Source organism: Oryctolagus cuniculus, chromosome 21 (genome assembly GCF_051225735.1).
Source record: "Oryctolagus cuniculus isolate XC-2025 breed Fujian yellow rabbit chromosome 21, ASM5122573v1, whole genome shotgun sequence".
NCBI classification, from domain to species: Eukaryota; Metazoa; Chordata; class Mammalia; order Lagomorpha; family Leporidae; genus Oryctolagus; species Oryctolagus cuniculus.
In genome coordinates this window covers 33,603,794-33,655,657 of record NC_142887.1, presented here as the reverse complement: position 1 = coordinate 33,655,657, position 51,864 = coordinate 33,603,794, and the positions used below count along the sequence as shown (strand labels likewise).

At 59.7% G+C, this 51,864-nt stretch overlaps 3 protein-coding genes and 2 long non-coding RNA genes across 10 annotated transcripts; 3 read left to right on the top strand and 2 right to left on the bottom strand.

Moving 5' to 3' along the window:
• The first annotated feature begins 583 nt into the window (after positions 1–583).
• TOP3B (DNA topoisomerase III beta) lies at positions 584–21,877 on the top strand. Of its 5 annotated transcripts, none has more exons than XM_089323485.1 (18): positions 589–714; positions 2,624–3,016; positions 8,429–8,639; positions 9,665–9,796; positions 10,736–10,842; positions 13,537–13,611; positions 14,638–14,834; positions 15,167–15,323; positions 16,204–16,317; positions 17,417–17,507; positions 17,772–17,926; positions 18,038–18,143; positions 18,444–18,764; positions 19,495–19,623; positions 19,871–20,020; positions 20,326–20,426; positions 20,576–20,777; positions 21,329–21,877. In XM_089323485.1, the coding sequence occupies exons 3-18, from the start codon at positions 8,570–8,572 to the stop codon at positions 21,808–21,810; spliced, it is 2,589 nt and encodes an 862-aa protein (XP_089179611.1). In that variant the 5' UTR covers positions 589–714; positions 2,624–3,016; positions 8,429–8,569; the 3' UTR covers positions 21,811–21,877. The 5 variants fall into 5 exon arrangements, with proteins under 5 accessions (XP_002719771.3, XP_051682690.2, XP_089179611.1 ...); XM_089323484.1 differs by having other exon boundaries at positions 603–714; positions 2,871–3,016; XM_089323486.1 differs by having other exon boundaries at positions 640–714; positions 2,902–3,016.
• Positions 21,878–24,044: 2,167 nt separating this feature from the next.
• LOC149119913 (uncharacterized) lies at positions 24,045–28,513 on the bottom strand. Its single transcript, XR_016227406.1, has 2 exons — positions 26,088–28,513; positions 24,045–24,909 (listed from the first exon to the last, which is right to left on the bottom strand). It is a non-coding gene; the product is annotated as an uncharacterized LOC149119913 (long non-coding RNA).
• On the top strand, positions 24,905–25,908 carry LOC138847397 (prothymosin alpha). The gene has a single exon (XM_070065910.2). It carries the CDS (start codon positions 25,081–25,083, stop codon positions 25,411–25,413), a length of 333 nt encoding a protein of 110 aa, XP_069922011.1. The 5' UTR covers positions 24,905–25,080; the 3' UTR covers positions 25,414–25,908.
• Positions 28,514–28,959: 446 nt separating the features above from the next.
• Positions 28,960–48,137, top strand: PPM1F (protein phosphatase, Mg2+/Mn2+ dependent 1F). 2 transcript variants are annotated; one of them, XM_051826738.3, is made up of 8 exons: positions 28,960–29,071; positions 34,994–35,273; positions 40,181–40,332; positions 43,459–43,661; positions 44,001–44,189; positions 45,080–45,223; positions 46,716–46,809; positions 47,358–48,137. In XM_051826738.3, exons 2-8 carry the CDS (start codon positions 35,068–35,070, stop codon positions 47,717–47,719), a joined length of 1,350 nt encoding a protein of 449 aa, XP_051682698.2. In that variant the 5' UTR covers positions 28,960–29,071; positions 34,994–35,067; the 3' UTR covers positions 47,720–48,137. The 2 variants fall into 2 exon arrangements, with proteins under 2 accessions (XP_051682698.2, XP_089179614.1); XM_089323488.1 differs by having other exon boundaries at positions 29,007–29,095; positions 47,358–47,990.
• LOC149119912 (uncharacterized) lies at positions 30,218–31,327 on the bottom strand. Its single transcript, XR_016227407.1, has 2 exons — positions 31,240–31,327; positions 30,218–30,743 (listed from the first exon to the last, which is right to left on the bottom strand). It is a non-coding gene; the product is annotated as an uncharacterized LOC149119912 (long non-coding RNA).
• Positions 48,138–51,864: the final 3,727 nt, after the last annotated feature.

Genomic DNA, 51,864 nt, shown 5'->3' with positions numbered 1-51,864 from the left:
TGTGAGTTTCAAATAAATCTAAAAAGAGAATCTTCTGTCCACTGGTTCCCTCCCCGAGATGGCCACAACAGCCAGGGCTGAGCCAGGGCAAAGCCAGGAGCTTCTTCCAGGTCTCCCATGTAGGTGCAGGGCCCAAGGACTTGAGCCATCCTCCACTGCTTTCCCAGGCCACAGCAGAGAGCTGGATTGGAAGTGGGGCAGCCAGGACTCAAACTGTCACCCATATGGATGCCGGCACTGCAGGCGGTCACTTTACCTGCTACGCCACAGCGCCGGACACAAGCACTTTTATCTTCCAGGTGTTCTGCACACATCATCCGTTCGTGCATCCCACAAACGGTATAGCTTTGACGAAAGCCTGCTGCACACACGTCTGTAGCTTTGTTAGTAACCATCACAATCACTGGCACGATGGCTGTCATGACTGGCTCCCCGTAGCTGAGAAGAATCCGGGTGGAGAGTTTGGGGAGCCCCCTTCGGACAGCGAGCCCCCCGGGAGTCTACGCGAAGCTTTGCGGATCCCCTCAAAGATGGCGGCGGGGATTCGGGGCGGTGCCCCCGGAACGCTCGAGCGCCGGGACCCGCAGACACCGTCGGACGGGGGAATCGGACGGACGCGGGGACGCCCGAAGCGGCCGGACCCGGAAGTCGGGGTTGCAGTGGCCGCCCCTCCCCGGGAGCGGGAGCCGGAGACGAGTCGCGGTGGGGCCACGGGTGAGCAGCGGGCGCCGAGAGGGGCTGCTCGCGGAAGCAGGCAGCGCAGCCTGTCTTCAGGCCGGTGTCCTGAGTGCTGGCCGGGCTGAGGAGAGGGTCCCGGGCCGGGCCTCGCGTTCCCGCTCGCCGGGGTGGTGGCGGGAGGCGGTGATGGGCTGCGCGCTCAGCCTCGCGCTGGGCGGGGGCCGGGCGCTGCGGGCGCTGCCACTGTTCCTCCTGGCGGCCTCCCCCGGCTCGCAGAGGCGAGCGCTTTCTGTCTGAACCTCCCGGGCCGGGAAACTGAGGCTGTGCCGTGGTCGGCGCCCACTTCCGGGCGGTCTAAGGGGCCCGGGTTCTCCGCTCTTTTCGGAGTGAGCAAAGTAGCTGGGGTCCAGGGGCAGTAGTTTGTCGGAGCGGGGGAGGGGATGGCTTCGTCTTGCCCCTTCGCTTCCTCGGCCTGTGGGAATAGGACGCGAAAGGCCAGCCCCACCTGGGCGTCATGGCCACTGAGCACTGGGGGTCCTGTGCCAGGGTCACCGACACTGGCCCCTTTACTCGTGATCTGGAGGGGGAAAAATGTAAAAACTGACAGTCCCTGCCCTTCAGAGTTGTTGGCGAGATTAAATGAAACAGTGTTGATGGCCGTGGCGTGCCCGGCCCAGAAGAGCTTAAGAAAGGGTTGTTCCTTTTCTGATTCTTTGGGTATAGGGTGTGGGGGATACCCTCCCCTGTCCACACTGTGCACTCGAGAGGTGGCCTCAGCGGTCTTGCAAGGTCGGGTGTCCGATGAGCAGGTACACCCAGAGCAGGTACGGCAAGCAAGCTGTGTACTAGCATGCAGGGCCCTCATTGGCTGAGTCCTGCGGGTGTACACTTCCCAGACCTCCCTGCGCTACAGAGTTACCTCCTGCACTCACTGTAGTCTCCCCCTTGGGACTTGGCTACTCCGGAACAACCAGGAGTTTGCCTAGTGAAGTTGCTACCTCTGCAGGTCCCCGCTGTGTTGAAAATGGACCACCAGACCTGCTGGCGAATTCCTCCTCTTTCCATGTTTACACTTTTTCGGTCCCATTTTGACTCCTATTCTTTGTTCTTCAACCGTTTGGCTCAGGACTCCAGCTCAGTTCTGAGAGATGAGGATTGAAGTTACAGCACTGTTCCGTTTTCCACGGTATCCTTCTAGCCAGCCTGTAAGGGGGTCACCAATGCCCGCCTTCCCTGCCGGTTTATTGACTATGTTAGTTAGCCCGTGTGATGGCCCATCAGGATTGTCCTCCTAGTATCCTCTCTCTGAGGGCATCCCGAGAGTATGGGATATTCAGGCATCCCTTATCCAGCGTCCTCCGCCAGCAGCCCATCCCACCTGCCCAAGCCACATTCCACGGCTGCTCTGTAGGTGGGGGAGGGGCCAGAATTATTTTTTAAGACTCTTTCTTCTTTCTTTCTTTTTTTTTAAGAATTATTTATTTGAAAGAGTTACAGAGAGAGAGAGAGCAGAGAGAGAAAGGTCGTCCATTTTGCTGGTCCACTCCTCAAATGATCACAATGGAAAGAGCTGAGCTGATCCAAAGCCAGGAGTCAGGAGCTTCTTCCAGGTCTCCCAAGCAGCTGCAGGAACCCAAGGACTTGGGCCATCTTCCACTGCTTTCCCGGGCCATAGCAGAGAGCAGGATTGGAAGTGGAGCAGCTGGGACTCGAACCAGCACCCACATGGGATGCCGGCACTGCAATTGGCAGCTTTACCTGCTACACCACAGTGCCGGCCCCTCCCTGATTTGCATTTTTTTGAAAAAAGATATTAGAACCTGCAACCCCCTCCCCCCCAACCCTGACACCATTGGTTTTTCTCTGTGGAGATTCCTGTGCCCTCTGGCTGATGCATCAGGAAAGAGTACATCCGGGTGACTCTCGCATGTCTCTTCCCGTTCAGGCTGCACCATGAAGTTTGTCAAGGGCTCCTGGTGGGACTGACTCAGAAGGACCTCCCAAGCCCCCTGATTCTCATCAGAAGTCAAGAGGGGAGTTGCCTTTTCTTCCTCCTCCCACTCTGGGCTCTGTCTCACGAGATGTCTCATCTTTCCACACCTGTGCCGTCCACTGATGGTTTTAGGAGCTCCCCTGTGTGTCTCCCTCCTAGCTGTTTGTTTGAAGTGTGGGATTTCTCCATCTTTCCCCAGGGAGATTCTGATGCAGCCTCTTTTTAACCAGCTCTTCTACTGAGCTAGGAACTCCTCGGACGCTTGAGTGTTGTTCGGGCTACCGCCAGGCCTCCACTGGCAGGATCACCCGACCTGGGCATAGACCCGGACGTGAAAGGAGACCCGTCTAAGTGCATTGTCTCCCAGGGGCTCCCTCTGCTGGCGGTGGGCCGAGCACTGGCAGGCTGGCCTGCCGCTCATCCTCCACTCGACTCGAGTCCTAATCCCAGTCCCACTGCGGAATGTTGGATGTCAGCACCCCGTTAGCCCTCGCCTAGCTCCGTCTTGGAAGTAGGAAGTCAGACTGCAGGCTTTGGCCAGCAACAGGATTGAACTCGGTGCACCCTCTGGTTGACCATAAGAGCCAGTTTCTGGCCATTTTGATCCAATTAGGCTTTTTTTTTTTTTTCTTTTTTTAAAGGCAGCAGCTCAAGTGAACACTCGTGTTGGTAGAGCAGGAACATGAGCAGGGGAAGTGAATTTCGGAAGCCATGTCCTCAGGCTGCCTCTCACTGGCTGCCACTGAGAAAATAAGGGGGCCCCCGGCTGGGTCAGGACGGATGCACCCCATTAAGACTGCAGCCACCTTGTCAGAAGTGGAGCCCAGGACCCTGGCTTCAGCCAGGCCCCAGGCCGCTGTGGCCGTTTGAGGAGTGAACCGGCAGATGGGAGATTCTGTCTCACGCCCGCTGCCCCTCTCTCTGTGTAACTCTGTGGAACCTGATGCTGCTGAAGAGAAGCGTACTCGGCCAGCAGGAAGCGTGACCCGACCAGCGTCCCGGGCGACCTTTGGAAATCACTTCCTCTGGGTTTGTTCCTCTTTGAGACGATTGCGCCAGGTGTCAGTGAGGCCCGTGCCCCGGGATTCCGGGATTCCGGATCCTAGGACGCAGTGGGGCTTTTCCCCAGTAAAACAGTGACACTCGAAATAGTACCAGATGTGCATCCACTGCTGAAGTGTAAGACGTTGAACCAGGACTTATATTTCCTTTTTGTTGTTGTTGTTCTTTTTAACTATTTAAGAAAAAGACCAACAGAGAGTGTAAAGTCCCATCCACTGGCTCACCCCACAAACAGCCGCAGTAGCCAGGCAAAACTGGGAGCTGGGAACGTAGTGCCGCATGCTGACAGGAACCGAGCTACTTGAGATGTCAGCACTGGCTCTCAGGGGCTGCGTTAGCAGGAAGCTGGAGTTGGGAGCCAGAGCCAGGACTCAGACCCAGGCATTCAGATGCTGAATGTGGACACCCTAACCGCCAGGCTAAACATCTGTCCCAAGAACGGGCATCTTTTCTTTCCTTTTCTTTTTTTTAGAGCCAATGCTATAGGTGCATGTGAGAGATGAGTAGCAGCTGCATGCCCTGACAGATGGACAGGCTATCTGAAACACACGTGCCCTGATGTGTGCTGCCCAGAGGTAGCCCTGCTCCTGGATAACTTGAGATAATCTAAGATAATGGAGATGATGCTGAGACAAAATGTGTTTCTCTGGAGTGACTAGTCAGCTTGCTCGCTCTTTGTCAAAAAACTCAAGTACTTGGGTTTGAAGGGAGCAGTAGAGATGGAATTTTGACACCATGGGAAAAAAGAACACCAAGGAGACGTGTTTTCAAAAGATTTAAAGTCACTTTTTTTTTCTTTAATATTTAGTTAGTTATTTGAGAGGTAGAGTTACAGAGAGAGGGAGAAACAGAGAACGGTCTTCCATCCACTAGCTCACTCCCCAGATGGCCGCAATGGCCAGAGCTGTGCCGATCTGAAGCCAGGAGCTTCTTCCAGATCTCCCATGTGGGTTCAGGGGCCCAAGGACTTGGACCACCTTCCACTGCTTTCCCAGGCCATAAGCAGAGAGCTGGACCAGAAGAGGAGTAGCCAGGACACGAACCAGCACCCACAAGGGATGCCAGCACCGCAGGCGAAGGCTTAACCTATGCCACAGCGCCAGACCCTAAAATCAGTTTTAAAATTTTAGAGACCTCAAAGAATTTTTTTTTAAATGTGTTTGTTCAAAAGGCAGAGTGACAGGAAAAGAGAGAGCTCTCCCATTCGTTGGTTCACTCCCCAGATGGCTGCAACAGCTGGGGCTAGGCCAGACCATAGCCCAGAGCCGGGAATTCAGTCTGAGTCTGCCACGTGGGTGGCAAGACCCCAACTACTTGAGCCACCACTGCTGCCTTTCAGGGTCAGCATTAGCAGGAAGCTGGGGTCAAGTGCAGGGGCTGAGTGTGGAATCCCCAGCATGGCACGCGGGTGTCTTAGCCAGCATCTTACCTGCTGTAGCAAACAGCCGCGCCTATTACGTCTTTTCTTAAATCCGTTGTCTTAGTTCCTATTGACCCATCACACGTGTCCATAGCACCAAAGGTAAAAGGTGCAAGATGGGGTATGGTGGGCAGGAGCCCCCTCAGCCCTGTCCCCAGGCCCTGATACACACACACACTCTGCTCTGACCTTTTGAGGTCCCCTGCAGACATGTCTGCCCTTTGTCAACAAGCACCTGTGTGTGACCAGGTACATCGCCCCCTCACGTGCCCCCACAGCAGATGTCCCTTCCTCGCCACTGCCAGGTGTGGCCTTGCACAGAGGGGCAGGCCTTGGGCTGCCCGGCTCCCCGTGGTGAACGCCAGGTCACGCACTGTAGGAGACCTGCCCAGCAGTGTGCTCCACTGTGTGCACCAGCCAGGGTCGCTCCCGCGCTGCCCTGTCCTGGCCGCGGGAGGGGATGTTCAGTGTCCACGTGGACAGCACTGCCGGCCCCCACAGCTCACTCCGGGTCCCGAGTCGGTCATCTTGCCCCTGAGAGTGGCCTCCTTAGACTCCTGCTACCCACCCCCACCAGGCCTCCCTCTGCCTCCTCTTCCTCTTCCATCAGGAGAAGCTGGACCTTGGCGCACTGCCTGGACACGCCCTCCCTCCTCTCCTCACCAAGGCTGGCCGGTTGCCTGTCACCCCCTCGATCCCCCTCCCGGGTGCACGGGCTGTTAGCCCCTCTGCCCCTGCATCTCCTCTGGTCCTCTGCAGGGCAGCCCCAGCCACATGCAAACACACTGGTGTGTCTTCCCCTCCCCTTCTCCCAGTCCTTCCTGAGTGCCCACCCACTCAGCTTTCACCTCTGTCTCTCACCAAAGGACCCCCATGAGGGTCACCTGGGCCCTTGGATTGCCAGGTCTCAGAGGCCACCTTGCCCGCCTGTCCCGACTCCCCCTGCTGGTTCCTCTCTTCCCGGCCTCCAGCCTGGCTTCTGCCCTTTAGATCACTCCTCCGTGCATCACTTCCTCCAGGGCCACCACGTTGGCTGTTCTCATTCCAGCTAGAACTGCTCCCTCCTTGCTGTTTCCGCCTCCATCAGCGGACACCCCTTCAGCAGCCTTAGCAAGAAACCCTTGCGCTGCCTGTCACACCTCCTGCCCCTCCTGGTCTTGTCCACATTCTGACTTCGGGAAGGGTTCATTGAAGACCTGAGGTCAGATCACCTCAGTCCTGTCGAACCCTCCACTGCCCCCCAGTGCCAACCCTCAGTCAAGGCTTGAGGGACCCCAGCAGCCTCCTTGCTGTTCCTCCAGGCTGCCTGGCCATCCCCTAATCTTTTTACCTGGGCTCTCCCCAGAAGCCCCTGGCCCAGCCCTGTAACTCCCAGACCCTCCCAGCTGCTGGCTCCCTGGTACTTGCACGAGTTCTGGAAAGACAGGGCATGCTGTCGCTCTGTGCAGTGGGCTCTGCACCCAGCACTGGCCCAGTGTGCAGGGGGTGCTGAGTCAGCAACTGCTGTAACTGGGTCATTCCTGGAAGTAGAAGTGCCGAGTCTGCTGCAGGCTGGGGCGGTTCCAGTGTGTGTCCCCATCCGTGCGTGCTTGTGCGCCTGCTCCTCCCAAGTGTCCAGACTCTTTTTTTTTTTTTTTTTTTTTTTGACAGGCAGAGTGGACAGTGAGAGAGAGAGACAGAGAGAAAGGTCTTCCTTTGCTATTGGTTCACCCTCCAATGGCCGCCGTGGCCAGCGTGCTGCGGCCGGCATGCCACGCTGATCCAAAGGCAGGAGCCAGGTGCTTCTGGTCTCCCATGGGGTGCAGGGCCCAAGCACTCCCTGGCCACAGCAGAGAGCTGGCCTGGAAGGGGGCAACCGGGACTAGAACCCAGTGTACCGGTGCCGCAAGGCGGAGGATTAGCCTAGTGAGCCGCGGCGCCGGCTTAGACTCGGGTTTTTGCTAGTGAGAGAACCATGAGGATAGTTAAAGAGTTCACAGAAAAGGAATTACAGGGTAAGTTTATTTTGGTGCAGAATTTGAAATCCAGGCCTAGTTTTTTCATCACTCACCTTTCCATGAATTTCTGAAGTTCTCCTAGGAACTCATTTTAGCTCTGATTTTTTTGGTTTGGTTTGGTTGGTTTGGTTTTTTTTGGTCATTGTTGACTTATTTGAAAGAGAGAGAGATCTCCCATCCACTGGTTCACTTCCCAGATCCTGCAGTGACTGGGACTGGAACGGACTGAAGCCGGGAGCTCAGTACAGGTCTCCCGTGTGGGTGGCAGGGACCCACCTACCTCAGTTGTCACCCACCACCTCCCCTGGTGTGCATCAGCAGGAAGCTGGGGTCAGAAGCAGAGCCGGGACCTGGATGCTGGCATCTTCAGCACTGTGCCGACGCCTGCTCCTTGGCGGAAGTTTCAAAATGGAAATCTTCATATTTTCTTCCTCCCCCCAAAAAAAACTGACCAATTGTCTCCATATGAGGCTGTTGTTAAAAACACCCTGCTACATTTACAAATACCACTGCTGCATCTGTGATGATCAAACAGGTAGAAAGAGCCTGTGTGTCTTGTTTTGGTTTTATTTTATTTTATTTTACTTTGTGCTCTGCCGACAGGTGTTAGCCATGATGTATCCGGCAGAGACGGCTGTTGCAGTGATGTAGACATTAAGCTAGGGTCCCGGTGGGAGGACAAGGCCGTCACAGGCTGTGGCGTGCAGTGCAGTGGGCTGGGACAGAGGCGCGGGGCGCAGGAGGACGTGGTTCATCCTGCCAGGGTGGTTCACAGAGCCAGCATCATGACATAGCGGCTTAAGCTGCCACTTGGAACTCCAGCATCCCTTATCCAGAGTGCCGGCTGCCCCACCTCTGCTCCAGCTCCCTGCTAATGTGCCTGGGAAGACAGCAGAGGATGGCCAAGTCCTTGGACCCCAGCCACCATGTGGGAGACCAGGATGATGCTCCTGGCTCCAGAGACAGATGCCCTGCCTGGGCACCTGCATTCTCCAAATGGGACTCAGGCTAGGCAGGGGTGCGTCACCCCTGGGAGCCAGCAGGACAGAGGCCGTGACGGGGCCCCTCTGCTCTGGGAGACCAGCATGCCCTTGCGTGGGAGGGTGCCTCCATCCTGCCCCAGCGCCTCCATCCTGGCCTGCAGGCCAGTGGGAGCACATGAGCTCCCTCCAAACAAGGCCACATCCCTAGGGCCGTCTCTGAGTCCGCGGGTGACCTGGGCACTTGTTTCTGTCTCAGGCCATCCAGGTTGCCTCATTTCTTGTTTTTTTTTCTCAGGGTGTGTGTTTGGTTTTGAACTGAGTTCCGTTGGTGGCAGTGTGGGTTGCGTGGGAGCTGCGGAAGAGCCGTCTCTGAGCCTCGCTGTCGCCCGGTACCTGTGGAGTGAGGGGCTGAGGACCCTGACAGCCCAGAGCCAGGATGAAGACAGTGCTCATGGTGGCGGAAAAGCCGTCCCTGGCCCAGTCCATCGCCAAGATCCTCTCTCGAGGTAGGCCCTTAGCCCCCCTCCCCCGACCCCCCAGTGCTTTGGTCCGTAACCATGGTCCTGGTGCTTTTAGCCTTTCTGGACGTTTCTTTCTTTTCCCAGCTGGGCCTGGTTTGCTGCAGGTCAGCAGGCACTAATGAAGCCGCACCTCAGCGTAAGCGACCGTGGGCCACATTTGTGTGCGCACTCAAAAGGAACAAGGCCTAATTCAAGGGCAGGGGAAGGGGCTGTCATGGTCTGAGCGCTGTGGCAGCAGGGGTGTGGGCCCCAAGCAGCAGGAACCCGTCCCGGAAGGAGGAAGACTGAGTCAGGGTCTCACCCCCCGTCTCAGCCACCCCTGGACGCACCACTGCCTGCTGGCCCCCTGGCTCGGCCCCTGCTCCTCTGCTCGCTCAGGAGTGGCCGCAGGTGCTCCTGAAGCACCAGGGAGCTGGAGAGGGCATGCCTGCCCTCACCTGCGCCGGCTGCCCGGGGCCCGGCTGGGCGGTGTCTCCTCCCATCCATGAAATCCCCTCCCAATCAAGGAGTATTTGGCTGCTGGGCACCAAGGGATGGCAGGTGCACACTTTGCCTCACTCTTGGCCCAGCAGCAGGGGAGGAAGAGCCCCTCACACAGCTGCGAGGCGTGGTCTAGCAGGGCTGAGGCCCCCGGAGTGTGCCTGCTACCCAGGGCTGAGCGGGTGAGGCCGCCGCAGGATCCACTCGTTAGGGCTCTCAGTGACCTTTGAGTCAAGTTTGCATGAAAATGAAGCGGCAGTCACTCTGAAGGGTGAAACCAGGAGGGCGGACAGAGCAGAGAGCCCGCAGGTACCCCGTCCTGGCTACAGCTGGCACGGGCCCACTCCAGGCCGGCGGTTTGCAGGTGCTGCTTCCCTGGGCACGGCTGTGTCTCAGCACCCAACTGCCGGCAGGGCCTGAGGAGTGTTTCTCCCCGGGCCGCTCGGGAAAAGGAGGGCTCTGGCTCTCCGGGAGACGGCGGCCGGGCCCAGGGTCTCCCCAGCATCTGCATCCGTGTGCTTCTCCCCCAGGGAACATGTCCTCGCACAAGGGGCTCAATGGCGCATGCTCAGTGCACGAGTACACTGGCACCTTCGCCGGCCAGCCTGTCCGCTTCAAGATGACATCCGTCTGTGGTCACGTGATGACCTTGGACTTCCTGGGTGAGTGCACCCCTTCCCCGCCCTCTCACCCCAGCCTACACTGTGCAGCCCGGGGTGCAGCCAGAGCTAGGTACACGTCTTGACAGAGAACTCTGTCCCGAACACTTGAGTCTTGAAGCCGGCAAATGTTAGAGTGATGACCAGGGGTTCCTGGGTGAGGCACCCAGAACCCAGGCCCTGGAGGTCAGCGTTCCTGAGTCCCCGCGGTCACTGCCTGCCCTGGGCGCCTTCCTGTGGCTGAGGGGGTGAGGAGCCTGGCCCACGCAGGCACTTGCCACTTAGCAGCTGTTGTTGTCATGCTCACGTTATTCCGGCCTCCGTGAGCTTCTGTTCTTGCGGGGGGAGGGGGGCCTCACACCCAAACCCCCTGCAGCCCAGGATTGCTGAGGCACCATGCCACTGGAAAGGCAGAGCTCTCGTTGTGGGTCTTGCCCAACGCAGCAAGGCCTCTGTGGTGGTTCTCACTGCTCAGCGGTGACAGAAAGGGATAGATAGAGCTGGGCTCCAAACTCTGTATCTGGCTGGCAAAACTGGAGAGCCAGGATTCGAACTTGAATCTGTCTGACCCCATTCTCCCAGGCTGCAAGAAATAGGGTCTCCAAGCAAGCCAAGGACCCAGCGTGCAAGAGCTGGGCCTTAAGAGGCAGGAGTGTTTTCTGCTCTGACAAAGTGAGCCAGCCCAAGACTGGAGCTTCCAGCCACAGGGAAGCCCTGGAAGTGAGGCCAGAGCAGAGGCCCTGCCCAGCCCTACCCAGCAGAAGGAAGGCAGGGCGGTGGGTGTTAGCCCAAGACCCAAACCCATGCCCTACCCCGTCTCTGATTGTCAGGGGACCCTGGGCCAGTGGCTCTCCAAGCCGCCCAATGAGGGGTCAGCAGGTGGCAGAGGCTGACCCCCGCGAGCTATGGCGTGTGACTGCGCATCACGGCCTTGGTTTGTAGGGAAGTACAACAAGTGGGACAAGGTGGACCCCGCGGAGCTGTTCAGCCAAGCCCCGACCGAGAAGAAGGAAGCCAATCCCAAGCTGAACATGGTGAAGTTCCTGCAGGTGCGAGCGGTGGGCACAGTGGGCGGGAGCCGGGAGCTGGCCACAGTTTGAGTGCTTGTGCCCTCACGGGGAGGCCTTTCTGCCCCTTCTACATCCCCCGCGGGCCCACACGGCCCCTTCAGGCCTGGTGCCCCCAAGCACATCCAGCCAGGCTGAGTACGCCTGTCGCTCAGTCCTGGAGAGCGCAAGCGTCTTGCTCTCTCTCTCTCTCTTTTTTTTTTTTTTTTTTTTATGTTTGCTCTCTCATTTTCATCCGCTTGAAAGGCAGAGTGACAGAGAAAGACAGAAAGGATCTTCCATCTGCTGGTTTACTCCTCAAGTTTCCACAACAGCCAGGGCCCAGCCATGCCAAGCCAGGATCCCAGAACTCCATCCGGGTCTCCCACCTGGGCAGTAGCTACCAGGCACTTGAGCCGTCATCTGCTGCCTCCCAGGGGTGCAGGAAGCTGGAAGCAAAGGCAGTGGGATTCAAACCAACACTGCACTATGGGATATCAGCATCACACACAGCAACTCGCTGCACAGTTCCCAGCTTTTCTTATTCTGTTGTATGTGTTTATTTATTTGAAAGGCAGAGCCACAGAGAGAGAGAGAGAGAGATCTTTCATCCACTGGTCCACTCCCCCAAATGCCTGCAATGACCAGGTCAGAATTAGGATCCAGCAATCAGACGTGTCTCCCACTACTTGAGCTGTTGCCCACTGCCTCCCAGAGTGTGCTATAGCAGGAAGCAGGAACGGAGGCCGAGCTGGGATTCGGACACAGGCACTCCAGTATGGGATTTGCGGGTCCCAGGCAGCATCTTCTTTATTCTTCTTAACGATTTTTTTTTTTAAGATTTTATTTATTTATTTGAGAGGTAGAGTTACAGACAGTGAGAGGGAGAGACAGGGAGAAAGGTCTTCCTTCCACTGGTTCACTCCCCAAATGACTGCAACGGCCAGAGCTGCGGTGATCCAAAGCCAGGAGCCAGGAGCTTCTTCCCAGTCTCCCATGTGGTGCAGTCCATCCTCTACTGTTTTCCCAGGCCATGGCAAAGAGCTGGATTGGAAGAGGGGTAGCCGGGTCTACAGCCAGCCCTTATATGGGATGCTGGCGCCATAGGCAGAGGATTAACATACTGCGCCATGGCACTGGCCCCTAAAGATTTTATTTTATTTTGAAAGTCAGAATTATACAGACAGAGAAGGAGAGGCAGAGAGAGGTCTTCTATCTGCTGGTTCACTCCCCAAATGGCCGCAATGGCCGGAGCTGCGCCAATCCAAAGCCAGGAGCCAGGAGCTTCTTTCCGGGTCTCCCACATGGGTGCAGGGGCCCAAGCACGGGCCATCTTCTACTGCTTTCCCAGGCCACAGCAGAGAGCTGGATCAGAAGTAGAGCAGCTGGAACTCAAACCAGCGCCATATGGGATACCAGCCCTGCAGGCAGCGGCTTTACCCACTATGCCATAGCGCCGGCCCCCTTTTTTTTTTTAAAAAAAAGATTTATTTATTTATTTGAAAATCAGAGTTACAGAGAAAGAGAGACAGATCTTCCATCCACTGGTTCCCTCCCCAGCAGTGTCTTCCAGGTCTTCCATGTGAGTGGCAGGGATACAAGCATGTGGGCCATCTCCCTCTGCTTTTCCAGGTGCACTAGCAGGGAGCTGGATCGGAAGTGGAACGGCTGGGACTCAAACCCTGCACTCCTAAGGGTGCCGGCACTGTAGGCAGTTGCTTAACCCTCAAGCAGCATCTTTACCTGCTGCTGTACACTTGTTCCCGTTCTGCTTTTGAAACACAGTAATTTGTTTGCTTGGGATTTCTTCCCTAATTGTAAAGCAAGTACTTTCACGTTGTGGGAAATAGGAGGATATACATAAGGAGAAAGAAGAAACCATAATCATGGTCTCCCCACCTAGAGTGGCCTCTGTCAGCATTGAGAGCAACTCTACACAGCCGTTTCTCTAGGAAGTTTTGGGGTTAACATCATAGCAGTTCAGATTTTGTTTCTGTCCACAAACAAGCAGTTCTTTTTTTTTTTTTTTTTTAAGATGTATTTATTTAGGGACCAGTGTTGTGGCATAGTAGATAAAACTACCACCTGCGACGCCGGCATTCCCATTCAGGGGCAGGTTCAAGTCCTGGCTGCTCCACTTCCGATTCAGCTCCCTGTTAATGTGCCTGGGAAAAGGAGTGGAAGATGACCCAAGTGCTTGGGCCCTTGCACCCACGTGGGAGACCCAGACGAAGCTCCTGGCTCCTGGCTGTTGCAGCCATCTGGAAGTGAACATACGCATGGGAGGTAACTCTCTGTCTCTCCATCTGTCTCTGGAACCAGGAGTATCATCCAGGCTTTGGCAGGGGCCCAAGTACTTGGAACATCTTCCACTGCTTTTCCCAGGGAGCAGGGCGCTGGATCAAGTAGAGTAGCCAGGACACAAACCGGCACCCGTATGGGATGCTGGGGTCACAAGCAGTGACTTATCCTGCTGTGCTACACATCAGCCCCAAACCAGCAATTGTGAACCAGAGTGTTTCCTGAGTGGCTGAGCCAGTCTCACTGCAGCCAGTCCTGGCCCAGCCTGGGCACCGTCCTCCTAACCTGGGGTTCAGGCTCCGCCTCCTGTTCCAGGCAGGGAGCCCCCTGGGCAGCTGTGCTGGGGGCGGGGCTTGCAGCAGGCACCCGTTCACATTCACGTGTGCCTTGTGGCAGGTGGAGGGCAGGGGCTGCGACTACATCGTGCTGTGGCTGGACTGTGACAAGGAAGGGGAGAACATCTGCTTTGAGGTGAGTGGGGTGCCCCCGACAGGGCCCACTTTCCACCTCTCTGCCACTCGTTCCACACTGACACAGTCCTCCAGGCCTGGGGCTGCCACATGGAATCATTCTTAATGGCTCAAAAAGGCCCTTCTCTGCTTCATCTCAGAAAATCCTAGTGCCCTTGCTGGGGACGCGAGGCTGAGTGAGGCGTAGCAGGGGCAGGGTGTTCTGTGGGGTGGTGCAAGTTTGGTCTGGAAGGCTGGCCCAGCGTAGGGCCATCTCAGGGACCTTCAGACAATGCCAGCTGACACCTGGCCTTGGCGCCACCCTCCTGTCCCAGGCTTCATTCTTCCCCACGCCCACCTCCACCCGTCCAGCCCTCCCTCCAGGAAAGCAGGTGGCTGCAACCCAACTGCTCCTCCCACAGTGCCCCTTAGGCTGTGGGTCTTTACAGGGTCACCCAGATGCCCTGGCACCCCCAGTGCGGCCCAGGGCTTGGCAAACTCAGGATGCAGGAGGTGGTTCCAACGAGAGCAGACTCGCTCACACATTGTCCCCTCCCTCCGCACAGCCCTCCTAGTCTCAGCTGTGGGACCCCACACACCCCCACCCCCAAGCCGCAGCTGGGCCCACCTGGCCCCTTCCCACTGGCCATGGCCTTTGCCTCTGCTGGGCTTTTTTCCTGCCCTATATTTCTCCAGTTTCTTCAAAGTCTCACGTACCTACGCCCAGCACACCCTCCTCCTAAGAGTAGGCTTCCAGTGGATTTGGGGACTGCGAGGTCCCTTGTGTGCCTGGCAGCAGGGGGAGGAGCGGTGGGGGGCAGCTTGCAGGGCAGCAGTGGGGAGGGGCATGTGAATGGCAATGTAGCCGTGGGTGAGGGGTCTGCGCAAGATGGAGGCTCCTGGAAAGGCAGGAAGACGGCAGGGGTCTTGTTGAAGGGGGCCACACGCGTGCTGAGGCTGGGCCCCAGAAGGAGCCGGGCCTGACGGCTGAGGGGTGGGACAGGAGATGGGGGGCAGAGGCGATCCCAGCCGGATGGCTTCCCACCAGGTCCTTGATGCCGTCGTCCCCGTCATGAATAAGGCCCACGGCGGCGAGAAGACTGTGTTCCGGGCCAGGTTCAGCTCCATCACAGACACAGACATCTGTAACGCCATGGCCCGCCTGGGCGAGCCGGACCACAACGAGGCGCTGTCGGTGGACGCCCGCCAGGAGCTGGACCTGCGCATCGGCTGTGCTTTCACCAGGTGCCACTGGGTGCCTGCCCTGCGCCTCGGCATTTTCACTGTGCCGGCCGCTGCTGGATAGGTGGCGTGGGCCCATTGGCATGCGGGTCCTGAGGGGGTGTGGCAGGGGTACCCATTAGCAGGGCTCCCTGGCCCACTGGGACCCAGCTTCGGTGTTCCTGTTGGCTTTCCCACCCGTGCACGCGTGGCTCCTCCCCAGGGCTCCTCCCTGCCTCTTGCTGCCACCTCCGGTTGCCCTGCGCTCACCACCCCAGCCCCGGGGGCACTCACAGTGGGGTATCAGGCAAATCCTTAACCAAATGGCTTCTCTCCCGCACCCCACCCTCACCCAGGTTCCAGACCAAGTACTTCCAGGGGAAATACGGCGATTTGGACAGCTCTCTCATCTCCTTTGGGCCGTGCCAGACTCCTACGCTGGGCTTCTGTGTGGAGAGGCATGACAAAATCCAGTCCTTCAAGCCGGAAGCCTATTGGGTGCTGCAGGCCAAGGTGCCTCCTCTGCTCTTTGTGTGTGTGTGTGTGTGTGTGTCTGGGTTTGGGGGGGGTGGACTCTGAAAGCCTTGTGTCATCACCATCATCCTCCTCCTGCAGGCCTCAGGGGTAAGGGTGCCACTGTGGGCCTGTGGTGCCCCCGGCTAGGCTGAGCCTGGGGATGCTGAATTTGGATGAGTGGGGACAAGGCTGGTTCTGGCAATCGAGGGTAAAATCACATCTGATCACTGGACCAAGGCCCTGAGCTTTTAAACTTTTTGGAAATTCTAGAAAGCCAGGTGTAGCAGTTCAGACAGTCCTGGGAACGCTGCGTCCCATATTCATATCCGAGTGGCTGGTGCAGGTCCCAGCTCTCTCCCAGTTCCAGCATCCTGCTGATGCCCACCCTGGAAGGCAGTGGTGATGGCTGAAGCACCTGTGTCCCCGCCACCCCCTTGAGAGACTGGCTTCAGCTCCCAGCTCCCGGCTGTGAAGGCACTTGAGGAGCGAAATCGGCGGGTGGGAGATCTCATCTCTGTCTCTCTGCCTTTCAAATAAACAAAAATAATTTTTTTAGGAAGTCCTAGGGCGCTTTCCTCAAATTAAACCCTCCACAGACGCGTGCTGTAGGATTTATAACATGACACTGGAGCTGCTGTGACTGACAGGGACCCTGGGTGTGCGGCAGAGGCTCAGGTGCTACTGAGGATGTGATACCGTCAGCCTTGCCACCCCACCCACCCTGAGCGAGACCAGGGCTCAGGCCGGGATCAGCACACCTGAGCAGGTGCAGACGCCAGCACCAGGGCTGCGTGGCTCCCAGATAAGGCCCAGCCCAGGCGCTGGGCTCGCCGCCCGCTTCTCCTCGTGTGTTCACCTCCTGTCCTCCGTCCTGCAGGTGAACGTCGACAAAGACAGGTCGCTGCTTCTGGACTGGGACCGAGTGAGAGTGTTCGACCGGGAGATCGCACAGATGTTCTTAAACATGACAAAGCAGGAGAAGGAAGCCCAGGTATGGCCCCGCCCCACCCACACCTGTCCCCCTGGCTCATGCATCCACTCCTAAGATAGTTCTCCCAACGCGGCAGCTGTGGGGCACCCATGTCCACACCTGGGACCTGCCAGGCCCTTCCCACGTGACCCAGTGGGCAGATGTCACAGGTGTCCCTTCTCTGTGATCTCGGGGGCTAGTAGCTGCAGAGGGACCTCTGTGATGAGCTTGGCCAGGGCCACACGGCAAGTTGGGGACTTGTCTGGGATCCATCCGCCTGGCACCTCCATGGTGTTGTATTTCCTGCTCAGAGTGTGTGTGACTCAATCTCAGGAAGAGGGTGGGGTGACGGGCACAGGGCATGCTCTGCAGATGCTCCGTGGCCCTGAAAGCTGCCAGAGCCATCAAGGTGTGGCCGGGCCACCTTCAGCCACCCTGCCCTTCCTCGCATGCCAGCTGGCCCACCCATGCAGCCCTCTCAGGCTCCAGAACTTCTGAAGGCGTTCCCATGGGTCGCATTCCTGCAGAGGCCCCGGCTCCGCCTCCAGATCACCCCGCGTAACCCTGGGCTCCACTGCTGCATATCCACAGGCAGCCTCAGCATTAGCACCCACGTTTGTGGGCCTGGAATCCGGCGTGGCCGGGGATTGGCCGAGGCCCAGGCCCTGGGCAGAGTCGCTGGGACTGTTTCTGCCTTGTCTGCTGATGAGTGCCTTCCAGAGGTGGAAGGGGGAGCTCACCAGCCAGCACAGCCCACAGATGGATCCCAGTCGGTCTTGCGTGGCGTTGCTGCAAGTTTCAAGAGAGTTGTCCACACTGAACAATTGTGTGATGTCACGTGAAAGTCCTGGCTTCCTGCCAGCCATGCCTGCAGCCCCTTCTTCCTGCCTCTTGCTCACTCCTCCGGGTTTTCTCTTCCCTAGACAATTGTCTGGAAAAGAGGGCTTGTTGTGTGTCCCTTGCCGGTCCCAAACGAGCACTGAACCCGGTCTCCAGACTGCAGGGAAGAGGGGGTTTGAGAAGCAGAGACAAAGGAAAGCAGGCCCCTTGCCCCGTGCTCGGATTGTCTCTCTTCAGGCTCCTCCCACCTCCGCATCACTGCCTACGTCTCATCCTGCAGGTGGAGGCCACAAGCAGGAAGGAGAAGGCCAAGCAGAGGCCACTGGCCCTGAACACCGTGGAGATGTTGCGTGTGGCCAGCTCTTCTCTGGGTATGTAGGGCGTTTCTCTAGAGGCCCCAAAGACTGCTTGGGATGCACTGAGATGATTCCGTTCAGCCCCAGGGGTGCAGGCGGGGCTGACCCCCACCCCTGGGCTCAGCACCTATCAGGCAGTGATGCCCGGGCCCGGAGGGCAGCTGAGCCTCAGACAGGGGCCCCCCAGCCAGCCGCTCAGAGGCCTACCTTATGTGGAGCCTGAGCGCGCAGCCTGTGGGCAGCCCTCCAGGAGGGTGCTGAGCCTCCTGTCTCCTGCAGGCATGGGGCCACAGCACGCCATGCAGACAGCCGAGCGGCTGTACACGCAAGGCTACGTCAGCTACCCGCGGACAGAGACCACCCACTACCCTGAGAACTTTGACCTGAAGGGCTGCCTGCGACAGCAGGCCAACCACCCCTACTGGGCAGACACGGTGAGGAGAGCCAGGCTGCCCCCGCCGTCCCATCACTAAGCCCTGGACTGCTATCTGGCACGTTGGCCAAACCCATGCCCCGACTCAGCCCCTCTCCGTCCTCTCCTGCAGGTGAAGCGGCTGTTAGCTGAAGGTGTCAACCGCCCGCGCAAAGGCCACGACGCTGGCGACCACCCTCCCATCACTCCCATGAGGTCTGCCACGGAGGCCGAATTAGGTACCAGGTGCTCCCGGCCCCATCCCGACACACCCTCCCCCCCCACATTCCTCCAGCTGCACGGCCCCTGCCGGACAGGATCAGGCCCCGGTGGCCCTGGGACCACCTGGCTGTATGCCCTTGTCATGGGACCAGGACAGGGCAGCAGCTGGGCAGAGGGGGCCCCACAGGGACTTGGTGGGCACAGGGGCTCGTCTCCCTTGGGTGCATTCGCTTTTCTGTTTGTGGGCTTTGGAATCCGGTGCCCGAGCGGGAGCCCCGGCCCAGCTCGCAGGGTGACGAGCGCCGGGCCTGTTGCAGGCGGCGACGCGTGGCGGCTGTACGAGTACATCACCAGGCACTTCATTGCCACGGTGAGCCACGACTGCAAGTACCTCCAGACCACCATCTCTCTGCGGATCGGCCCTGAGCTGTTCACCTGCTCGGGGAAGACCGTCCTCTCGCCAGGCTTCACGGAGATCATGCCCTGGCAAAGCGTGCCCCTGGAGGAGAGCCTGCCCACCTGCCAGAGGGGCGACACCTTCGCCGTGGCGGAGGTGAAGATGCTGGAGAAGCAGACCAGCCCCCCCGACTATCTGACCGAGGCCGAGCTCATCACACTCATGGAAAAGCACGGCATTGGTGAGCGCGCCCGCCGGGGCGCCGGGACAAGCGCTGGCCGGGGCCCACGCCCCGCCAGAGCCGGGCAGGCCTTCGCTGTGAACCCACGCCCCCCAAGGGACCAGCCACACGGCCCAGCTATCCCCAGAGTCAGGACAGCGTCTTCCCAAGTCCTCCCAGGCAGTCCAGCTCTGTCCTGGAATCCCGGAGGCCTGGTGCTCCCGAGAGCCTGGGGTGCCGGGGGCTTCCCAGTGCTGCTGCTCTCAAAGGAGCTGCCTGCCGTGGAGTGGGCACTGCTCTGCTCTGCCGTGGCTTAGGCGCCTCTTCCATGCCCTGGCTCCTGGCAGCTGCACCCCAGGCGGCGCCCGACCCAGTAGCACACACAGCCAGAGGCCCTGGGGGCTCAAACCGCAGCCTTCTCTGTGGGTCCTGGGACCTCACCAGACACTCGCTCGTGAAGCTGCTGGGGGAAGAGAGGGGGTCTGAGAGGGGGCTGGGCGTCGCAGGGTCCAGGCGGGAGAGGCCCAGGAGGTGACATCGCATGCCCAGAATAAGCTCTGGCTTGGGCAGAGTTCCTTAGCCTCCCTCGATGATAAGGCGGGAATCAGCACCCTGGGCCATGAGAGCAGGACACAAAAGGCACCCATGTGCCTGGCACAGCATGGAGAGGAAAGACCGGGAGCCCATGGGGTTGGGGTAGGAGAGTGGGGGGCCGGCCGAGGCACAGCTGGGGCCTTGCTGTGTGCTTTAGGGACTGACGCCAGCATCCCCGTGCACATCAACAACATCTGCCAGCGCAACTACGTCACCGTGGAGAGCGGGCGCCGGCTCAAGCCCACCAACCTCGGCGTCGTCCTGGTGCACGGCTACTACAAGATCGGTGAGCCTCCCCGGGGCCTGTGCGTGGGATGGCGAGCGGCTCGTCTGTGACGGTCCTGGAGTGAGATGTCCCTCGCTGCACTGCCCAAGATTTCTGGAAAGGCCTGGGGGGGGGGGGGGGGCAGGGCATAGGAGGCAGCCTGGTGTGTGCCATCATCTGGTTGAGTGGACAGGAGGAGGAGGAGAAGGGGGCAGTGCGTGAGCCTGGTCCTGCCTAGTGACGCGGCCGCGGCCTCGCCTGCTTCCAGACGCAGAGCTGGTGCTGCCCACCATCCGCAGCGCCGTGGAGAAGCAGCTGAACCTGATCGCCCAGGGCAAGGCTGACTACCGCCAGGTCCTGGGCCACACCCTGGACATCTTCAAGCGCAAGTTCCACTACTTCGTGGACTCCATCGCCGGTAAGGCCTGCCTCTTCCCTGCCCCCAGCAGAGCTCCCGTGTCAGCAGCCAGGCATCGGGACCAGGCGCCGCCCACCCGTGGAAGACTAGCTCCAGATCTGGGCTCAGGCCCCCTCAGAGGGGGTGGCTGTTCACACGGCGTGGACACGGGGCCTGGGCCACATGCCGCCCTGCTTACCTGTCCTCACGGTGGAAGCCCCACTGCCCGCAGGGGAGTGCTGCTGCTTCCAGCCCCCAGGGGCCCCCACTGAGCCGGTCACCCCTCTCCCCCCTCCCCCATGACGCCTCCCTCCGCCCGCCCCCAGGCATGGATGAGTTGATGGAGGTGTCCTTTTCGCCCCTGGCGGCCACCGGCAAACCCCTGTCGCGCTGCGGCAAGTGCCACCGCTTCATGAAGTACATCCAGGTAGGTGGGGTGACCACGGTGCGGCGGTGACGGCCCCCGTCCCGGCTGCCACACAGTGGCTCTGCCAGCACCACCCACGGGGCTCGCGGCCAGGGGCGGGGAAAGAGGGCAGGCGAAGGCCCTCACACCCCACCCCTGCCTCGCCGCAGGCCAAGCCGAGCCGCCTGCACTGCTCACACTGCGACGAGACCTACACCCTCCCCCAGAACGGCACCATCAAGCTCTACAAGGAGCTGCGCTGCCCGCTTGATGACTTTGAGCTGGTCCTGTGGTCGTCGGGCTCGCGGGGCAAGGCCTACCCGCTGTGCCCCTACTGCTACAACCACCCGCCCTTCCGAGACATGAAGAAGGGTGAGCCCGGCCAGCCCTCCTGCTGCCTGTCCAGGGAGTGGCTTCCAGGGGCTCTGCCCCCCCCCCCCGCCCTGCCTGCACTCACCAGCCCTGAGCCCCAGGCTGAAGGGGCCGGGCCCTCATGTCTCTCATGGCCTCCTGGGATGGCGCCATCCCAAACGCAGACCAGGAAGCTACAGGAGTGTGGCATCCACGCACGTTCACCCCGGGGCTGGAGGCTGGGGGAAGGAGGCCTTGTCCCCACCATGCAGCGGCTTTGAGACCCCCCCACAGCCCCATGGGGCCCAGTGACAAGGGTGCCAGGTGGGGTTGCGGGTGACAAGCCGCGGAAGCGGAGCAAAGGGGATGGGCTTGGCTAGGATGCACTAGGACGGAAGCCTGGAGGGCCTTAAAGGTTGACAGAGACTAGGATGGGGGTGTGGTCGTGCTGCTGCCAAGGCGTCCCCAAGTGCCAGGCCCCGTGAAGCACTTTCTGCTGGGGAGGAGGGCCCCGGGGGGTCGTGGGGGCAGTGGGCAGGGCCGGCTGCCTCACCAGGCTCCTTCTCCCCCAGGCATGGGCTGCAATGAGTGCACGCATCCCAGCTGCCCACACTCGCTGAGCATGCTGGGCATCGGCCAGTGCGTGGAGTGCGAGCGCGGAGTGCTGGTGCTGGACGCCACCTCGGGCCCCAAGTGGAAGGTGGCGTGCAACAAGTGCAACGTGGTAGCCCACTGCTTCGAGAACGCGTACCGCGTTCGGGTCTCGGCCGACACCTGCCCCTCCTGCGAGGCCGCCCTGCTCCACGTGGACTTCAACAAGGCCAAGTGCCCCCTCCCGGGCGACGAGACCCAGCACACGGGCTGCGTCTTCTGCGACCCTGTCTTCCAGGAGCTGGTGGAGCTGAAGCATGCAGCCTCCTGCCACCCCATGCACCGTGGCGGGCCAGGGCGGAGGCAGGGCCGGGGGCGGGCCCGGGGCCGGCGGCCCCCTGGGAAGCCCAACCCCAGGCGGCCCAAGGACAAGATGTCCGCCCTGGCTGCCTACTTCGTGTGACAGCCCTGTCGCCCTCCCACACGTGGCCTTTAGGCCACTGAAACCATTAAAATGCATCGTGTCCAGAGCAAGAGGCTTGGGGCCTTTACGCCAATGCCGCTCCCTCTCCCTGCCTGCATCTCCCTTCCGTGTACAGGGCCGAAGCGCTCCCCGCCCTGCGTGGGCCTGCAGGGAGACCGCCAGGTCTGGGCCAGGGGAATGGAGCCCCTGTGCACTGTGGGATCGCTGAGCTGCGTGGCAGCAGGAGGCAGCCCCAGCCCCACAAGACACAGGTGCTGTGGGAGAGGCCCCTCGGGGCAGGCAGAGCTGGGCAAAGTCCTCCCTGCACTTGGCTCTCAAAATCACTGGGCCTTGGCTCCAGCCCACTGCCTGGGGGCCCGCCCTCCTGCCCCCAGCTGGATGTGGTGCCTGTGTGTGCGCCTGGCAGCCTCCCAGGGCTGCCTCTGGTTCCTGATCTCATAACAAGCCCTTATTGTCTCAGACGGCGGCAGCCTGGTGCCCCACGGAAGCTGTTTGCCTGCCGGGCTCAAGAGACGTGCACACCCCCTCCCCCCTGCAGGCTGCAGGCTGCCCCTCTGACCAGGACTCCGTCCTGCAACACCCAAGGTGGGGCCCCTGTGTTAGCTCTGTGCAGGAGCTTGGCAAGAGAACTTTCCAGACTGCCAGCTGTGGCGGCCATGCAGCGGTCAGCCGCGTTTCACATGCGCAGTCCCCGCTGTCCCCAATCCCTCCCAAGGAGCCAGCCCTGGGGTTCTTGGAAACACAGGGTGGATGAAAATGAAGAGTTGTCTGTTCAGTGGCCACCCTGAGGGCAGGCTCCTTGGGAGCTGAAGAGGGCATTCTGGGAGCTGAAGAGGGCATTCTGGGAGCTTCTGCCCCTGCCCTCCCAAGGCCGAGAAAGTCGGCAGCTGCAGGCAGGCATCTCAGCAGGGCCTGAGGGGCCATCCCCTGGCATGTGGGACCCCCCTGCCTGCCGCCTGAGGCCCCAGCGCCCACTGCCCCTGTGTGTCCCTCCAGCGGAGCGTAGCTCATGGGCAGCCTGACAAGTGCTGTGGCCCGCTCTCTGCATCCAGCAGTGCAGGTGGTTTGAAAAGTTGGGGAGGAAGGAGATGTTGGGAGCAGCGGGCTCGGGGCAGGATTTTGGAAGGAGACAGCTGTCAACCAGAAGAGTCCAGATGGGGTGGGGAGGCTGACACATTCGGTGGTTCCTTTGACAAGGGCCTGGAGCTGGGGTGTGATGGGATGGGCAGAGAGGTGTGGACACAGCCTCTGGCCGCAAGTAAGCACAGGCATGATGTACGGAGCCCGGCAGAGCCAAATGTCCTGGTGCCTCGCCTTGCCGGCAGCTCTAAACCGCCATCAATGACATCTGCGCTCGGGGGTCCAGTGGGGCCGTGGCTGAGGGAGACTGGAAGGCGAGTCAGCTCTCACTGTGACCATAGGGCCTGCCACACCCACCCAACCTCAGGTCTTCCATAACTGCTCTGAGAACAGTGGCCCCAGGCCTGCCCAGAGACTCCTGATCCCCGGGAGATAGGTTGGCTGCTACTGTGCCCATTTTCCTGGCCAGGAAGCTGAGGCTAAGGGAGGCTAAGGAATGTTCCCCATGGTCACAGGTGATGAGACATTGCTTCCAGCCTTGCTCATGGCCACTGCACTGAGCAGGATCTAAAAAGGGAGAGTGGGGGCCCCCACCCCACAGCACCAGCCCCATTTTCCATCTTTTGGAAGTGTGGTTTTTTTCTCTAATGATACAACTGCATTGGTATAAAAACAAATACATACATATTATGTATTGAAACATTGGCTCTGGCCGGCGCCACGGCTCAATAGGCTAATTCTCTGCCTGCGGCACCAGCACCCCGGGTTCTAGTCCTGGTTGCCCCTCTTCCAGGCCAGCTCTGCTGTGGCCCAGGAGTGCAGTGGAGGATGGCCCAAGTGCTTGGGCCTTGCACCAACATGGGAGACCAGGAGAAGCACCTGGCTCCTGGCTTTGGATTAGCATGGTGCACCGGCCGCAGCGGCCATTGGAGGGTGAACCAATGGTAAAGGAAGACCTTTCTCCCTCTTTTTTTTTTTTTTACTTTTTTTTTATTTAGTAAATATAAATTTCTAAAGTAGAGTTTATGGAATACAATGGCTTCCCCCCCCCATAATTTCGCTCCCATTCGCACCCCTCCCATCTCCCACTCCCTCTCCCATTCCATTCACATCAAGATTCATTTTCAATTATCTTTATATACAGAAGATTGATTTAGTATATATTAAGTAAAGATTTCATCAGTTGCACACACAGAAACACAAAGTGTAAAATACTGTTTCGGTACTAGTTATAGCATTACTTCACATTGGACAACACATTAAGGAAAGATGAGAAATAAGTACACAGTGACTCCTGTTGTTGACTTAACAATTTGACACTCTTGTTTATCGCATCAGTAATCTCCCTAGGCTCTAGTCATGAGTTGCCAAGGCTATGGAAGCCTGTTGAATTCGCTGACTTCGATCTTATTCCGACAGGGTCATAGTCAAAGTGGAAGTTCTCTCCTCCCTTTAGAGAAAGGTACCTCCTTCTTTGATGGCCCCATTCTTTCCCCTGGGATCTCACTCACAGAGATCTTTCATTTAGGTCTTTTTTTTTTTTCCCCCAGAGTGTCTTGGCTTTCCATGCCTAAAATACTCTCATGGGCTCTTCAGCCATATCCGAATGCCTTTAGGGCTGATTCTGAGGCCAGAGTGCTATTTAGGACATCTGCCATTCTACGAGTCTGCTGTGTATCCCACTTCCCATGATGGATCGTTCTCTCCCTTTTTGATTCTATCAGTTAGTATTAGCAGACACTAGTCTTGTTTGTGTGATCCCTTTTACTCTTAGACCTATCAGTGTGATCAATTGTGAACTGAAATTGATCACTTGGACTAGTGAGATGGCACTGGTACATGCCACCTTGATGGGATTGTATTGGAATCCCCTGGCATGATTCTAACTCCACCATTTGGGGCAAGTCCGATTGAGCACGTCCCAAATTGTACATCTCCTCCCTCTCATTCCCACTCTTACATTTAACAGGGATCACTTTTCAGTTAAAATTTAAATACCTGACTGGCTGCTCTGAAAAGCCATCTTTGCATTGTTCCCGGGCCCGGCTCCCCGCTCGCCGCAGCCGCCTCCGCCGCCGCCGCCGCGGACTCCGGCAGCTTTGTCGCCAGAGCCCCCGAACGCCCGCTTTCTCTCGAGTCCGCTGCCTCGGATCCCCGGCGTGCCCCACCATGTCCGACGCGGCCGTGGACACCAGCTCCGAGATCACCACCAAGGACTTGAAGGAGAAGAAGGAAGTGGTGGAGGAGGCAGAGAATGGGAGAGACGCCCCCGCCAACGGCAACGCCAATGAGGAGAACGGGGAGCAGGAGGCGGACAACGAGGTAGACGAGGAAGAGGAGGAAGGTGGCGAGGAGGAAGAGGAGGAGGAAGAGGGCGATGGTGAGGAAGAGGACGGAGACGAAGACGAGGAGGCCGAGGCGGCTACAGGCAAGCGGGCAGCTGAGGATGACGAGGAGGACGACGTGGACACCAAGAAGCAGAAGACCGACGAGGATGACTAGACCGCAAGGCAGAAGGCACCCGTGAACCCGAGGCCGCCGTGACCTTCCACCCTCACTCCCGTCTCCCCCAACGTGGTCACCTCCGAGTAGAGGCCGCCCGCGCCCCTGCGGACGCAGCGCTCACGCCCACAAACCCAGTGAATTCGCAACAGGGGAGGGACAGCACCAAACTCCAGGCCCTGCTTTCTTTCTTAAAAGTACTTTAAAAAGGAAAATTTGTTTGTATTTTTTATTTACATTTTATATTTTTGTACATATTGTTAGGGGTCAGCCATTTTTAATGATCTCGGATGACCAGACCAGCCTTCGAGCGTCCTCTGTCCTACTTCTGACTTTACTTGTGGTGTGACCATGTTCATTCTAATCTCAAAGGAGAAAAAAAACCTTGTAAAAAAAGCAAAAACGACAACAAAAAAACAATCTTATTCCGAGCATTCCAGTAACTTTTTTTGTGTATGTACTTAGCTGTACTATAAGTAGTTGGTTTGTATGAGATGGTTAAAAAGGCCAAAGATAAAAGGTTTCTTTTTTTCCTTTTTTTGTCTATGAAGTTGCTGTTTATTTTTTTTGGCCTGTTTGATGTATGTGTGAAACAATGTTGTCCAACAATAAACCGGAATTTTATTTTGCTGAGTTGTTCTAAAAAAAAAAAAAAAAAAAAAAAATTTAAATACCTAAGAATAGCTGTGTGTTAATTACAGAGTTCAACCAATAGTACTAGAACAAAACAAAGAGAAAATACTAAAATGGATAAAGTATTACATTGTACATCAACAGTCAGGACAAGAGCTGATCAAGTCACTGTTTCTCATAGTGTCCATTTCACTTCAACAGGTTTCCCCTTTGGTGCTCAGTTAGTTGTCGCCGATCAGGGAGAACATATGAGACTTGTCCCTTTGGTACTGGCTTAATTCACTCAGCATGATGTGTTCCAGATTCCTCCATCTTGTTGCAAATGACCAGGTTTCATTCTTTTTGACTGCTGTATAGTATTCTATAGAGTACATGTCCCATAATTTCTTTATCCAGTCTACTGCTGATTGGCATTTGGGTTGGTTCCAGGTCTTAGCTATTGTGAATTGAGCGGCAATAAACATTAATGTACAGACCGCTTTTTTGCCAATTTAATTTCCTTTGGGTAAATTCCAAGGAGTGGGATGGCTGGGTTGTATGGTAGGGTTATATTCAGGTTTCTGAGGAATCTCCAGACTGACTTCCATAGTGGCTTGACCAGTTTGCATTCCCACCAACAGTGGGTTAGAATCCCTTTTTCCCCACATCCTCACCAGCATCTGTTGTTGGTAGATTTCTGAATGTGAGCCATTCTAACCGGGATGAGGTGAAACCTCATTGTGGTTTTGATTTGCATTTCCCTGATTGCTAGTGATCTTGAACATTTTTTCATGTGCCTGTTGGCCATTTGGATTTCCTCTTTTGAAAAATGTCTATTGAGGTCCTTGGCCCATCTCTTAAGTGGGTTGTTTGTTTTGATGTTGTGGAGTTTCTTGATTTCTTTGTAGATTCTGGTTATTAACCCTTTATCTGTTGCATAGTTTGCAAATATTTTTTCCCATTCTGTCGGTTGCCTCTTCACTCTCCTGACTGTTTCTTTTGCAGTACAGAAACTTCTCAATTTGGTGCAATCCCAATAGTTAATTTTGGCTTTGACTGCCTTCGCCTCCAGGGTCTTTTCTATGAAGTCTTTGCCGGTACCTATATCTTGCAAGGTTTCTCCAATGCTCTGTAATAATTTGACGGTGTCAGGTCGTAGATTTAAGTCTTTAATCCATGTTGAGTGAATTTTTGTGTAAGGTGTAAGGTAGGGGTCTTGCTTCATGCTTCTGCACGTGGAAATCCAGTTTTCCCAGCACCATTTATTGAATAGACTGTCCTTACTCCAGGGATTGGTTTTGGATCCTTGATCAAATATAAGTTGGCTGTAGATGTTTGGGTTGATTTCTGGTGTTTGTATTCTGTTCCATTGGTCTATCTGTCTGTTTCTGTACCAGTACCATGCTGTTTTGATTACAACTGCCCTGTAGTATGTCCTGAAATCTGGTATTGTGATGCCTCTGGCTTTGTTTTTGTTGTACAAGATTGCGTTAGCTATTCAAGGTCTCTTGCGCCTCCATATGAATTTCAGCATCATTTTTTCCAGATCTGAGAAGAATGTCTTCTGTATTTTGATTGGTATTGCATTGAATCTGTAAATTGCTTTTTCTCCCTGTCTCTCTCTCTCACACTGTCCACTCTGCCTGTCAAAAAAAAAAAAAAAAAAAAAAAAAAGAAACATTGGCTCTGAATAGTTTAGGGACCAGTATTATGACACAGTGGGTTAAGCCACCGCCTGCAATATTGGCATCCCATATGGGTGCTGGTTCAAGTCTCAGTCACTCCACTTCTGATCCAGCTTCCTGCCAATAGCCTGGGAAAGCAGTGGAAGATGGACCAATTGCTCCCACCCATGTGGTAGACCTGGATGAAGCTCCTGGCTCCTGGCTTTGGATCAGCACAGCTCCGGCCATTGCAGCCATTTGGGAAGTGTGCCAGTGGATGGAAGACCTTTCTCTCTCTCTGTGTGTGTAACTCTGACTTTCAAATAAATAAATCTTAAGTTCATGCCTGCTAGTTTAAAAAGAAACTTCCATGTTAACAGAAAAAATGGTTCCAAAGGATGTCCTTGTCCCAGTGCCTTTACTGGATGCAGGTGACAGGACAAGGGGGAGTGATGGTTGAAATCAGCTGACTTTTAAAATTGAGAGGTCGGGGCTGGCCGGCGCTGTGGTGTAGCAGGTAAAGCTGCCACCTGCTGTGCCGGCGTCCCCTGTGGGCGCCAGTTTAAGTCTTGGCTGCTCCACTTTCAATCCAGCTCTCTGCTGCGGCCTGAGAAAGGCAGAAGATGGCCCAAGTGCTTGGGCCCCTGCACCCACGTGGGAGACCCAGAGGAAGCACCTGGCTCCTAGCTTCGGATTGGCTCAGCTCTGGCCGTTGCGGCCATTTGGGGAATGGACCAGCGGATGGAAGACCTCTTGCTTGCTCACTCACTCTCTTCCTCTCCTTCTCTGTGTAACTGACTTTCAAGTAAAATAAATAAATAAAATTGAAAAGTCACCCCCAGTGACCTGGGTGGGCCAGAGTCATTCAAGGGTATGGCCAGCAGCCTAGGGGCTTAGAGGAGCAAACCAGGGACGGCAGCGTTGAGAATTGCTGGCCTTGAAGTCGGAGGAAGGGACCTAGAACAAGCAATGCAGCCTTTCCAAGCTGGGAAAGGCAAGGGGACAGCCTGCACCCCACACAAAAACTCACCCTGCGGACCTCTGACTTCCCGAGTTTCACACAAAGCTGGGCTCCAACTCAACCGACGGGTGGCCGCGGGCAGCTCGGGTTCAGATCTCTGCTCTCTGCCACTCACCAGCTGTTGCAAGGATTGGTCCAGCCGCCCCGCCAGAGCTCCAGGGCATGGGGCTGGGAACTCAAGACGGAGCGCCTCTGTCACCGCCCGCAAAGCCGCCAGGGGGCAGCAGAGGCCCGGCCCCGCCCGCCCGCCCGGGGGTCCGACTGCGCCTGCGCGGCTCCCGTGGCGGCTGAGGACGGGAAGTGGGCGGGGCCGGCCGGGAGCGGGGCGCGGGGCGCGGGGCGCCGAACTGCGGGGCAGCAGGTGAGGCCCGCGGGGACCCCGGAGGTGAGGCGGAGCAGGGATGGAGGCTGTGGGGAGGCGGCACTGTGGGGCTGCCGGGTTGGAGCGGAGGGTCTCGTGGGGAGCCATGGTGTGCTAGGCTGAGGTGGGACTGAGGGGACCGGAGGGGCCGCGCGAGGAGGCCGAGACGAGCTGGGGGCGGGGGTCTTGGGGGGCGCGGAAGAACGGGGACAGCAGCTGGGGAACCCGGGGCTGGGAATCGGGGGGCTGGAGAGCTGGAAGTAGATCGAGGGGGTCTCTTGGGCAGGCGGCGGCGGCGAGGGGCGGGGTGTGTGCGTGGCCGAGGCCATAGCCAGGTGGGAACTGAGGGTCGTGAGGCAGAACGGGGAGCTGGGGAGAGCAGTGCCCCCACCTCCCAGGATCCGGCCCGCCCGCAGGAACGTGTGCCCAGGCCCTGAACCCTACCCCCTCTAAGCCCGTGCACCTTCCCTGGCAGGAGCCGCGGGGGAGGGGTCTCGTGTCTTTGGAGCGAGTCCACCCCCCACCCCTCACACACACACCAGGTTGCCCTCCGGCTGGGTTTAAAGCGAGCGTCTTAGTTAAAGCGGCTGCTTGGTTTGCACCTGCTTTAGATAGAGCCTTGGGCACCGGAGCACAGACATCTCGAAGCCTGGAGGCCCTATGGCCTCGGGCAGGTCCCTGAACCCTCGGTGCTGCAGGGGGGACACGGCCACCCGACCGGACCGCCGGTGGGGTTTATAGCAGAGGGCCAGCGGACGGTGCTTGGCGGTGCTGGTGGTGGTGGCTCTGGTGGCCTCGCCTGCAGCCTCCCTGCAAATTGAGTGAGCCCAGCTGTGGCTCTCACCCACGGGGGGTGGGGGCGGGGGGTGGGGGTGGTGAGGCTGGCCGGCACTCAGGCCATCTCCAGCTCTGTTTCCGGCCTTGCCGCCCGTATCCGTCCCATTGTCCAATTTCGCCCTCTTGCTTTCTGTAACCGAGGTCCAAGTGGCCCAAAGGCCCCAGGGAGACCCCCACGGGAGCCCACTTTGCCATTTCCCAGCTGCGTGAGCCTCCTGCATGGGTGGGGTGCTCCCCCTCTGGGACGTGGCGGGACTGTGTAATTCTCCGCGTGGCTAACTGTGAGAGAAAGAAGCAGCAAACCCCGGCTTGAAAGCTGTTCAACCACCAGTCAAGTGCATTTGTAGAGTCCCCTTATGAGAGCCCCCCCATCTGCAGCCAGCTGGCACTCACTCTTCCATCACGCCGACCACCTGCCGTGCACAAAAAGGCCAGTCAGGGTGGGCTCCCTGGTGGTGGCCTGCGGCTGAGACCTTAATAATCAACCCAGGGAGTCCGGCTTAGGAAAGCAAAAGTTCTGGTTACAAAGCTGTGGTGCAAATGCTGAATGCCACCGAATTGGATGCTTAAAAAAAAAATGGCTGAAGCAGTCAATTAAAGTGATTAGTTTGTAACCACAATTAAAAAAAAAAAAAAAGTGGGTCGGGAAGGATGCTGGAAGGATATTCACCGCGCTGCTCCAGGGACTCGTGAGTAGAGAAGTCCGATTCTCCTCGGTGGAGAGAAGCGGTTCAGAGGCGCTGGGTGACGTTGGCAATGCTGCAGCTTCCTTGCCGGAGGACTGCCGTCTCCCGAGGTTCTAAACTAGACCGCCTTGGAAAAAGGTCTTGCACACCTACGAAGGAAGAATGGAAGTTTAGAACGCATTTTCGTAGTGGCGGCGCCCTGGAGGACTGGGGTGGGATGCCAGAGGTGCAGAGACGGCCGCTGAACCCGCCGCCCGCCTCTCAGTGCCTGGGTCCGAAGCTTCCTGCTGCTGCAGACCCTGGGAGACAGCCAGCAGCTGGATCCCTGCCACCCACGTGGGAGACCTGGGTTGAGTTCCCCGGGCTCCCAAGCCTTTGGCAGGGGAACGAAGCAGAGGGCAGCTTTCCCTCTCAAATAAGAAATAATAATTAAAAAAAAAAAAAAAAAGGAGTTCAGCAGGCTCTCAGGGCGGGGCGCAGGGCAAGCAGGGGAGTGTGGCAGTCACAGCATGGCTGTGAGCCTGAGGGTAGAGCAGTGGCCCCGCCCCTGGCACGTGTTTGCTGTAGCCGCCAGCTGATGTGATGTGCGGGCAGGCAGCGGGCAGCACTGGGCTTGGGAGCCCAGGGTCCCTGCGGTGCCCTTACTGGCTTGCACAGGCTCCCTCCCCGGTGTGCCGCTGCAAGTCCCTTCCTGAGACTGTCTCCCTGCTCTGAGTCCCCGCCCCTCCTCCCCAGGCACTCCCAGCCCTGCCTCTGGGTCCCTCACCATGGGGTTCCGAGCTTCTTCCTGTCTTTGTCCAAATGACCGTCAGCCTTTATCCCAGCTGGCTCCCAAGGGGAAGGAGGCTGTGGTCCGGTTCCTCCCTCCCTCTCTGAGCCCGGGATGCAGGAATGAACCTGGGTGAGCACCCAGCGAGCATCCTGTCTTTCTAGAAAAAGCTCTGGCATGGCAGGTAAAGCCACCGCTTGCAGCGCCAGCATCCCATTTGGGTGCGGATTCAAGTCCTGGCTGCTCCACTTCCCATCCAGCTCCCTGCTAATGCGCCTGGGAAAGCAGAGGAGGGTGGCCCAAGTGCCTGGGTCCCTGCACCCGCATGGGAGACCTGGAAGAAGCTCCTGGCTTCAGCTTGGCCCAGCCCTTGCTGTTGCAGCCATTTGGGGGTTGAACCAGTAGATAAAAAGATCTCTTTCTCTCTCCCTCTCTCTGTAACTCTTCCTTTCAAATAAATAAAATTTTTTTTTTTGACAGGCAGAGTGGACAGTGAGAGAGAGAGACAGAGAGAAAGGTCTTCCTTTGCCATTGGTTCACCCTCCAATGGCCGCCGCGGCCAGCGCGCTGCGGCCAGCGTACCGCACTGATCCGATGGCAGGAGCCAGGAGCCAGGTGCTTCTCCTGGTCTCCCATGGGGTGCAGGGCCCAAGCACCTGGGCCATCCTCCACTGCACTCCCTGGCCACAGCAGAGAGCTGGCCTGGAAGAGGGGCAACTGGGACAGAATCCGGCGCCCCGACCGGGACTAGAACCCGGTGTGCTGGCGCCGCTAGGCGGAGGATTAGCCTAGTGAGCCGCGGCGCCGGCCCTCAAATAAATAAAATTTTTTAAAAAGCCATTGGCACAGCCCTGAGAAGCAGCCAGGCAATGCAGGAGTGTCTTCATCCGCAGCGCCTCACTCCCCAGCCCCTGCTCGGCAGGTGCAGGTGGCCTTGGAGGGGATCATGCAGGCTTGGTGGGGAGAGCTCTAGGCACCTGAAACGCACCCCAAGACGGGCAGCTAGCGGCTGGGAGGGAGGCGCCTACTTTCCCGAACGTCTGGCTGCAGGTGGCGTCAGCAAGGGGGATCCGAGATGAAGATGGGCTGTGTGTGTGGGGTACTCCTCTGCATATTGGGGTGGGGCAGGGCGCGCTGCTCTGCTTTCATTGGGCCCTGTCAGACGTCTCCGTGAGCACACTGCACGGCCTGGATTTCAGTGCGCAGGGGGCCCAGACGCAGGGGGCACCCAGGGGTGCAGCGTTCGTGTATTTCTCAAACCTGCGCCCGTAGTTCCTGGGGACAGCTCTGCGGTATTCGCCCGCCTCTCCCTTAAGCACCAGGAGGCGGGGGCAGCTCAGCGGTACGCACTGGGGGCTTGGCCGCTGACCCGCTCGAGGGCTCCCTAGCCTGCTGGGAGAGTCCTCAGCATCCTCTTGTCTTCTCAGTGGCTTAACCTCCATGGGCTGCAGCTGTCGCCTCTGTTGGCCCTGCTTCCGCCCCAAGCCAGCGCTCCCAGCTGGTTCTCACCTCTCCCGTTCACAAGGTCTTGCCTTGGGGGTCACAAGTCAGAGCTCCACCTCCTTCCGGCTGACCCCCCTCTGCTGCACTCACTCGTGAGTGGGAAGCACACAGCGAACTTGAGTCTGTCCATCGCATGTGCCCCTTTATTTCAAAAGATTTATTTATTTGAAAGTCAGAGAGAGAGAGAGAACTCTTCCATCTGCTGGGTCACTCCCCAAATGGCCACAGCAGCCAGAACTGGGCCGATCCAAAGTCAGGAGCCTGGAGCTTCCTCCCAGTGGCCCAGATGGGTGCAGGGACCCAAGCGCTTGGGCCGTCCTCCTCTGCTCTTCCCAGGCACATTAGCAGGGAGCTGGATCTGAGCTGGAGCAGCCAGGACTTGAACCAGCACCCATATGGGATGCCACTCTACCCACTATCCTCCAGGGGCCCCTATTTCTGTATTATTCATATGTGTCTACTGAAATCAGTGTTGGATTCCTGTCCCTGAAAGAAGGGAGAGGCTTTGATTTTTGGGGTGGTGTTTTTTTTTTTTCAGTTAACACCCCGTACCCTCGGTGCCCCCAGGTAGTGAGACATCTGACTTGCCAGTGGGACCCTCTGCCCTCCCCACTCTCTGGGGTTTCATCCAGAAGGCCAGTCCTCAGGGAATGATGCTCCCTGGGTCAGCCCCGCCCTCAGCAGTGTTTCCTGGGCAGCGCTCAGCCCTTCGCCCTTCAACTTCACACGCTTACCCTTCTAGCAGCGTCTGGAGGCCCAGCCTGGCCCTCCTAAGACCAAGGCTTCTGGAAGCTTCTAGAAGCTTCGGACGTGACGTGTTGCCTCTTCCATGCCGTGGTAATCCAGAGGGGAAACGGGCTGCTGCCGCTTCTCCCACTTGGTGCTTGGGGCGCATCTCAGCATCTCGTGTCTGGTGGTCACTTTATCAAGGGGCAGTGAACACATGGGATGTGTAGCTCCTGAGCCTGGAGGTGAGGGGAAGCCCACAGGGGTATCCCAGCTTTAGGTGGGCTCAGTGGGAGCAGGTGGCAATGCCGCTGGCCCGAAGGAGCACCTGCAAGCCAGAAGGGAGCAGGAGAGGGCAGGGGGTAATGCGCCCTGGTGTGTGTGGTAGGAAGGCGGGGCTGGCTGCAGCACTGGGGGAACCCCGAGGCCAATGCCTGAGGGTGACAGTGCTGTGGGCGTGAGGCAGGGGTCCACGCAGCCATCACTGAGTAAGGAGGTGGCTGAATTAGGGACCCCCAGAGGGGTTCCGGCGTGTGAAAGCGTGTGAGTGACGGCTGGCCGGCTTGGAGCTGACAAGGCCCTCGGGCACCGTGTGTGAGGGCAGCAGGGTAGGGCGGGCCGAGCCCTGGCTCTGGGCTCCCTGCTCCGTCCTGAGACCTCCCACCTGGTGCCTCTCAGCATCCCCAGACACTTGCACGGCCAAGCCTCGGGACCATCCCTGTCCCTGGGGGGGTTGAGGGCTACACAGGGGGCCCGGCAGTGAGTCAGCCCTGGGCGTTCCTGAGGATACGGGCTCAGGAGCTGCTGCCGACCGCTGCCCCTCTCCTCCAGGCAGGAGTTAGGGGGCCGAAGCCATTCTAAGCTCACAGGTGCCCTCCCCCTCCTGGAGAGCACTTAGGCTTGACCACTGCCCAGGGCACCGCCTGCCTGCCCCCGGTTACCTCCTGGCCTGGCAGCCCCTGAAGAACCCCTCCTGTTCCCACTCTGGTCCTGTGTAGTGGCCTTTCCCGGAACCGCCACTATCGCGCCAGCAGCCGTCCCTCCTCCCACTGGTCACCACCTCCGGGCCCACGGGTCCGACGGCATGTAACCTGGTTGCCGGTTGAGCCCTTCTCATGCCTCAGTGGCCTGGCCACAGTGTCCCTCTCTCCTCTGGCCACACTGCTCACGCTGTGCCGGGAACATACCTCCTCTGTTACCTCTCCTTTGAGACGTCCTCACCACCTGTGCTTCCTGCCCTGCGAACTGGACCTGGGCCAGGACACCAGCCCCTGTAGTGTACTTGGCACACGAGGCTCTGCAGGGGAGAGGGGCGAAACAGGGCCACCTGCATCCTGCATCCCAGGCACCTGTCGCCGTGTGACCTCACTGCCTCTGATGTCTCTCCTCCCCGCCCCCCAGAGTGACAACCGACCGGGGACCCTCCTGCCCCAGGCCCGGCTGCAAGCCCGGCCCTGCCCCGGGATGCTCTGGCCATGGCCTCGGGAGCCCCACAGAAGAGCGGCCAGATGGCCTGCAGCACCGAGGAGAGCCCCAGCTTCCTGGACGCCCTCCTCTGCGACTTCCCAGCCCCGCTGAGCCCTGAGAGCCCTCTGCCGTGGAAGGCGCCCGGGACAGCAATCAGCCAGGAGGAGGTGGAAGGCGAGCTGGCCGAGCTGGCGCTCAGCTTCCTGCTCAGCAGGTAGGCCCGTGCGACTCAGAGGGGCTGAGGCGGGGGGCTGGGGGGGCTGTGTCTCCCACACCCCAGCCCTGACCGTGGCTGCCGCTCCTGGCACACGTCCGGCCCATCCAGATCCCCATGACTGCGTCAGAGGGACAGTCATTCTCCCCCTGATCCATGAGGGCCGTGTGCAGGGACCCCCAGTGCAAGTCTACAGCCGTGACTGGTACTCAGCCGTGTGGAAATTCCGTGCATAGACTGTGTGGTTCCTCTGCGGACGTGCCTACGGTGAGGCTTGATGTATTAAGTGAAACACAGTGAAAGACAGACGAGAACAATGGAATTGGGAACCGGATGCTGAAACAGCCCCCCAGGGATAAACTGCAGGTCACTCAAGCACAAGGACTTGTGACCCGATAACCCACGTGACACTAAGTGGCTCACGGCAGTTAGCATATACGTGGCGGATGCGTGGCTGGGCCGGGGGTTGGTTCTGCACGTCCTGGGGTGCAGCAGAGCCGGAAGCCACGGGGCCACGCACGCATGCAGTTTGTTTCCGTCATTTTCCCGATGGAAGTTTCTGGACCAGTTGACTGCAGGTTTTTGGAACCTTGCAAAGTGAGACCTCGGATTGGCTGGGGGGACTGTCGCATTGCTCTCTGAAGCTGCCAGTCTGAACTGGGCCCGGGTCTCTTGAGGGCCGTGGCAGGGGAGGGAGGTGCTGTGCCGGGCTCGCCCTAGGATCTGGTGTGCACTTCTCGGCTCTCCTTGGCTCGCACACCCGCCCTGCCCTCACCTTTGCCAAGGCACGGCAGCCTCCTTGTGTGTCCAGGTACACGGCTTCCCCTGCCCACCACTGCCAAGGACATGAACACCCCGGGGGGTGGGGGGGAGGCTTGTTACAGATTTATTTATTTGAAAGGCAGAGTTACAGAGAGAGAGAGAATCTTCCATCTGCTGGTTCACCCTCCAGATGGCCGCAACAGCCAGGGCAGGTCTCCCACGTGAGTGCAGGGGCCCAAGCATTAGAGCCATCCTCCACTGCTTCCCCAGGCGCATTAGCAGGGAGCTGGATCAGAAGCTGAGCAGCTGGGACTCGAACCAGTACCCGTGTAGGATGCCTGCGCTACAGGCCCTGCCTTAACCCACTGCTTCACAGCACCGATCCCACAGTAGCGGGTCTCCCAGGCTGACCTCAGAGGCCCCCTTCTCAGAAGGGCCACGCCTGGGCCTGGGGGTCTTCCTGCGCCTCCACTGATGCACACGTTCTGTAAAGACAAGGTCTCGTCTCTGGCTCATGGTGGTGGGACGTGTGGCGACAACGTCCCAGACCCGGTCCCTCCCCACGGTGTGTCCGCATAGTCTGGGCGTGCATAGCTCCCGTAACCCCGGGGTATGTCGCAACCACCCCCACGGAGACGCAGGCCTTGTGGCTGCCATCTCAACCCCCGCCCCCGGCCTTATGCTTCCTGTCATGGTACCCGGACCCTGGCGCTGCACATTAGTGATGTTCTGCTAGAACCGCAGCCTGAACCTGCAGGGCGCTGGAGCCACACCCCGCAGGGACGCTGAGGCCACGCCCACAGCGCTCTGCGTGCTCTGGGCCACGCCCACCCAGAGGCACCTTCGTGGGGAAGCCCCCGTGGCTGTGTTCCAAAGTAGGTGAGGCTTATGTCAGGGCTGGCGTGGGCTCACTCAGGAGATTCTTACGGAAAGAGGTGGCGTGAATGGGAAATAAGCCCCGGGCGTTGGGGACAGCCGATTATAGAGCGGGCGCTGGGGGAAAGCAGGGGACAAGTGGCTTCGTGGCTGCCTCTGCCCCCGACCCCGGGCAGCAGGGAGGGGAGCCCGGCTCGTACGGGGGACCAGGCATAGTCCGAGGGGCTGTCTTCAAGCTGATGTGGGCCTTGGTTCCCAGCAGGCCGAGGAGAGGGCCCCCCCCCAACCCCGGAGCCACAGCCGGGACCCACGGGGCTTGTCTTGGGTTCACAGCAGTGAAAGCAGAAACGGAAGCCGTGAGAGGACATGGGCCCCAGGGATCTGCTGGTGGTGCGTGGCTTTTGGTTCTGTCTGAGGTTGCTGGTGGTGATTGCTGATGATTGGGGAGGGGACCCCAAGGGACCCCCCTACCCCCGAAGATCTCATAGTTTCTGGCCATCTGAATGGGCTTTTTTTAAGTTTTTATTTAAGTATTTATTTTATTTATTTGAAAGGTAAAGTTAGAGAGGAAGAGACAGAGAGAGATATCTTTTGCTGGTTCACTCCCTAAATGGCCACAACAGCCAGGGCTGGGCCAGGCCAAAGCCAGGAGCCAGGAACTCCATCCAGGTCTCCCTCGCGGGTGCAGGGGCCCAAGCACTTGGGCCATCTTCCTCTGTTTGCCCAGGCGCATAAGCAGGGAGCTGGATCGGAAGTGGAGCAGCCGGGTCTGCAGCAGGAGCTCACGTGGGATGCCGGTGCTGCAGGCAGTGGCTCGACTGGCTCCGTCACCACGCGGGGCCCTGTGTGTGGTTTTGTCCCCTCTGTGGGCTCCACGTCGGGCTTGGCACACCCTGCCGTTGTGTGTGTGGTTTTCATCCCTGCTGCTAGACTGAACCCCTGTAGACCCCTGCCCCGCAGGTGAGGCGGGGTGCTGGCTTCTCCGCGGGACATCCTCTGGCTGCATTTTGGAGCCCCACCCTGCAGGGCCCAGGGTCAGGGTGAACTTGCATGGTGCCATGTCCCAGGGCTGAGTCCCGGGGTGGGACCCTCCCACCAGGAGCGGCAGTGTCCAGGAAGGGGATGCTGGTGGCTCACAGCCAGGCATTGTCCGAGTCGCCATGGCCAGAAGCTGCCTCCCTGCCCCCAGCAGCAGCCGTGGGCGGACAGGAAGCCGAAGCATGACCTCACCAGGACTGAGGCGTTCAGGCTCCTTCCTTCCCCGCCCCATGGACAGGGAAGACCCGGAGGTTGGCAGGAAACCCTCAAAGGGCAGAGGAACTCATTTCTGAAGTTGTAGCTGCCTGTTCTCAAAGGCGGTTCCAGAGGCTTCTCCTCTGAGTCACCCACTCCTGCTAAAAACATCAGGAATTCCTACCCCCAGACCACTGAGACCAGCGTGGGTGCCTGTGACGCGCAGCCCCCGAGGAGGGCGAGACCTGGCCGTCAGAGAGCTGTGCCGTCCCCACCGTCAGGGGCCAGGCACAGAGAGCTGAGCCTGTGCATCCTTGCACGGAGCAGGGTATGTCCCAGAGGCCTTTGAGCCATCAGGAGGAGCTGCCCCTTCTGCCCAGGACAGCCAAGGAGCGCTGCCCCTGGTAGGGGCAGCTGGGGGGTGGGGAAGGTTCCCCAGGTGTGGGGCCCGCGTGGAGGGGCGGGGCAAGGCAGGATTGTAAGCGGTATCCTAACGCCCTCCTGGGCCCCACCTCTCTTCTGCACCACCCACCCACAGAGGCTCTCTGCCTTCAGCCACCAGCGACCTCCTCCTCCACCCCTGCACCCTCTCCACTCTGCAGCTGCCTTCTGGGACTTGAGCTGTTGAAATCAAGTGGCATACCTGTTCCCTCCTGGGAGGCCACCCTTTGCGGTCCTACCCTTCGCCAGCCGCTCCCCGGCCCCACTCACCCCACAGCTCCGCCTCCTGCTGGACCCTGTTCCCACAGCCCCCCCAGACCCTGACCTCAAGAGAATCTGTGAGTCGCCGGGGAAGCCGGGCCCTCACTCATCCCTTCCCCCAGCCCTGCTCTGTTCCGTCAGTTCCACTTCGATCCCCAGGTGCCATCCCTGGTCCCCCTCCCCCAGGACTGCCCTGCTCTGTCCCCTCCTGGCCACCACGCTACCTGCTTGCCCGCATGGCCACTCCCCTCCGGACTTTGGTCGCCCCTCCCCATCAGTATTTACCTTCAGCTCATCCTCCATGCCCACATCCAAGGGGTCTGAGCGCTCAGTGCAGCCATGAATGTGTCTTCAGAAAGTGGCTCCCCACGGCGGTAAAACTCCACCCACCTGCTGCTCTTGTCGCCCCCCAACACACACACCCCACAGCTTGCCCAGCGGCCCCACCTACCCAAGGACACCATGGGCTGTACGTGGCCACTCCCTCTGCTGATTGTGCACAGCTTTTTTTTTTTTTAAAGATTGATTTGAAAGGCAGAGTGGCAGAGAGAAGGAGAGAGAGGATACCTGCATCGCTGGTTTAATCCCCAAGTGCCCACAGCAGTCAGGGTTGGGCCTGACTGAAGCCAGGAGGCTGAACCCCAGGTTTGGGCTGAAGCCAAGAGCCCAGAACGCCCCATGTGCTTGAACCATCATCCACCGCCTCTCAGGTGCATTAGCAAGACGCCGGATCAGGAGTGGGGGATCCGGGATTCGAGCCAGGTGCTCTGATGTGGGATGTGGCTCTCCCACGCCAGCCTCAACTCAGTTTTTTCTTTCTTTCCCAAAATGCAGCCCTTGATCCCATGCCCCTTAGGTGAGCCTCTGGAGGGAGCAGTGACACAGCTCCTCGAGCTGGCTAAACAGCAGAGGCGTCTTGTAGTTCTGGAGTTATCTGAGACCCAGGGCCAAGGGCTGGGCCCTTCTGGGGGTCTGTGGGCCATCCCTGGCCTCCAGCCTCATCCTCAGGGTCTCGGCATCCTGTCTGCACAGCCGCCTCCGTGTGCGTGTACGCGAAGCAAGTCCGCGTTTCCTCTTTCCTGAGAACACTCATCTCCAGCAGGTGTAGTTCTGTCGGCAGTGACCCTGATCAAACAAGATCGCATTCAGAGGTCCTGGGAGTGAGGGCCGCAGCCTGGGAATTTGGGGCTGGGATCCCCTTCGCTCCCTCTCATCTTGCTTGACACAGAGACCAGCGCCCCACCCAGTTTGCTGCCAGGCCACCGAGGCCAAGGGCGCACCACCCAGCTCTGCAACCCACCCCCCAGCAGTGCTGTCTCATTTCCCGTCCCCAGGAACGCTCCGCAACTGCTTGCCGCGTCTCTGGCCCACGAGGCACTTTCCCAGCTGCTTCAGACAGACCTGTCTGAATTCCAGAAATTGCCCAGGAAGGAGGAGGAGGAGGAGGAGGATGAAGAAGAAGAAGAGGAGAAGGCCCCTGTGATCTGTGAGTGTCCCCTCCCCCTGCCCTGGTGACCCCGGCCAAGGCTGCTTAGGAGGAGGACCAGGGGCTGTCAGCAGAGCACTCGGCCACAGCAGGATTGAGGTGCTGAGAAGGTGACACCAGATAACCCGGGGCGAGCCGTGAGCCGTGAGCCCTGCACACAGCCTGCACTCAGCCCGAGAGCCCAGGCACGAGGCATGCTCTTGCTCCCCATCCTCTTAAGTCGCAAAGGTGGCCCAGGGAGTTGTGTCTGCGTGGGCAGACACACAGGTGCCGACTGGCAGCGGTGCAGCCGCTTCGGGGGTGGGGGTGGGGGGCGGCGCCCTGCTCCAGACAGTGGAGGATACCAGGGTGCAGCTGGAGACGCCCAGTGTCAGCAATGAGCTTCGTGGGGCAGTAGCCCCGGGGCTCAGCTGCCCCGGCTGTTCCTACAGCGGCCTGTGGGGCCAGGCCCGGGAGCCGTGCAGGCGGGGACCCAGACACAGGAGCAGAAGCTCAGAGGCCCGCAGAGCCCTTGATAGAGACAAATCATTAAAAAGGGGTGTGTGTGTGGGTGTGGGTGTGTGTGTGTGTGTTCTGCTTGCCTTTTGTTTTCCTCGTAATCCCCCTTCACTGTATTTCACCAAAGTGTTGATTCCTAGTGAGGCAGGACAGACAGCGAGAGGGGGGCAGCAGGGGAGGGGCCAGCAGGGCCGGGGCCCTCCCTGCTAGAAATTTCTCTCTGGGCAGCCCACCCGGGCACTGGGCGTCTCAGCAAATTTCCCGCTTCCTCTGGATAGTGCATGCACCGACGGGAAAGCAAGGGACGAGGGGAGGGCCCAAGGAGGAGAAAAAACACGCGAAGCTTCCAGCATCCGCGGGTGCCAGGCCATTCCCTGCCCCCTCTCTGGTCCCTGGCTCCCCGCCCGCCCTCCACCCCAGCACAGCCTCACATTGGCGGCCGGGAGACAGCTGTCCACAGTGACAGGCAGCCATTGTTCTCTGCAAAGCCAGCCGGCTTCCGGCCGGTGGCAGCTGCTGCTGCCGCACAAAGGGAGGGAGCGAGCGCCGCCCCCGCTCCCGCCGCGCCCCGGGCTTCTCTGCCGATCCGGGCAGGAGGCGGCGACGCCTGCTGGTAGGACGGAGAACTGCTGAGGCTGGCGCCGGAGGAGCCCAGCACCTGGGGCTCCCATAGGTCTGTGAAGGGAGGAAGCGCGCAGCCAGGAGGAAATCCCGGCCCGGCCGGATCCCGTACTCCCTGTCATGGGAACGGAACGCAGAAAGACACGTAGGTTGGAAAGTCTGCGGTCTCCAAGCCACTCCTGCAAAAGGGCATCAGGGCGGGCACTGTGTGAGGGTCACCGCCAAGAGGGCGGAGATGTGGCTACAGCCCCTCTGTGGCCAGACGCCAGTGCCTCCCCGGGTGCTGGGGCCGCGGCCCCTGTGGCCTGCACAGCACCAGGAGGCTTGTAGCCTCGTTCGAGTCTAAACATGGGGACGGCAAACAGCAGCAGAACCCCAGGCCGGGGAGAGCAGGCTGGGATGCCGCACTGTGCCCTTGGGGCCAAAGAGGAGAAAAGCGAGGGGGTCGGGGGAGGACTGGCTGATCAAGGAAGGTAGCAGAGTGCTCCCCGGCTAACGTGCGGAGCGGCCTGTCCAGAGCTGGACCCGGTTCCCAGACCTGTTCTGTCACCCCACAGCCCGTCAGCCTGGGCCTGCCAGTCCCCCGGTTCTTGCCAGATGCCCGCGTGGATTCCTGTCCTGGGTGTGGCGGCGGCGGCTGACTTGATGCTCCCTGCTCTGCCGGGGTGCATGGGTTCTTCTGGACCTGGGCTCTCTGTCCCGGACCCCACTCGGACCTCAGACTTTCTTCTTCTTTTCTTCCACAGCCTCCAGCCCTGGGCAGGAGCTGGATCTCCCATCCACTAGTTCACCCCCCAAATGCCCACAGCAATGGGGGCTGGACCAGGCCAAAGCCAGGAGCCTAGGGCTTTGCCACCTGTGTGGCAGGGACCCAGTGATTTGAGGCGTTGCCTGCTGCCTCCCAGGGTTCACATGAGCAGAAAGGTGGGTCAGAAATGGAGGAGCCGGGACTTGAACCTAGGCACTCCTGTGCGAGATGTGGGCCTCCCGAGCAGCATGCAGTCTCGGCACCAAGCTCCAGCCCCGTGGGAGCTGGCTCTTCCCACTCGGCGTGACTGTCTGTGGAGATTAACAGTAGTTGTTCCTCCTGTTCTGCCGCCGGTTGGCGTTCCCAGGCCCCGTTGTCTTCAGGATTCGCGTGCTGTTGGACACCTGGTCCCGCTGTGGATGCTGGCTACTGAGAGCAGCCACGTCCACGTGTCCGCGTGAGCATATCCGTCATTCTTCTGGGACGAGTGCCCACTCGTGCAGTTGCTGGCTTGTACAGTGGTGGCTGCAATGTTTGGCTGTGAAAGCGATTTTTTTAAGAGCAGCTTAATTCTTCATCAGGAAGGTAACCATCGCTTAATTATTCCTCTGTCCCTAGAGAATGAGCATTTGCGCTTCAGTTATCTTTGTGTATCCGATGAGTTCCTGTGAGTGGAGCCACTCCGTGGTGGGAAGGGAGACTTGTGTGGTACCGGTTGCCAAGTCAGATGTTTCTGCTTGCTGAAAGCAGGCTGTCAGGTGTGGCTTGCCAGATCAAAAGAACGCCCCAGTCCAGCACCGTGGCGTAATAGGCTAAGCCGCCACCTGTAGCACCAGCATCCCATGCGGGCACCGGTGTGAGTCCCAGCTGCCCCACTTCTGACCCAGCTCCCTGCTAACGTGCCTGGGAAGGCAGTGGAGGATGGCTCAAGTGCTTGGGCCCCTGCTCCCACGTGCAAGACCCAGAAGCAGCGCTCGGCTCCTGGCTTCAGCCCAACCCAGCAATGGGCACTGCAGCCATTTGAGGAGTGAACCAGCGAATGGGAGACCTTTCTCTCTGTCGCTCCCTCTCTCTCCAACTCTGCCTCTCAGATAAATGAATAACTCTTAAAAAAAAAAAATGCCTCCAGCAGGTGACTGGCAGTAAGGCCAGTGCAGGCTTCATGATGGGGGCAGCAGGCAGGAGGGCCAGGCAGAGCCAGCTGAGCCTCAGCTGGCCGGTGGCTGCTTCTCCTGACAGTTCCTCCCATTGCCCAACAGTGCTAGATGCCAGAGGCCTGGCGCGGAGCTTCTTCAACCAGCTCTGGGAAGTCTGCAGCCAGTGGCAGAAGCAGGTGCCGTTGGCGGCCCGGGTCCCACAGCGGCAGTGGCTGGTCTCCATCCACGCCATCCGGAACACTCGCCGCAAGATGGAGGACCGGCACGTGTGCCTGCCTGCCTTCAACCAGCTCTTTGGCCTGTCGGTGAGTGCTCCACCTGCCGGGTCCCAGGACAAGGAGATCCTACACCAGGACCACCTAGGAGGGCGGGACAGCGTGCCAGGGCTGCTAGCTGCAGCTGAAGCTCTGTAACGAAGCTATTGCCTCTGTAGTCTGTCTGTCCCTGATTAGACCCCAATACGGTCCCACCTCCAAATACCATTAGCACGTGCCTTAGGGGGTTAACGTTTCCAACACCAGACATCCCAGTGACACACCAGACCCAAGCACTATCCCAGCTTCCCCCTCCCAGCTGACAGCAGCCGGCTGGGGTGTCCCCGACAACCCCAGCAGGTGCATGGTTCCCATCGCATTCTCCACCAGGACACCGTGGACCGCGCCTACTTCGCTGTGTTTGACGGGCACGGAGGCGTGGATGCCGCAAGGTACGCCGCCGTCCACGTGCACGCCAATGCCGCCCGCCGGCCGGAGCTGCCCACAGACCCCGCTGGAGCGCTGAGAGCTGCCTTCCAGCACACTGACGACATGTTTCTCAGGAAAGCCAAGCGCGAGGTGAGAGTCAGTAGCTGGCTGCCCCCTGCGCAGGTGAGAGAGCAGCTGCTGGGGGCAGGGCCAGGCAGGTCCCAGCCAGTTCCAGACTCTGAGCTGCAAGGGCGTCTCAGCCTGGTGAGTGAGGCGTGGGCGCCACCCCGCTCGCTGGCTTGCCCAGGGAAAGGCCCACCCACAGAGGGAAGCATTTACCACCTCTAGCAAGTAGCTGCCCTGGGAGACCAGGAAGGCCTGGCACTGTGGAAGCGTGGTCAGCTACAGCAGAGGAAAGCCGTAACCAACGTCTCGCACTGCCTCCCCTTGCTCGTCCTGGCGGGGTCCCAGCAGGTGGCCAGAAAGGTCCTATCAGCCGTCCCCCAGCCCCACACCCGCGGGATTTCACTCCCGCTGCCCTGCGAGGTGGACACTTCCTTCATGACCACCTCCCAGGCTGGAACATTGAGGCTCAGATGGCTTAAAAGACCCGCCCCTGTGGGGAACACCCCAGGCAGGGCTGCTCTGAGCCTAGAGCCGGGCCTCTGCATCCGATCTGCCGCAGCAGGTGGTGGGGAGCCAGTGGGAGCTGAAGCCCCTCCCCTCCCAGCGGCTGTGTCACACCCAAAGCTAAACAAGGCCTCGGAGTTCAGGGCTGCCCCTGGGGGTAGAGGTGTAGCAGGTGTTTGACACACAACAGGTTACTTAGGGCTTGCTATTTGTTGAGTTGGGACCTTACACACCCCTGCACAGAGCCCTCAGCACCCCCCGGAGCTCCAGGACCCTCCTGGTCCTTGCCCCTTCCCCCCACCAGCTGCTCATCTACTTGGGGGGAGTCTGTGTTTTCCCAAGTTTGCACCCACACCTCATCATCTGGGCTCACCCCTCCTGCCTCATGTCACATGGTCTCTCTCCCGCAGCGGCTGCAGAGTGGCACCACGGGTGTGTGTGCGCTCGTCACAGGCACGACCCTGCACGTTGCCTGGCTTGGAGACTCACAGGTCATCCTGGTGGAGCAGGGGCAGGTGGTGAAGCTGATGGAGCCACACAAGCCCGAGCGACAGGTAGGGGGCGCCCTCCACCCAAGCCCGTGACCTCCCTGGCCCTGGTGGTCCTGGGGTCTGAGGACCGCCGGGGAAAGAATGATGTCAGGAGGCCCCAGGCGGGCATCCCAGAGACAGATGGGACACTCGGGGGGATCCTGAGCCCGCACATGGGTGAGCGGGGAGTGGGCCCGGAGCTGATGCTGCACGGGGTCGGGAGGAGCCAGGCTGTGGTCCTGGTCAGGCAGAGCCAGTGCCGGGGCTCTGCCGTCACCCACTTGTTTGCACCCCAGGGTCCTCATCGAGATGTGAGGATGGCGTCCCTGACTTTGGGCCACGTTGGCCCAGGGTGTCCGTCTCCTCTGTGTTGCCCTCCCCAAACCCCACCTTTCTGCCAGCACGCAGACAGCTCTGTCCTCCCTCGTGGCCACATGGCCGTCCCTTCATCATCCCGGCTCGCATGCATAGACACCAAGGCCTCGCCAGTCTTCTGGCACCACCATCCCTGCCCTTGCTCAGGGTCTCGTGGCTCCGTAGAGCCCCTTCCCGGCACTGGGCTTGGCTGGGGAGGAACTGGTACATGGAGTCTGTTAGGTGGGCCAGACTGGCTCAAGCCAGCAAACCGTTCCCCAGCAGTCCTGCCCAGCCCCCCACCCCCCGAGATCCTGCGCCTCGGAGCAGTGAGGAGGCTGTCACCGGGCAGATGTCTGGGTCGTTTGTCCCTGGCACAGTGTGTCTGAGCGTCACTTCAGGAGCACTGACCCTCTGCCTCGCCCTTCCTGAGCCGGGTCCTTCACATGGGTGGCAGGGCCGTCTTCTGCTGCCTCCCAGGATGCATCGGTAGGGAGATGGATCTGAGTGGAGCAGCCAGAATTCGAACCCGTGCTCCGATACAGGATGCTGGCACAGCAAGCGACAGCTTGACCCGCTGTGCTACAGCATCCCCCCCCCCCCCCAAGAGCTTTTTAAGGAACTTGAAATGCATGGAGGAAGTTAGGCCAGGCCACTGTCGCCCACAAGCAAGCGGAGACAGTGCCTGGGGCTGGGGCTGGGGCGGGGGGAGGAGGAGGAACCGAGAGGGCAGGGAGCTGCACCCAGGGCCTAGCTCAGGCTTCGAGGGCCCCGCCGTGCACCCACACACGTCACCCAATTCCTCTCCGCCCCAGCAGCTTTCAAGGTAGGCGCAGCCTCCCCGAGAGACGAGGGCACTGGAGGAGCCCCGGCCTGAGTTGGGGGCTCACATCTTTCTGCTGCCCCGGGAACACCTTCCTGACCCTGAGTCACTGCTTAGGGACCCCCGGCATGGGGTCCTCTATTCCCGAACCAGCCTCTCCTCGGCCACGCCTCTGGCTGACGGGCACTTGGGTGATTGATAACTTCTCGCCGTGTGTGATGAGACCTGATGCCCTGTGTCTGTGAACCTCCTGTATGCTCCCAGCACGTCTCAGACACCAGGGCAGTGGGGACAGCCTGGCCCTGGGGCGCTCCTGACCTCAGCCGGCTTCCCCCGCAGGACGAGAGGGCACGCATCGAAGCACTGGGCGGCTTCGTGTCTCACATGGACTGCTGGAGAGTCAATGGGACCCTGGCCGTCTCCAGAGCCATCGGTGAGGGGGCGGTGCAGAGCCGCTGGGGATGGGGGATGGAGGGGTGGGGATCCAGGGACCACCCCGCCATCTAGGGCAGTCTGTGGGGCAGGGGGTGGATTTGGGGCTTGCATCTGGTGCGAGCGATGGCTGTGGTTTGAGCTGTGTGTTCACCACCGTCACCAGAACAGCTGGGATTTCCAAGGCGCTCCCTCCCTGGCTAACCCCTGTGATGGGGCCTCTGCACCCCACCCTCCTTAGCTGCTCTGTCCTCGACAAAGGCGCTGCCTTCCTCACAGCCCCACTTCATGCTGCTGCTGCTGCAGCCACAGCCACTTTAAGGAACACACGGGGCAGGGAGGCAGGCAGGGCTGCCCCCCACCCTGGTGGGCGGTGGGCGGGGAGGGGCCTGTGATTCTGAGCACCACAGGAAGCACTGGGCAGCCCTGCAAGAGGGGGGGCGCTCGGGGGTGGTGACCAGCAAGGGCGGGCCCAGGCCTGGGCAGGCGGGGAGGAAGCAGTAGCTAGCACAGCCCTCTGACGGGCGGCTCTTCTTGTCCCGTACCCAGGGGACATCTTCCAGAAGCCCTATGTGTCGGGAGAGGCAGACGCGGCCTCACGGGAGCTGACGGGCTCCGAGGACTACCTGCTGCTCGCCTGCGATGGCTTCTTCGACGTCGTCCCCCACCAGGAAGTCGCCGGCCTGGTCCAGAGCCACCTGGTCAGGCAGCAGGGCAGCGGGCTGCTCGTGGCCGAGGAGCTGGTGGCCGCAGCCCGGGATCGGGGCTCGCACGACAACATCACGGTCATGGTGATCTTCTTCAGGGACCCCCAAGAGTTGCTCGAGGGCGGGGCCCAGGGGGCGGGGGCCTCCCAGGCAGCCTCCGGAAGCCAGGACTCACCCGAGACCGGCACTCCGCAGAGAAGCTAGGCGGTCCGCGCCCCCGCCCCACCCCAGCCCCGTCACCCTCCCCCACCCATGATAGTCTCCCTCTCCCCTCCCCCCCAGAGGCCTTAGGGACCAGAGGCTGCAGTGAGCGGGGGTGGCTGCCCAGACACTGCTCGCCGGCACCCCCGAGCCACTCGTGGTGCTGTCCTGGTGGCCCTGGGACCCAGAGGGTGGCAGGCGCATCTAGAAGGAAGCCTCCTTCCAAGGAAGATCTCACCAGAGGGACAGCCCGGGGGGGGTGTCGGTCAGCCACCTCAGTGCCCAGCAGCTCCCTGGGTAGCACCAGAGGCCACAGGCACCCAGAACAGAGGAAGGTGGAGCAGTGGGGTGTGGGAGGGTTGTAGGACCCTGGGGTGGGGCCAGGAGTCCTGGCCCGCTTCAAGTACGCCCTGAGGTCTTGCCGTGGGGGGGGGGGGGTGTCTCATGGCTGTGGCTGCTGCTGGGCAGGTCCTGAGTGGCCGTGCCGGCATCCCAAAGAGGTGGAGAGCGGCCTCTTTGGGAAGAAGGAGCACCCCACCTGCTCGCTCCACCGCAAACTGTGGTGGGCTGGGCCTCGCGGGCCCTGGTGGGGTGAAGCCAGGAACCGGCAGAAGCCCTGCGGGGGTCTTCGCTGGCCAGCTTTCTCCAGGGAAGAGTCTTAACTCAGAAGCAGTATTTCAGGTTTTATCCTTATTTTCTCAGTGCCAACGTGACCCTGTTGCGTCACATAATTTAAGCAGAGTTTAGCCTTTATTTTATTCCTTAGAAAGCTTAAGTATTGACTTTTTGGGTTTTTTTTTTTTTTAAACTATTTTTCTGGGAAACTTTTTTTTCTCTTTTGCAGTATTACTGAATGTTTTGTTGAGGAGCAGAACAGACTTTTCCAGGTAGTGTTAATAAGCCACTCAAGTGCCTTAACCAGCTGAGAGGAGGGTGGAAGGGTCGGGGCTGGGTGGGGTGCTGAGCAGGGGCGTGGGGCACACATGGTTGGTTAGGGAGGCCTTTCTGGAAGCAGGGTTCCTGCATCTTTGTGATACCCCCCAAGAGGAATGACAGGCACCTTGGGGCTGTGCCGTGGGCCCGCCCATCCCCCCCACCCCGGCCCTCCTGCTAGAGCCCCTGGCTGGATCCCAGGCACAGAGGGACCTTGGCTGCTATGGGATAGTGGCTTGTATGTTTGTGACCATGCTGGCCTCCTTGGGAAAGATGCCCAGAGGCTGCCTGCCCGTCTCTGCCTTGGTCTGGAGGCCGCCATGGCACAGGCCACACGCCCCAGCCCTCACGGCTGGCACCAACCCGTGCCCTGCCCCTGCAGCCTGAGCAGCAGCTTTGGACAATCCTTGGACGCCGCGGGGCTCACGTAAAGCTGCAGGTGGCAGTGCTGGGCGAGGGTGCTGGGCAGAGGGCCAGGGGATGAGCAGGGCAGTGAGTGGCTTAGCTCATGGGGACGGGGAGAGGCGTGGCCGTGAGGGCCTGCAGATCACGGAGCCTCTGGGCTCGCGGCTCACAGGATGGGTGCACAGGCACCCAGTCCTCCCGCGCTCGCCCCATGCCTTGCTCCCTTGCTGCGGGGCTCCCAACGGGAAGTGTCCGCAGTGCTCTCACTGCTTCTACAGTGGCTGTCTGTTCAGAGAGCGGTGGTCACCCACAGTGACCGGGTGTGGCCCGGACCACTGGAGGGCCCTGCTGCTTCCTGGGGGCTGGAAACCAGGGCCCTTTCCCATGTCCTGTTGGGACACAGGGCTGTGGCTCCACTCGTCACCCCCAGCCCAGCCCGTCCCTCCCATGGGCAGGACCTTGGTGGAGGAGCCCACGGCTCCTGTCTGCTTTGTGCATGACCTTGTTCTGTTCCTGCTACCAAGAGCGAGCGAGGAGGTTTGGATCACAGGGACTTCATTCCTGCACTGGCCCCAGGCTGCAGGGAAGCCCCTCCCCCAGGCCCGTGGGGACAGCTGTACCCCTGCAGAGGCCTGGGGCCAGCTCACCTCAAGTGTGTCTCGGCCCAGGTATCTTCAGCCGAAGAACTTCTTGGGCCCCTCTAGGCAGGCACAATGGTCTGGAATATTCTGAAACCCTTCTCAGATCTCAGTATGGCCACCAGCTCATCCATGCGAGCCAGGCAGATGGTTTTGCAAGGTGCGGGGGGTCGGGGGTGGGGGGTCCTGAGCCTCTGGCAGCTCTGACCTGCTGAAATTCTGGAGGTGCAGGGAATACTCGGGGTGAGCCAGGCTCCATCGAAGGGGAGGAGGGAGGGTGAGGCTGGCACCGTAGCACAGAGGCCCCTCCCGTGCTGCCAGTGGGGAGGGGTGATTAAGTATTATTAGTGTCTATTCTTAAAATTAAGTGGGTTGGAAAAGAGCCGAGCTGCAGATGCCAGCGCCTTATATGGAATACAATAGCTGGAGAACTCAGCCGCGCCTTCACAGGTACAGCTGCAGGGGGGGCCCCCCCGAGGGAGGCTGCGGTCCAGCTCCCGGAGGGCTCTGCTCAGACCCCACTAGGAATCCCATCGCGGAGTCTGGCCCGGCTCTCAGAACCCAGCATAGGAAATGGGTGTGGCTTTCTGGGGAGAGGGTCAAGGGTGGGGAGAGATGCAGGCGAGCCCCTGCCCTCCCCACCCCGTGTCCTGGTGTCCCGGCTACCTCAGCAGTGTCCCCAGGCCTCCCAGGAGCCAGGGGAGCCTACGTACAATAAGCTGTTCCTGGTTTGGTTGGATTCTGCCACCTCTCCTGCCCCGCCCCCTCCCGCCGGAGTCCCGTGCTGCCTGCCACGGCTCCACAGCTTTGCCAAATGCGCCGAGCTTCGCCGTTCACGTGCCCACGCCAACCTTGCCGAGGGTCTCTGCGCACGCGCCCGAGTGGGTTTCCCGGGGAGGCGCGGCGGGGAGTCTCAAACGCCTGAGTCCCGGGATGGAAGGGCCCACCGTGCCCAGGTGTCAATAAACCCCGCGTTCTGAAACCCTGGCGCCCGCGTCCTGGTCTCCTTTCGCTCACCCCTGTGCGTCCGGACCCGGCGGCGCCCCCAAGGCTGTGCGAAGGGTGCTGAGGAGCTGGGGGAGTTCGCCAGCCACGCCCAGACCCCTCCCTCCCAGCAGAAGCAGGACAGAGGGGGTGAGTCCCTGGAGACTTGTACAACATTGGGGAGCCCCAGGAGCATCCAGCCTCCCATCCACGTGGGATTCACAGGTGGGCGGGGCTTCCTGGGCTCACATTCCCGATGGAGGGTGGCTTTGTGGCCGGAGGGACTGCACCCTCCTGGCTGCCTGGACACTTTCCCAGAACCCGCCTCCAGGTCACCGCATCTGACCAAGTGTCAGGGACCACCTGTGACCTTCCTCCCTGAGCGCCAGACCTGTGACCTGGAGCCCAGACCTTTGTGCCCCAGACAGTGCACAAGGCTGCAGCCAGGAAAGCCTCCCCCTCCCCCCGCCCACCTCGGCTCCCTCACAGCACAAGGCAGGGGTGCTGTCTTGCTTGTTCCCAGCGTGTGGACTCAGGTGTCTGTCTCCACACCCAGATGGTGGCTTCGCGCTCTCCCACTGCCACACAGCCCGGGCAGCCCTGTGTCTCAAGGTCACGGAGGGAACACGGCTGTGGGACCAGCCCACTGCGATGGCAAGTGGAGGTGAGGTGGGGGTCGAGGGGGCGTAAGCCAGCCCCTGCGAGGAGGCCCAGTGCCGAGCCAAGGACAGGGCACCTGCTGCGGTAGAAGGGACTGGGCCTCGTGCCCATCAAGTGGGAGGTTCAGCCTGGCGAAGAGAGCCCACGAGCCAGTTCCCTCTGGAGTGAGGCAGGGCAGAGGTCTGGCCCACTCCCAGAGTTCCCCTTGGGGTCCCAGGACCCCCAGGACCCCCCTTGGCCCTGTAGGCTCCTTGCATCCCAGTTGGCTGGTCTGGGGGCACAGCTAGACTCTGAATCCAATCCAGGACAAGGTTTCCTCAGACGGGCCTTTGCTCTCAGAGCCACCCTGGGATCTTGTTTCCTGGGACTTAACCTGGTAGGAGCCTTGAACATCTGGCCCTGGGAGCCAGCCCTGAGGAAGTGTCTGACTGTGTGAAGGCTGCAGCTCCAGGAGCAGCGCAGGGCCCCACCCTGCCCCACGGTGCTTCCAGGCAGACCTCCTCACCCACCCTCCAGGCTCAGGTTTCT

Excerpts from the sequence above, each read along its gene's own strand:
- LOC138847397 (XM_070065910.2), top strand. The coding sequence starts at position 25,081 with ATGTCCGACGCGGCCGTGGACACCAGCTCCGAGATCACCACCAAGGAC.
- TOP3B (XM_002719725.6), top strand. The coding sequence starts at position 8,570 with ATGAAGACAGTGCTCATGGTGGCGGAAAAGCCGTCCCTGGCCCAGTCC. Across the intron at positions 17,927-18,037 it reads ACCCCTACTGGGCAGACACG|GTGAAGCGGCTGTTAGCTGA; the intron begins GTGAGGAGAGCC and ends CCTCTCCTGCAG. Across the intron at positions 18,144-18,443 it reads TGCCACGGAGGCCGAATTAG|GCGGCGACGCGTGGCGGCTG; the intron begins GTACCAGGTGCT and ends GGCCTGTTGCAG.
- PPM1F (XM_051826738.3), top strand. The coding sequence starts at position 35,068 with ATGGCCTCGGGAGCCCCACAGAAGAGCGGCCAGATGGCCTGCAGCACC. Across the intron at positions 44,190-45,079 it reads TCAGGAAAGCCAAGCGCGAG|CGGCTGCAGAGTGGCACCAC; the intron begins GTGAGAGTCAGT and ends TCTCTCCCGCAG. Across the intron at positions 45,224-46,715 it reads CACACAAGCCCGAGCGACAG|GACGAGAGGGCACGCATCGA; the intron begins GTAGGGGGCGCC and ends CTTCCCCCGCAG.